Source organism: Nipponia nippon, unplaced genomic scaffold (genome assembly GCF_047370975.1).
Source record: "Nipponia nippon isolate SJK-2023a ecotype South Korea unplaced genomic scaffold, ASM4737097v1 scaffold_1, whole genome shotgun sequence".
Taxonomy (NCBI): Eukaryota; Metazoa; Chordata; class Aves; order Pelecaniformes; family Threskiornithidae; genus Nipponia; species Nipponia nippon.
In genome coordinates, this window is record NW_028262290.1 from 128,739,194 (window position 1) to 128,796,689 (window position 57,496).

Consider the following 57,496-nt stretch of genomic DNA (forward strand, 5'->3'; position numbering starts at 1 on the left):
GATCATCAGCAGATTCTTCCACCCACTTCTAAGACTTCAGTTCTGGGTTGAAAAGGTCAAGCAACAGCTACTTAAGCAGGTAAACTGTGCAGACTTTTTTTTTTTTTTTTTCATTGTGTGTTGCTTGGCTTTTGACATTTTTAGTTGCTACGGCATCTACTCAAAATAGGGTTTTTAAAACTGCAGTCGATTCCCTGTGATAAAACTGTGGGGATCTTTATCTTTGAACAATGAACTGCAGGTGGTGTTTGGGGTTCTGGGGTTCTCACTGTGGAACAATTTTTTCAAAGTCAAGTCCTCAAAACCCTTTATTCTTAGTAAGGCCATTGGGGTATCTTATAAGACTCAGATACTGCAGAGTGGAAATATTTTGCTGTGTTTCTTTCTTAAGCTGATGTCATCTGAAATAGAACTACTGCTGAAGCCATTGGATTTCCATTTGATGGACACTACTCCTGGTATCATAGTAGCAATTCTAGGTAAGACACAAGTATGAATTACACAGGAAGAAACACTTCCTCCGTTTCTAGCAAATCGGTAATTTCATAGCAAAATGTTAAGATTTTTAAAAAATATTTTTATTCCCAAATTTTTATGGGGTCTTCTCCAATGGTTGCACCATGAAGTCATGTTAACGTGGGTTTTCACTACACCAGCAACAGCAGCTGCAGTGAATACAGAAGGAAGAAAAACATTCCTTTGTTATTAATTGCTATTTGGATGATAGAGAGAAGGACTTATCTTTAATCTCAGAGCATTGGCCTTAACTACCTGATGCAGAGCACTCTGAAGGGAGCAGAAGCTTTCCGTCGGCTTCATGGGCCCACGGGAATAGCTGGAGGAATGAACTGCTTGACTGAGCAAGTTCACAGATGATAGATAGCTCGGGGGCCTGGAAAGCACACGTCTGTCAAGTTACTTGCACCGTGCGAGAAACACTCTGCTATGTAACACTTCCCATCCTCAGGATCATCTCTATCACGCGCACCGATGCCACGGAGGTCAGAAACAAGCCACGTAACCAGGTGTACATCCTTGCCATCTAGCGTGGAGCGCTGGTTAGCGTGGAGTGTCAGTCTGGTACACTACCACCTGACTAAGTCAAAAGCAAAAAACCCACAGCTATTGTCCATTTTAGTTCAAATGGACTTCATTCTTCTCCTACTGAAACCTTTAGCAACCTTGCCAGCAGGTTTAGCTTGCCAATGCCTTAAAATTAGAGGAAACAAAAATGAGTGCTTGCACCTTGATGTGGCCTGGCTTGCTGCCTTGCAATGAGAGCTCTCCTTTGTGTTGACCTAATGGTGATCCCACTAAAAACTAAGGAGTTGATGAACTACCGCTGCATCATGATGAAGAGGTCTTTTCAAATATAAGTCCAAACACCTCCTTTTGAGCCCTTTGTGGAAGATGGCGTGCTTTCCATAGCAGAGTATTTACCTACAGAGCTTTCCTCTCGCAGTGGCTGAGAGCCAGTTCAGGTCAAACAGGCTCAGATTTCAGGGTGATGGAGATCAGAGTCAAAAGAAAGGAGAATGTTGACAAAGCATCCATTTTTAATCAGGGTTCTCCACTGAAAAAAGTGGATTAAAAATCTCTACTTAAGAATTGACTACAAATCTAACTATATATATATATATATATATATATATATATTTTTTTTTTTTTTTTTTTTTTTTTTAACTCGGAAGCAGCCCTGGCTTTCTGTATCACTTCTGGCCACCTCCAATATAGCACTCACCCTTGTGAGGGAAAAGTATATTCTTTGTTCCTATCTTCTTTAGAGCAGGTCAGAAGGGTGGATATGGTTTGTGGGAGAATTCCTTGCAATATTCTTCAAGCAATATGTTGTTGCTTTTTTACCTGAACACGCATTTCTGTTCTAGGCTGAAGAAGCAAGAACTGAAATTGGTAAGGGGGTGAGGGAGGAGGGGAAAGTTACGGGTCCTACTGCGTGACCCTGGTTCTTTGCAGTATTATTGGATTAATTAATTTCCTTATCAAACAGAACATATTTTGTACTACAAATTTCTACCAAATTTTCTATTGCTAAAAGAGCACAGAAGGATTTCAGGAGGATTTGAAATTACTTCAGTTGTTGCTTTAACTAACTATTGAGTTGATCAAACATTTCCAGAGATGAATCTTTTGATAAAATCTTGACATTTTAACTTCTGAGCAATTTTTTCCAGCATCCATGCAGGCTTCTAGTGTGGGGGTTGTCCACTGCTTACCTTACAAATACTAAAAAGTAACGGACAGCGGAATAAGGTAGATTAAATTAAAAAATAAATTCAGTTATCCAATGCGTTGCAGTACTGGAAGGAGCACTCTGGTTATACAAAGCATGTCCTCTAAGGATAGAGATATATAAGGCAAATGTGATTGTTCCTATCAAACCATTACATTTAGAAAGATTTTGTAAATATGTTTGCAGTGTCTTGAAAGTAACAGCCAAGGCTGTTTAACTAGAATTGTGGAAATACATCACTTTGCCCTCTAGAGGTGTACTCAGCAGGAGTTAACACCCCAGGGGGACTTTGTCATCATCTCTGTCAATGAGTCCTTTTCTCAAATGAAAAAAAAATCAATTCTGTAATTAATCCAAAAGATTTCCATGTTTGTCTTGGGAGTAACAATAAACAGTGGGCAAAGAAAATCATCTCTATCTGGAAGAGAGGAAGTGATGATGGTTTTCATGCTGAAGGACTACCTCTGCTTTTCATGGAAACCCCTGTCGGATCCCAGGCAGAAAGGAGGATCCATGTGCTAGTTATTTTAAGGACAGAAATTTATTTGCAAAGCCCTGCCAGTTGGAATAAGGCATAGAAACACCAAGCTTTTGTACAGGTAGCAAGGGCACACGCTGCTTTTCAGAGAACCAGAGGTTTGTTTTCTTCCCACAGTGCTGTGTAGTGTGTTGACCGTCACCACCCCCGGAGCTGATAGTGTTTCACTCACCCCATCGTGGCACACGTATTGTTTCTTCCACCTGTTGGACCCTGTCAGTAAACTCGTTGGGGTCCTACAATGTCTGGCACTATCAGTGATACTGTCATTTTCACTTAAATCCTAAATAACAACCTGTTCTGTGGTTTGTGAAGCCTTTGTGGCATCCCTCAGCCAGAGCGGCACTCTGTAAATGAATGCAACGCTTGTTAACTACCAGTGATAAGCAGATGTTAGGTCACTGCTCATCTCTCTCATTAAGGCAATTAGTGACCTGTAGAAGATGATCAATCAGGGATTTTATCCATCTCGACGTCGGTGTCTGGTTGCCTGCACCCAGGAATGCTGCTTATAGTCCAGTTTATAATTTCTCCCTTTCCTGCTCGTCATTATTATTATGCAAAGTGCCTTTTTGCCTCTGTTAGCAAAACCAGAATCCCCCATGCCCCAGTTTTAGCAGCTAATGTCCACAATAGGGGCAACTGATCCAGTGCAGGAGTTAAATATAACCATGTCTAGTGTAAGGAGAAGATTTAATGGGAAATGGTTGGCATTCTTTCTTCCTAAAGGCGCGGGGGGGGGGGGGGGGGGGGGAGAGAGAGACGTACACACACAGACACACACGCATCCCACGGCGAGGGAAGAGGCAGAGAGCAGGCAAGGCAGAGAGGGAGCGAGGGGGGAGAGCGAGTGAGCCCCAAAGCAGCCCTGCGCCTCCGAGCCGGACTCTGCCAGGGCGCAGCCAGCATGTTGGTTCTCAGCTCGCTTCTCTGGGGATCTTACCTGCAGCTTTTCTTCTGCTTTGCTTTATCTCAGTCTGCGTACGTTGACAATGTCTTCTCACTTTCAGCAGGTAAGTTGCTTTAAGTCTTGCTACTTTTCCTTGCTTGGAGCTCTCCTCTGTGCTCTGATTCTTGTACTTTCTGGTGATTGGGAACACAGGATCAAAAAAAAAAACCACCTTCAATTGCACATCTTGGTGGAGGAATTTTGCATTGCAGACCTGTTCTGCCACATGCCGGGACATTTTTGTTGCTTGGTTGTTTTTGCTTTTTGCATTATTATTTCTGGTTTTAAACCCCTCCCTTCCCTTCCCTTCCCTTCCCTTCCCTGGGAGAAATAATAGACAAGATCCTCAGCTGCTCTAAAATGCTTTTTTTCTATTGGCTTCTATGGTGCTGTGATAATTCATGGATCTGGCCCAATTACTATATTACTTTCATGTCTCTGTGTTTTTTTCTATTTTGGATGAGCCTAGGTAGATTACAGCAGGGGAAAGAAAATGAATCTCAATGTATATCTGCTTCTATAAATAAAGCCCTGACCTCAATGAGCGCTGCCGGAGTCCGACTGGATGTTAGCAGAATAAACATCATCTGGCTCTGGCTATGACACTAACAAATACTCGGATGACTTACATAGCAAACAAGAGTCCATTGCACGGAAAATCCCTGCTAGGCAAAGGCAAAACAAATTAGTTGTCAGCTGAGCCAGGGCACTGGAAATCCCACTTAATAAATTTTACAGTTTCCTCAGCAAGACTTTCCTTTAGCCACGTTCTGTGCAAAGGAAGGGGAAAGTTGGCGAGAGCTCTGACTCCATCTCTCCTTTGAGGAACTTCCACCAACTTATGGCAAATTGCTCTCCCACCTTCTGTCTGTTACTCTGTATCTGGCAAGAGAGATGCTTCTAACTAAACATCCTAGATTCCTTCAATGTCAAATCTGAGATGGCTCAACTGAGATTTATAGGTCAAGGTCAGCTATACGTACATATCCTCCCCATGTCTTTCAGATGAAGACAGTGACCAAAAGGGTGCATATTTTAAGACTGTACATAAAATCAACCTTAGACATGCATCTAAAGACACACAGCCTTTCTCTTTCTCTCTCTCTCTCTAATGTCTCTGCTGTGACCACAGAGCCAGATGGTTTACATTCAAGACATTTAAGATAGAAGGGTGATCAGGAGGGTGGCTTGTATGAGATGATAGATTTCTGCACTAAATAACAGTAACCGTATGCATGACTTCTTTTAAAGGTTTTTAAAAAATCTTTTAAAATGTGCAGAGCTAGTACACTGTATTTCACTCCCAATGGTTTGAACAGTCCATTCATTTAAAGGTATTCTTATTCAAATAATAAGATTCTGAGGACCACAAGAGTAATGCAGATATCCTTTGGGGAAAAGCCCTATAGCATTTAATAACACAGTCATTAGAGTTCTGTAGTCATTTCAGATAGCTTTTAAGATAACATCTAGAGAAGCCTAATGTTTGAAGAAGTACATCCTTCGAAAAATTTAATCCATTCTTTTGAACATTTAGGAACTAATAATTTTTTCTGCTAAACTCTATGGGATGCTAAAAAGCATTTACATTTGTTATCATTTCTGTTCAATTGGGTATGCTTTTTCCATGATGTTGAATTAGTTAATGCTGAGATACAGGAATCATCAAGATTTGTTTTCTCTGGTATATTCCAAATTGCTTTGCAATAACATGTAAGTTATTAGACCTCAAAAATTGTTTTGAAGAGCTTTATCTTTATTTGCCACTTGTAGATGCCGCCCAGACAAACAAGAATTTCATGTTTCCATTGCCTGTGTGGCCTGGCCTTTCTCCTATGGCACACATTTGTGTGTCTAGAGAAGTCATTTAAACTGTTCTCTTAAAAAATAACAGTTCAACAAACAAGTCCTTTCTCTTCTGAGGTAGAAGTTCCCATTTCTGCTGAAAAAGTAGTAGAAGAGGCAAATATGAAGGAAAACACATAGCCTGTTATTGTCCACATGGGTGCTTTGGGGCAGAAGGGTACTTTAGTATTTTGTCAGCAATTCAGCTATGTTAACAAGGAGCTATGAACACCATTTGAATCCCTAATTCCACACCAGTGAGAAAGCTGAGATAGAATAACAATAATTGCACAGCAATAAAAATATTTTACAGCAGTAGTGCTAGACGTACAGGTTTAATGTTAAGGATGGTATTGTGTCAAAGTAGAAAGAGCACTTGGGGATGGCAGGCTAATCTTCTACCCAAATATCATGTCATGAAACAGTAACCGATGCCTGCAGGCCTTGAAACTAGCTGTTGATAGCAGCAGATGCCTCCTGGTTGCTCTTAGGGCCAGACTCCGCTTGTTGCAGTAGAACATTTTCCATGGCGCATCCCCCAGGGCTTGCCCACGAGGGACCCTGGGGCTCGCCGGGCAGCAACAGCAGCCGACCGCGATCCCTTCATCCCCCATCTCCGCAGGCCGACAGCTTCTAGTTTCAGGCTCAGAGAAGGTGTGAACCCGATCAGAAAATGTGGTTTCCAGCGTAGCAGCTCAGGCAAATTGCCACCCAATGCACCACTCCGCAATAAAGCCCTGCACCGTGCTCTTCTGACTAAGCTACTGAAAATTACCTTTACACCCAGCAAGCTCTTAGCAAGGCTTTTATCACAAACTTATTGTAAATGTTTACTTGATAATATATGGAAAAAATAACATCTGGTGGATGATTCAGTCATAATCCCACAACCTCAGGGCTGGATTAAAAGCCATACTTTGGGGAGCTCTTACATACCTGTGTGCCATTATTACTTGCTAATCGGGGCTATTTGGTATGGAAAACTACATAATAAAAAACTCCTTTAGTGCTTTGATTGCATCTGCATTTTAAGAAAAATCTCCTAAGGAAAAAACCAAACACGTCTCTATTTTCTGGTAGAAATCTCACAGGGGGTACAGGTGAATTAATTCCATTTAAATTCTCAATTATTTTAATGGTTTCTCAAATGTTCTGTGACTGTCAGCTAAGTCAATTATTTGTATCTGGCACCAAGATGTAATTTCACGTTTAAAGAATGGATTTCAGCACTGTACTTGCAAAGTCTAAAACTAATCACATTTAACAGTGAGGATGTTCTTAAGCAACAACCTGTCTTTCCTACAGTTGGGAAAATACATTTGGGTATTTTCCAGGTATGTCTGAAAACTTCTGGACTAAAAGTACTTTTATGTCTGTCCTCACACATCTTTGTGTAGCAACAGGTCACAAATAAAAAGGCTTAGAGGTCACAAAGCAGTAACTAGAAAGCAGAGATAAACAACTGTTAGGGGGGAAAAGTGTAGAACAACTTGGGAAAGAAGAATTATCTGGATCTTTGTCTGTTTTGCTGCCAGTGCCACCTTATAGTCCCATCACCCTCAAGCAACAGTGCAACCTTGTTTCTGGAAGTATTTTGAATGTCACGTCAGCTCCAAAGAGTTGAGTTTCCTGGTGCTGAAGCATCATTTCTGGAGGAAATGCTTCAAGGAATAATATTACAACATGCCTAAGCATGTGGTTGTGGTTCCACGTGGCAGTGAAAACCCCCAGGGGTGGGTACATCAACCCTCCTGGAAACAGCAGGTTTCTTTTCAGGATAACCTGTCCTATCCCACCCTTATGCCACTGTGTTTGTGGTGTCCTTTATAACCATTTTTCAGGGCTCTGCTTTACTGAGGTTCCTGCACTGTGCACTTGAGGAGGTTGCGCTCACGTGATGAAAACTAGGCGTGAATTTTATACTCATTTTTAGTAGGGTTACACAAACCAATCTGCACTTTGTAAGAACGAGCCTGAAGGAAGCCACCTTCCAAATTCAGGTAGCAGAAAGACTCTCTTCCTCTCCCCCTCATTCCTTCTTCTCCCCTATTCTACTCACCCTGGCCAAAGGTTTCTGAGGTTTTGCAGAGAGATAGGAAAGTATTTCAGTTACCAGCAACGGCTGAAGAAGAAGAACAGTATCTCTGTGCTTATTCAGACCCAAACTGCCTTTTAAGCATGCCACAAATGTATCTCTTGATTGAATTTTCTCCTACAACCAATATTGGTACACAGCCCTATGAAAAGAATATGGTTGATCAGTTTAAAGGAACAAAATGGGACAGTAACATCTGAGCACTATTGGCAGTGTTCTTCATGCTTTCTTTGCCTTTTCCCCATTATTTTCCCAAAGAAAAGGAACACCACATCTCACTGGGCTGGTGGCACAGCCTCTTTGAATCGGGAAGGTGTAATATTAACCTGCAACCAGACCTTGTGTGGGAGGATAGCTGCAGAAAACAGTTCAACTTTCTTGTGGACCAACACTGTTGGAGCAGTAAGAAGGAAGGGCAAGGCAGGTTGGGAACAGGAGCTGTGCAGGGTGACACCCTTGGCTGGGCAGCGCAAGGAAGGGACCTTGGTACCCCCTGCGTCACCGCACTGGGGGGAGAGGGCGTTGTTGCATTTGTGAGAGAAAACACAAAACCAAGTGGTGATTCCTGCCATTGAGGGAGTCGGGATCCCAGCTGCCTTTCTGTGAAAGGAATATCTGACCCCATCAACACGCTGGGTTTTTTTTCCTCTAATGAAACAACCTGCAGGAACCCTAAATATTGTCAAAATGGACAGCAGAGATGTCAGGTGGATGGGTTTTGTTTCTAAGGAGAGTAATTGTAAATATTTATTTATGTAAAATCACAAGGGAAAAAATGATCAGAGTGCTTGCAGGAGTAAGAAAGATGCAGAAGGAATTTAAAATAAGACCAACAGCTGGAAGACTCTCAAAGGCAGCAGCCAGAGCCTACTGGGAAAACAGCCCAAAGAGTGACTAGCAAGCAGAGGTGAATCTTTGAGGGGCAAAAATATCTGTCCAGGGAAGAAGCCTGGCTCTGCTCTGGAAAGTCAGCACGAGCTCAGGAGGTGCGCAGCATCCTGACGCCGTTGATGAAGGGGTTTCTGATGGAACACCCGTGAGCAGGAAGGCTTTGGCTAGGTTAAAATTCCTGATGGAAATGAGCCACTGGCAAAGGCTACAGCTTCATTAGCAGAAGGAAAGCAAGGTGGCCATAAGAGAAGGCAGTCACCTGGTTGTGGATCTGGCTGGTCAAAGTTCTTGGGGCTCAACTCGGCTGGGCATTTAAAAACTTTCTGGTCTGTGGCTCACAGAAGCCTGAAAGAGAGGCAACAGATTCTTTCAGTAGAATGTCCCTTCAGCTTGAGAGAAAAAAATAACCTTGGGATTGGCCATTTGCACTTGGTAGCCCAAATGAGTGGCTAGAAAGATAAACCAAAAGAAGGGTTGTGTAGTGGTTACCCTTCTAAGCTGATAAATAAGGCAGTTCCTGAACAGCCTCAGGGGAAAGGCTTGGACTGGTAGCAAAATAACAGTCTGGTGTGGTGTAGTTACTGTTGCTTTAAGTAAATGGGTCTTTAAAATAAACATAGTTACATTAAAGAAGTACCTGATTCGACTTTATCTGTAGTTTCTCCCCTGGTAGGTATGAACTGTGGGTTTCCTGCTCAGGTCAATGCGGATAATACTCAGGGATTACATTACCTTGGGATTCGTAGACCCCCTCTCTGGTGTACGGTGCCACTGCCTGTGCTGAGTCAGGGGAGAGCAGAGCAGCCACGCTGGTGCATGGCCTGGCCACAACTTCGTGCCTGCCCCCAGCTTCGTGTCGGGAAAGGCAAGGGGAAGACCGATGCAAGCTGCAATAGCAAAGGACCCCCCAGGAGGCCCTGTGAAACTAGCAGTACACCAATGAGTAGAAGCCCACTTGATCCTGTGGTTGAGGACAAGGAAAGGACATCAGAGGCAGTTCAGGAGGTTGTGGCATTTGCCTTGCAGCAGTAAATAAAAACCAGAAGAAGACACAGCCACTAGTGAGGAAGATGGAAGCTGGTTGCGACAAAGCTCCTTAAGTACAGCTCTGGGTCTTGCATGCAGGAGGGACAGGGGCTTCCGACCTGCTTGCGGCATTACTGGATGATAAGGCACTCAGCTTGTCAAAAAAGGTTCAGGCTATAATGCAAATGAAGGGAAAGCAGTCAGTGAATTGCTGCTTAAAGTGAGTATCATGAACGTTCACTTGCTCAAGAAAAACGCATATCAAAGGACCATGTGGTCCCCCTGTGTTCCCCTGTTCCCCCTGGTTTAATATAAGGGTTGACTTGGTTGGCTCCATGTGGTGAGCTGATGGGGGCAGAGACATCCTGAAATACAGAAGCCAGGTTTGATACCTGGACTCCTGAAGTGCAGGAAGCTGGGACTACACCAGTGGCCAGTTCAGATTTTTTTTTCTGGGGCAACATTTGTGTTACAAGTAAGGCGGCTGTCCAACTTGAGATGTGGAAGCTCCTCTCGAGACACAACCCAAGCAAAGCCAATATTTTCCAGGTAGTTGTTTTGTGGTGAATAAGTTCTCCAGCTGCCAGGGACAGAGGTCAGTACAGGAGCTGCAGCTTGGCTTTCCAGTGAAGGAAGCAGTAACCAATCTGAAGGCTTTTCTATAACCTGTGAATGTTTCTGACAGGCAGCAACCAGTCCAAAAGGGCACCGCAGCTGAAAGTGATGCTGCAGCTGGCATGGAGATCCCAACTGGTTGAAGGAAGCTTGTCCATGCTGTATCATTGCTGTGAACGAGCATAGCACTATCTGTAGTCCATAGGTACTGGACGTGCTGGTGAATACTAGATTTTTGTTGTGACCAGGCTGGAAGGTGGAGGCTTAAATTCCAGCACAGCAAAGCAAGCTGTTTCAAAATCAGATGTTTACAGTGAAAGGATGGGAGCTCCACCGACAAGCAGTCCAAAGTGCTGTAAAATCAGCTTATTCCCTGTGTACTTATAGACAGATAGTGCTTGTAGGCCTCTGCTCCTAGTACAGACATTTCATTTGTGGGTTTGTCAATATTACCAAACCCCTGCACAGGAAGGGCGCAGTCTGTGACTTCGCATTTTAGCCTCCTTGGTTTTTACACTCTGTTTCGTATCAGACACAGAGGCTTCCCATGGGTGGGCTGTATTGGCACAGGAGCACCAGCAGCATGATTGCAGCAAAAGTTAAAACTATAAAAAAGTACCATTTGTGTTTATACAGGAGGAAGTTTGTTGTCAGGATAGGCCACGTATCCCTGCAGTCTTTAACTCTTGGTGCTAGGATAGCGTGTGATTGCAAAATCAGGGGGCATGTTCAGCTGTAATGCAATACAGGATTCACCCAGGACATGTCCGGAAGACCTGTTTCATGCTGCAGCTTAGTAGGTAGAAGAGAACTGGGAAAGCCCTTCAGTTCTAGGGGGAATTGTTTGAGGAAGATCAGAAACAGGCAAGAGAGAAAAATCCCACAGGAATTAACAGACCCCAGCCTAGATGTTCTGTTTCTTCCCTTCTCCTCTCCAAGGAATCATCACTGTAATGAAAAGGAAATTGGGGGGATGCTTTCTGTAGTCACACAACTGTCATGGTAAAAGGGCATTTGGGATGAGAAGATGGCTATAGGGAGAATGCAGAAGAGGACTGAGACAGTGAGGGGGGAAGAGAAAAGAAGCTGTTAACCATTTTTCTCAGGAACTAGCAAGCGTGTATGCATAAATGCATGTGCCCGGGGCATGCACACAAGTAAAGGGAGATGCTTTGTCTAAAGAAGGCAGTGCTACAATTTCAGTTTTCTTCTACCCAGGGCAAAGTGTTGATAGATTTTTTTTTTTTTTGGCTTCTTGAAACTACAAAGTTAATGACTTTTTACTATACCAAGTCAAGATAGAGTTATTTTTTGTGAAAGGCAGGAGAATAAAGTCAGCTGGGCTGTGAATCTGTTGCAGCAAGGGTGTCATGAGGAATTAATTTAGTCCATGGTAGCAAAGTTTCAAAAAGGGATTTGAAGGCATTTCTCTGAAGTCATTCTGAGCACACAGCAACACCCACAGTCTCATAGGGATTGTCTGGGACTGTCTGAGCATACGGTGGGGCAACATCAAAGTCAAGTGCACGTTTGATCTATGTCGGCACTGACAGATTATGACCTTGCCGTTGCAGAAGGGTGGCACTGGAGTCTCTCGGCTTTGTGGCTACTGATCTCACAGATAAAGTGGGAGAGGACTGCGTGGCACTGAATGACACATAGAAGTCTTTCAGGGCTGACGCTGCAGCCATCTTACATTAATCTTTAGGGTTGCAGGCTCTTCTACAGATTGTAGTAGGTTCTTAGGCTTTAATACTCAGAGTGTTTATAATATTGTTCTGGTGTGACAAGCAATTGAGTTTTACAATCCATTCATAAAATGACTGAGACGAGATATTGTGATTTACCAGACTGGAATTTTCTGGTATTGTAACTGGGTCATGCGTGGCTTTGGGGGAGTTGCTTAACTTCTCTGTGCCTCACTTTCTTATGCACTGAAGGGGAATAGAGTTGTCAACATCATTTAGCAGTGTCTAGAGCTCTGGACCTCTGCAAATGGAAGGCAATAGAAGGAAAATTGCACAAAATAGCCCTGTTGTGGTTATTGGGATTTATAAGCCATGGGTTTATTTTATAAACCCATATTATAATGCATGGAAGTGTTCCATCCATTAGATTTTATTGGGATTTTTCATGTTGTTGTGAAACTGGAGCGCAGAGCCAACCAAATGCTCCTCTCTCTTTCTGTACTGATCTCAGAATTTTCCTTGTGCAAGCAATCTGACAGAACAGTGTATGATCTTTTGGCATATGCGTTGCCCTCATACATACACATAACACACAGATTAAATGTCTGAAGTATTTGCGTATAAGCAGCAAAAGGCCTTTCCCTCACTTAGAAATCTTCCATGACCCTTTGCTTTCCTGCGTCTTGCCATTTCTGCAGTGTTTTCTAAGGCTGACCTGCAAAGATGCAGCCACCTAGCACTCGCCAGCTGGGCTGCGAAGGGCTAACCTGGGGCTGCGAAGGGCTAACCTGGGGCCTCGCTGCCTGTGAGCGCACAGGAGGTACCAGGAGGCGCTGGGAGCCGCGGGCTGAATATCAGGAGGGGGCGGAGGACAGAGCGTCCTTGCTCCTCCAGCCAGGTGAATATCAAGGTCCGCCGTCCAGGCAGCATGCCAGGGTTCGTGCTATTGTCAAGCTTTTTGCACGTCGACTGATTTTAAATACTTTTATTTATTTATTTATTTATTTATTTATTTATTTATTTATTTATTTATTATGACAGCTTCTGAGTGTGCACCAGCTGGTAAAGTACACATTACTGCTGCCACAGCCCATAGCTGCTTTGGGGATTAAAAACAAAGTCTTTTCAAATTTTTATGAGTTATCCTTGGCTGAAAAGAAACTTGCAAGGTTTCAGCTGGATTTTTTCATTTTCTGCCAGAAGGATGGGGAAATAATTTCTGATCAGCTTTGCTCTGTTCCTTAAAGACTCTGAAGCCCCATTTCATGCAAGAGAAAACCCAAAGCCCCGTGTCTCATCCTGTAGCTCCCACAGGAGCTTCATGGGTTACCGCCTCCTCCACACAGACACCATTACCTAAGTAATGGTGTAGGGCTTGATATATTTCTTTGGCATATTTATATTAGCTGGTTTATAGGAAAAGATATATTAAGGCCATCAACTATAAACTCTAAGTTCAAAAGCGTACCAAGAGATGCAGACCATTCACCAACCTGACTGTCTGATCCAGCTCCAGACACGAGCTGTATTCCCAGCTCTGTTTATATCTCCTTAAAGCACATTTTGGGTACCAAAGCTCTGTAAAACACATTTTAAAGAAGTATGTGTTGTTGATGCTGACACATGTCTTTGGGGTTTTAAAGGAGAGCTTAATACCTGCATCACCTCTGTAAATAAAGGATTTTGACCTGTATGGCTCTCAAAAGGCACCTTTGACAAGCTCTTAAACTTTCCTAACATAAAAGGAAGAAGTGCCTTAGCCACCTTGCAATAGATGCACAGAATGGTATGGCGTGGCTGTGGCCCGTGGCACATTGCTCTCCTTGCAAGGACGGTGAGAGGAGCCCAAATGAACAACAAAGCAGCAGATGAAAAGTCTCAGTTTCAGCCGGACAAGCCCACATTCATTAACTGACTAGTCTGCCCAGCTTGTTTATTATTAATTCTGAGCGCCATCCAAGTGGGAGAAGCACCTGTGATGGGGCGTCAGCCATCAGAGGTCTCCGGCTAGCGGAGTCTTGCCCGTCACAAGCTGGGCAGGCCACCAGCAGTGCTGTTGGGGTGACAAGCCTTTGGACAGCAGCTCGGCTTCCCGTCAAGGCTTGCTGGATGAATGTGGTCACAAATAGGAAGGGAAACACGTTAAGTATCTTTTTCCGTTCTTGTCCTTTCCTCCTCGCACTTGGCCTACAGCTTTGTGATTTTAGGATAAAAGTCACTTTCATGGTTTACTTATGATTTTTTTCAATGAAATCCTGTAAATCTAACCTGAAACGAGGACAGAACTTCTCTGATACCTCTTTTGCAGCTGGGAGGTTCGTAGGGTTGAAGGTCAGCTCTAGGAGCAGCTCTAGGAGAGCTAAGAGACATATGAGCCCCACTCTGGGGGACTCAGCCTGGGTGAAGGCTTCTCTCTGCCTCTGCGTTGCATTATCTCAGATCAGAATTCCCAACTTCCAGCTACGGTCAGAAGCAAGCAGTCTGCAGGAACAAAATGAAACATTGCAACAGCTTATTTAAAATACGTTATTTTCTGAAGCAACCATTGCCAGTATACCCATAGATTTATACAGTCACTTTCTTTAATTAGATTAACGTATAGTCTGGATCATAAAACTAATTTGAGTTTGAAACTGGTAAAGATTTTCTATTTTAAAGGTGACTATTATAATTTTTATGTTCTCTGAAAATGTTTGCCACTTAGATAAGTCCTATAAGGAGTTTTTCATTTTGTCTTCCTTCTCTTATTGAATAAGTTCTTTGATATTGCATCTGTTGAAAGAGCAGTTTCCATATAAGATATGTAAACGTGCGCTCTGTGTAGGCAGGGTCTTCACATTTCACAGAAAACTATGGCAGTCCTATTCTTGGGCTGAGATTTTTTCCACTGATGGGGACTGGAGTATTCTGAAGCTGTGTTTGGCAAACAAAGGTAACCTGGAGCATAAAAATATACATTGCATTTGCAGAGAGCCTGTAAGCCTGTCAAGGTAACCTTTTTGTGATACACAAAACAAGCCAATACTGTAATGGCTGTACATCTTGGATCTGTCGCAGTTACAAAATCCATACCAATGAAATGCAGTGTTATTGGAAGATCAAATTATAGCAGTCATACCTGTAGTCACTCCGTGACTCACTCATTTTTTTGCTCTCTCTTCTGTCATATCCACCTGCCATACCTGAGTGTGGGAGGTCTTTGGGTCCAGGACCAGCCTGTTCTTAAATATGTGCTTTACAAGTACACCTTCCAGAACATAGCCATGATTGCTGATGGAGCCTCTGAAACATTAACTACCTACATCATTATATAATTGATATCTATTCTATACAATAGTAATAGTAATTAGATACCTTCTTTTTCTTGTTTTCTCATTGAGATCAGTACATGCTATCACTGTTTATATCAGCAAACCTAAATCGTGTTTCAACCTAACTTGTGGTACAGTAGTATTAGAATAAGACTATAAAGACTGAAATCAATGGCTATTTTGCTATCAACTCAGTTAGCCATAGTGTATTTCATAATAAGAGCTGTTTCACAGAATTTCAGACTTCATTGCCAACAAGAGAAAATCCCAATATTTTACAAACCAGGACTTGACTTTACTCACGAGAACATGATAAGTATCCTATTGAAGCTATAGATGCACATCTATATTTAATTTTATATTTGCAAAATATTTCAAGAACAACACTCTAATCTCTTCTTTTATTTGTTTTTTTTTTAAGTAGCAGTACAATTGCAGTGATGCAAATCTTTTTTTACAGTGCCTGGTAGTGATCGCTTAGCAACTAAGCCACATCAGGCCAGCTTTGATATTCTTATTCTTGTTGAATAATAATAATCCTACTGAAATTTAGTTAGATCATGGAATAAGGTAATACTAAGAAAGAGTGATGATACTGGAATGTGGCCTAAAATAAAATAATAATCACATTTTATATCCTGTTAAATTACAAGCTGTCCATTGCTTTAGTAGTATGCAATTTAGTCCCAATGCAATATGTTCAAATACAATCCTGAAATTAAGATAACCACAGAAGTATGTATGTGTGGTAAAAATTGAAGACCTTAGTTACAGCCGCATAAGAGTGACTGAATTCAGGATAAGCCAATACAGAACTTAAGTCTACATATCTTTGTATTTTATTGCTTGTGCAAACTGGAGACAGGCAAACTCAAACCTTTGCTACTTTTTAAAGAGCATTGGCATTTTCAGTATGTATTTAAAGCTTTAAATGAAACAATATATTTCTGTTTTTTATTATAAATCTTCTGCCTTAAATTGAAGTTTTTGGTTGAGTTTCAAACTTGTGAGGAAAAGTTGAGAAAGAGTCTTCGTTACGGATCCTTTCAGATTTTAATTGACTCATCTCTCAAAGGTATCATAACAAATAGTGCTTTAATAGAGAAGAAAATCTGGGTAACATAAACTACCCCTGAATGCTGCTGAATCACACTCCTCTGGGCAGCTGGTTTTTGTGCATCAGGACTGAGGGAAATGCTGTCCCCATTAACATGGGATAGTGGAGCTGATATAATACATTTTCCAAGACATTTGAAAAACTAGAAGTATCTCTGTCCCTTAGAAAATCTGCCTTACCTTGAGATGTGACTAATATCCAGCCTGCGATTGCTTTGCACACAAATCTAGCAATTTTGTCGCGTTTGTCTGCCTAGAAACCTAATTTGGAGATTTTCTGTTAATACCAGATACTTCACCATGGGCTCTTCTTCCTACTGTATTTGGCTCCCTGCCGCCCTTCAATTCACAGATACCCATTCCAGCTGCCACTAGCCAGAGGAATAAACCAACAAACATAGATAAATATTTGCTGTCCTTGGCCAAACCTTTGCAGGAGGCCCCCACCCTGATTTAGAGATGTATTATCCAAGGAGTAAACAGATCCAGGAAAAAACGCAGTATAAATGCATCATCTTCATGTCCTTTCTTCATGACTCTTTGGTCACAGCTGCTTGTTTTGTTGATGGAAGTTTTCGTCTTAGAAAAGGGTAAATACATTGCCAGACACAACTGAGATCCTGCCTTACCAGTCAGTCAGTGGCAAAGCTATCAGCTAAATCTGGGTTGCAGTGTAGTTATTCCCAGTGATGATGCACAAATCAGAAATAAGGCAACCTGATTTCAGTCCCAGGGGAAATATAAGCAAATGTGGTGTGGAACAACTTCCCACTCTGTTATCACAGAAGCGCCTGAAGTGGTTCGGTCCACGGGGAAGGCTGGTGGGCAACAGCATGGAGAGGTTCCTTGTGGCACATGGGCTGTAATGGGAACTGGAAGATGCTATTTCTAATAGGCTTTTGAAACAGGGAGGGGAGAGACAGAAATATTTCAATCTATTTTCTAATGTTGCCTCTCTGAAATTTTCCAAACTCAGCCTGTGTCATAACCATGTTGAGAGGTTAAAACTCTGCATAGCCTTCAGCGCAGGAAGGATCTTACAGACTTTAGGGACCACTTGGTTTCTTAAATCCCTACTTGGATTACAGTGTTACGATCAATGCACACAGGATGTAGAAAAATCCTGTGGAATGGAAACTCCTCTTATTCTATAAGAAATGTTTGTGGTGTTCAAGACAACGGATGAGTGTTTGTATTGAACAGATCTCCCTTGTTTGGAACAGAAGAAACATCTCAGTCGCAGAGCGTGCTGCCTCCTCGGCCCTCCTCCACCGCCCCTGTTTCCACCACCATACTTCAGGCATGGCTGGAGCACTGTAAGTGTGGCCTGGGAGCCTTTCTCTTCATTTTACATGACTTTTTGTGTTTGACAAAGACTGAAGTATCCTCTCGAGCACTGCTTCATGGTGTCACTCAGCAAACCTGTCTGGCTATGTTGATGTGGCTCTGTTAGGACAATCATTCAACATCCCAGACTGGGGCTTGAAGTAAACCTCAAATAGATCAAGGAATAAAATGAGGCTGGGTTTGTTCAAGCAGTTAGTTCAAGTAACTTAAAATATTCTCCTTACTCTGTTTTGGGACCTTCCTTAGGGTAAGGCAATCCCAGACTAATGGAAACCGAAATGCAATAAACCAAGTAAGGACAGAAAGGCAATTTTCCACCCTACACAATGATTTCAGAGTGTACATTATATAGGTGTCCTGGTTGCGTCAAATTTGCCTTACCCAGTAGGTGAAACGAAGGTCTCAAAATCCTCCTATGGAATCTATTCCCATCATTTCACTTTGCAGCAAGAAAGATGTGTTTGGGTTGCTGGTATGGAGTTTTCACTCACCCGTCTAGGCACGTACCTGCTCTATATGTTATGTATCCACACACATATGTTAACATATGAAACACATAGGATACAATGATATAGCACTTATTGCCAGGGTCTGTTAACTCCAATATATTTTCCATCCCAACATAAAGAATTTTTCTACCTACTGAGTAATTCATACTTCTTAATTCTACTATTCATTTACCGTATGCAAATACTGTGATTATTGCTAGTGTTATGTAAATAATGACTAGAAAGATCTCTGACAAGAAATAACTTAAGAAAAAAAACAGTGTAAAATCCTCCATTGTCTTCAGAGAGATCAGGATTGAGCTTAGGGTGCTATTCCCCCCAAACCAAAATCTAGTTGCCTCCCCTTTCCTCATCTTCTCCCCTCCCTGTGCCGGGGTTTCCACAGAAAGGAGACCCAGAGACAAGATCTCCTTAGGAAATGTGATGTACACCTTCAGTGAGGAGGAGGTTGGGACCAGGGCCCCTGAGATTCCCCCAAGCAGCCCAGAGAGTAATCTGAGCATAAAATCACCCTTCACACCATCGCCCCCATAAAAACACAAAATAAAACTAAGTAGTTACTAGGATGATGGGAGTCATGTGAATTCACTACGAGCAGTTTGTGCTTTGGAGTCTCTAGTCGGAGCTTTTCTGGAAAATGGCTTTTCACTTGGAAGCTGAAGATCAGTGGTGTTAACCCAGTGTTTCTGATTCACTGGTCGTCTGCATTTCCAGAGGAGATTGCTTTTGTCACACGTTGTAAATAAGGCAGTTTACTCATGCAAACCTAGTTTTAAAGTCAAAAGATTAGACATTCATTGATCTTTAAAGGCACCAGCTCTGGTCTGCAGTGAAAAAATGCCTACAGGTTAGTATCTTCTGGGGCGAAGTTCACGCTGCCTATAGCCCCACTGAGCGTAGTCTCTATTATTAGAGCAAAGACACTATTTTCGGAGAGGAGCTGCTACTTGTAAAGTGGGGTGGGGAGAGAAGGGTCAGGTCTAAGAATAGGCCAGGGTCCCACGCTGGCTCAGAGGGGCGTATTGCAGCCTGGCTGCGACGTGCCTCTGGCTGAGGAGGAGGAGGAAGCGTGGGGTAGGACACTATGCTGAAGTGCTAATGTTCAAGCATCCGTGAAGATAACCTTGTGACAAACCCTAGGCTTCTCCCTAACGGAGTGAATAAACTCTCTTGAGGCTGTAGCATTCAGTGTCTGTTTATTTATGCATTTTTCCCACTGGCTACATATGGCTGCAGGTTCACCCATATGTTTTATGTTACGTAGAAGCTGCTTGCCCTGGATATGAAAGAGTTGTGTGAAGAGCTCCAGATAACACAGGCTTCCTCTCTGCCCGGATTGCATTGCCCCACAGGGCCTCCTGGCCCCCAGGTGGGTGATGCGTTTGTGATTAAACCACATCGTTCTCTCACTTCCTCCAAGGTCCTTACAAAGCTGTAAAACATCTTCTGCAAATGCTTTTTACCACATGAGCATACCAAGCTCTGGCTTAATTTCATTTTGATATGACTGTGCATAAATCATGTAGGCTTTTTACCCAATGTTCTCATCGCTGCCTTGCATACTCCAGTAGGTTTCAAGTTCACCCTTCATTTTCGTGGAGTTTTACAGTGGGTAGCACCCATCAAAAATCCCAGAGGTGCCATCACTTCCTTCAGAGGCTCTTTGCTAGTTTTTTCTTTGCTTTAGACTCTGTTGTCCTTTATGTGAGGGAAAGAGTCCATGGAGTGGATGCATAAGAAGTGCAATGAACTTGAATGTTACTGGAGTACATCCCTGAGAGGGCGAACACCTACAGTACAGATCAGAGACAAGGAGGGGCTTCAGAAGGGCAATGGGATGGGATTCAAGAGATGTGGGAACTCCTAGCTTGACCTGCAACATCTCTGCCTCTGACTTGCTGGGTAGCCTTGGGTCAGTCCCTTTGAGCTCCTGTTTCTTTTTCTACAATTTTTACATTCAGAAATCTTCTGAGGGAGGGCAGAAATCTTCTGAGGAAATGGTCCACCTCTAGGGGGAAGGTTTTTGCGAACATCTCTGTAGCATGGAGAAGATCACCCATCTGCCTTTCTGTTCCAGTTTATTTCCTCCAAAGAAAAATACAACTTTTCAGGGAGAGGTACTACCAGCTGTGCCTGGTGCTTTGGGACAGTGATCTTCCTCGAGGCCCCTGGGTGCTGGTTTTATTACAGTACAGCTAATAGCAGGCATGGCACGGGACCTTCGCTGCAGCAAAACTGTGACTGAGGCTTTGGCAGCCCGAGAAGTTAACAAGCACCCAAACACTGTTTAAAAAGTAAGGACGGTGCATCACAGTAAAGGTTCAGTTATGTGGCAAAGAGCTTAGCTCTAATTATTTAGAAGTCAATACTTCAGAAGGTATTTGTAAATAGCCTGGAAGATGCAATGTGAAAGCCACGAAGTCTTGTTTTATGAACCTTGACTTTTCTGTTCTGCCATTTTGTCTTTGCTGAGATGAAGGATGAGGCAGACTCATTTAGCATGTGAGTTATGAAGTGTGGAGAGAAGCGATGGGAAATGTTTGTCCTGTCCTGTATTGAGAAAAGACTTCTCTGCATTATGAAACAGCCCTGCAGTGTGGTTGGCCATGATCCAGAGTTGCAGTACATGTGAAGGAAGCAGTTGTTATTTCAGTCTTCGCTAGACTGTCTTTTTTAAAAAAATCCTCTTATTACTCTTTCTGACTTAAATTGGAAGAACAGTAATATTAATTCTATTGTTCTGCAAGCTCCATTGCTATAAATAATATTAATCTTGCAACCAAATGATCTATGATCCCTCCAAGAATATTTTTAAATAGAGTAGGCTGGCAGATTTTATCACAATGGCAGACAGCGGGGTGGGTGTAACATGGCCTTGGAATTTTTAATTATAAATTGCAGGACTGTGTCTTATAATGGGCCAATGTTAGAGCCAGCAGTCCTCGGGGCAATACTTTTGTGACAATGGTCACCTGGAAATAAATGCTATCATTACAAAAAAATACCTAAGAAGTATTTCTGAATTCTTTTCTGCTGTAGCTTGCATGACTTTCAAAGGAATTGTAAAAGCTCATACTGTTGACTCAGAGATTAATTTTAACACTTTTTCATAAGAAGGAGAATTAGATTTGTAATGATATAACTGAGAGTATAATTCCTCCCATGTGTAACCTAAAGTAAAATGAAAGAAAAAAGATAAAATTTGACTCTGACTCTAATAGGATGCATTCTGATTTTCACTATTGAGAACCTAAAATTACTCTACTGACTAAAATAATTGTAGTAACTTGCATTTGAGGGTACACTTTGCTTCTACCCATGTACAATTTGCATCATGGTTTGGACAGTATAAGACAGGATAAGCCAGGATCCAAACCTGGAGTGATTTGTACATTGAATCTGATGCTCCTTTGATGGAGGTTCATGGGATGTTTTTCCTTAGTCATTCAAAAATAAAAGGTGGTCTGTGAACTGAAGCATTCTAGAAACAAAACTGTTTTTCTGATTTGTTTTCTGAGATGGGGTTCAAGGTCTATCTGGATTAAGAAGTCTCCTGAAAGGAGAATCAGCCTTATCTGAGAGAGAGAAATATCTTCAGGATTCAGAAGCGCATCGATCTTCCATGTCCATACCACACTGCAAAGCCCATCCCACATGTTTTATGCCACTCCCCTTACCGCCCCTTTGGCTGACCTCCTTTGCCAGCTGACACGGTGTCTCTGTGCCCTCGTTGTCGCTAATTCTTCAAGGCTCCAATAACTTCTCATCTTTCCTTTGCCCTAGGCCTTTTTTCTTGCTAGCTAGTTTTCTTCATCTAGAAGATGACCCTGCACTTCTCATTTCAGTCCAGCGTGCTGTTCAGCAGTGGCACAGACCTGGCATTTAGACACCACATTCAAACACCACATCCAACTCCCTAAGCTTGTGGGCTCACACTGTTCCCAGGAGACACCTACAGGGCCACGGGTTGAGGTAAGACAACTGCCTGTGCCTTCTGACTAATGCATTCACTTTCCTCCCTAGGGTCCACAAGGAATTCCTGGTATAATGGGACCAAAAGGGGAGAAAGTAAGTGTCTGTGTTATGGAGTTTAGTGTATTTTTGAGGGGGCAAGGAAAGAGATGGGGGGCACTTGTGTTAACTTTTTTCCTTGTCTGTTTAGTCAATGGTGGGCCTTTTGGATGTGGGGATTTGCTTTAATTTGAAATGTAAAGCTGTGAATTGGTTTGAAGCTACTATTTAAATCTTCATCTTTCAGTGTTCATTTTCAATCCTGAAATTTTTTTTATGGATTGTCATGATAGCTACCTATGTCTACAGTATGTGTTAAGAAAGTAGCTGAGGTGCACAAGTCAGTGATCTTACTGATCCAACAGCCTTTGACCACCATGTGAGGACGTGAGAAGCAGAGCTCTCCCATGCAGTGTTAACTGTGTGGGTCAACTCAGATGTTAAAAGTGGTCTATATGTTAAGTTAAGGCTTCAGCTCTGCAAAGCATTTGCTCCACAATGATGCTTAAGGAGCCTTATACCTGAAGCTGAGCACGTAATTACATGCTTTGTTATACAAGGGGGTGACTATAGATTTAGGACTGAAAACACAGGAAGAACCAAGGAGCTCTGCTAAAGCAATTCTTCTCATTTTACCTCTGGAAGCAAAGTCTTGAACACAAAGATATTCACAATTTATTTTTTTTTTTATAAATGCATTAACTAATGAGCCACTGTGCTTCATGTGGTGCCTATGAGACTAATATATTCCTTTCTCTGGCAGGGGGAGATTGGCAGGCCAGGAAGAAAGGTATGAATGAAGGTGCTGTCTCAGACACCCGTCTAATACTTGGCACATAGCAGCTGTCAGAGCAGGGTACAGACAATAGTTAAATAAAAATTAGCTAACGTTGAAGTTTAACAGGTTTGTGCTGCTTCCCCTGGTACCCAGGATGGGTGGTAGGGAGCTCTGGGTGCAGGGCTGGAGAGCTGGGCCCTTTGGTTTGAAGAGCTGTCCCAGCTGGTTTGAATTCGACAAATTCCCTCAGTAAGAGCATGCAGCACTGGCCAGACTATTAAAACAGAGTGGGAAATTAGCTGAATTACGTCTCTGTGGACAGGGGAAGCAGAGTATGGGAGCTGTCATAAAAGGTGTACTAAAAAAAGCCCAAAGCAAAACCAAACTTTTTACTCCTCCAAAGTCTAAACAAGTCTTGGCCAAATACCCCCAAAGGAGGAATACCCATTAATGATTATACTTACAAAGTTTTGGCACCAATGCAATGTGCTGACTACAGTCCTATGCTTGGTGACATATGAGCCATGATATATTGTCAAAAATATGTGGCCCTACATGTGATGAAACAGAATGCGTTATCTTAGTCGCTAAGTACCTCCATTTAATATAATTAACTTTAAAAGAAGACAGAAATGCAGGATGAAATCGGAGATACGCAGGGGGTAGTCACTAACCAGGAAAAGAAGTACCCTTCTAATAATATACCAAGGATTTTAACACCCTTCTAATAATATACAAAGGATTTTAACACCAGCTACCACTTAGTAATTCAAATAAATACAAAACATAAACAAAAGAGGTCTTTTTCTTTAATATAAATTGCAAATGCCCTACAGTAAAAAAAATATTACTTATATAAATTCAAGTGTTCAAAACAGTAATGGCTCAGAGTCACCCACTGAGCTACAAGAGAGTGCAAGCCTTAAACATGGTACATCAGTACTTACTTACTCTTCTGACAAAAACTAGTAGGTCCCAAAAGGGAAGTTATCCAGGTTGGAAATAAAACAGAATAACTCCTGCTAAAAGTTGTCTCGTTTGTAGGAGGTCACTCTTAGCCCCAAAATGTCATGATGACATTTCTAAGGTCATATTGTCAAGTGGCGTAAAGCAGTGGAATAGCACTAATCTGCAGCATTTTAGGAGATGAAACTCAAAGAGTGATTTAGAGACAGTAATTAAAACAGACAAATAACTATGTATGTAGTTATTGCTAGTCATATAGTAGCTAATAAAGAGCAAGTATAGCTAGTAATATGAGAATGTTCAGAATAAGAATAATAGTAAATAAAAATAGGAATATCTTAGTTAAAGATTTGGTTCTGTTCTTAATGTAAATTGGATTCGTACTGATATAATTACATGCAGGTCTTTTTCATTTGCATTGTATTATTAACTGAAAAGAGGATTTAAGTTATTGATACTGGGGTTTTAGGATGATTATTTTGACTGCACGTAGATTTACTCTGTAGCTAATGTATTTATTTGAATCAGTATAACCTGGTATTTCTGCTGCCTCCAGTAGCATCAACACAAACTGTATTATGAATATAATATAGTATTTTTTGTATTAAAAACAAGGTAAAGAAGCATTTGCAGTTCTTTTCCTGAAAATACTTTATTCTTCCATATCTCCTATCTGCAGTGGAGGCCTGTGGGTAGGAATGTTACATGAATCTTTGTAACTGATGTTTTCCGTTCAAGGGTAGACCAGGTCCCCCGGGCGTCCCTGGGATGCCAGGACCAGTAGGATGGCCTGGACCTGTGGGACCGAAGGTAAGACTAAAGTTCACATGGGATCACCTGTTCAACCTCACGATCTGAACACAACAGTTGTCTCGGGAAGTCTCTAAACCACTGCCTGCTGGAGGCTGGGAAGCTGCAGCAGCGCAAGGACTCTCTGTGCTTGCCCCGTTTCTTACACTGCTCTGCAAAGCCCTGCGCAGTCTAGGGTTAGGTTACTGCACCTTCAGCCTAGCCCCTGTAGCACTTCTTATGTTGATTAAAATACATGAAAGGGAAATTGAAAGTCAATCCAATGAAGACTCATTGATAACCACTGGTGTCTCGCAATCACACAAATCAGTGTTTCAAAACTGATCGTCATCTTTGTGACTGCCATTTATGATGCTCTCTTTGCCTGAATGTGTACTTCTTGGCAGCATAACTGTGTGCCCATGTGATGACAGGGAAAATACCAGGTTGATGTCAGGGGAAAGAGATTACAAACCATGTGGGTTGCTAATCAGATCTTTGAAGTTCGTTCCCATACAAACAAATATTCATTTCTGTGATTTTCCATAGCCAACAGCAGAAGAAATGGCGGGACACGCTTTGCTACTGCAGAGTGGTTGCTTCATCTGCATTTATTATAAAAAAGCTGAAGGACAGTCCTTTACTGAGTATTAGCTTATGCAAAAAGTATACAGCTCTTCACAGGAGCCACAGTATACGGAGTTTCTACTGGGACTTTTGAGATAACTTACTTTTCTTCAATCCAGTATGCATCAGGCAAAAGAACTGCACACAATGTTTAGTTTGAAACTGCATTTTGCAGTAAATCTTTGCCTCTTCATTTGCTCCATGAAGGTTGGTACCCCCACCTCAGAGGATGTGATGCAGTAGCTCTTGCTACTGCAAGAATAATAGTAGATGACTTCTGAAGTCAAGCCACACCTGGGAAGCAGATCCTCAAGCTCTTCACAGCTGTGTTAGATGAGGAACATCATATTATAGTATGTGGGAATGTAGGCAATCAGCAAGAGACTATGTACAAAAAAGGAGCCAAGGTTCACTTTGAACTGTGAGATGAGAAATGGTGCCCCCAAAATGCAGTGTGCTGTGATTTCTCACAGTGGGTGCAGTGAGGGCAGAAGGAAAGTTCAACTACCTCAGTCCCTCATAGTCTGATTACTGAGAGCACGGCAATCAGAAAACTCATTCACTGGGCCTTTTCCTTATATAAGCTCTAGTTTTATTTATGAAGTCTTCCTAATTTTGATTTTTTTCTCCTCTTTGTCTGTTGTTATGCTTTTTCATCACACTCCTAGAAGCATCCCTCACATTCAGTAGTAATACTTTTTCCTATACTTTGACTGCAAGTCCGACTTGCTCTTTGATTCCAATTCTTCTGCTTTTATTGTTTCCTCTGATACCTCTGTTCTTTAGATGGGTTCACACTTTCATTTCTTCTGATCTTTATAAATTTTGGTGTCCTGCCTGTCAATGAAGGCTCCAGTTGAATAGATGCCAGCAAATCTCTATGTTCACTTCCATCTGTTGTGTCTCTCTTTCCTTTCTCTTCTTCTGATTGCTGATCGTCCCAAACTCCTGATACTGATCTTCACTATAGTCATTTTGCTTCATCTTCTTCTTGATGTAAATCTCCAGTAAGCTGCTGTTTGGTCTTTTTTTTCTCATTCCCATCTCTGTGCCTTCTATTTCTTCAGCTGGGCCTCCTTACTTGCCTTCTCTTTCTTTGACACAACCTTGGTCCAATCCTCATTTCTCCTTTGTTTCTTCAAGTCTTTTCTGAACTTCTGCCGGGGCAGCAGCCAACAAGAAAATCCTCTCCACTACTAGGACAGTGAAAGCCAAAGGAGAATGAGAGCCAGCTGTATTCTGCTGGTAGGGCTGCTGCATGTCTGCAGGGACTACTCTGTATTTCACCCTAGATATAATTAGCTGACAGCAGCCAGAGAAGCTGTTGTAAAGCCTTTTCATAATTTACTGGCTCCAAACCACTGTAAAGCACATGATGTCTCAGAACTACAACAAAAGTAATTTCTGTGCCTCCCCAAGCCGTAAAGGGCTTGCAGCAAAATACCTTTCTTTTCTGCAACTCAGTGGAAGCGATGCTGGGTAGAGACAATGCGCCGTTGCTGCTAATTTGCCTGCACGTCCTTTAATAGCATCTGGCAAAACTGATGCACAAGTTACGCACCCAGAAAAATGCAAATAGAAGAATAAGTTAACATATGAAGACTCAGGCAGAATACAATTGCAATATAGACTTCTGACTACAAAGCTACACCAAGGTCAGGCTTGTCTCAACTATTTGACATAAAACCTGAACCGCTAAACTATCAGACATTCAAATATGACCTCGTCAGAGAGCCACAATAAATAACTCTCTTTATTGACCCCTTTAGGGTGAAAAGGGAGAGTTGGGTGTGATGGGATTGCCAGGTACAAGAGGACCAATGGGCTCCAAGGTTTGTTAACCAAACACTGCATTTTCAGACATTGGTTTCTAATGCTCTGCTGACAGCTGCTTCCCTCATGAATTTGCTGGAAAACGTTTATCAAGATACAGCTTTTCTAATACAGCTAAAAAGATATGTTCTCCTTCAAGCAAGGTTATGTTGTCTAGTTGGGCTTGGCTGTGTTTTTGGCTTTTCATAAAAATGCTTTGGTGCAAATTACTGTAATACAAAAATTTATTTTAAAAGCAAAACTTACATATAATTGTATCCCACTAGAAAACTGGAGTTCTCAAGTGTATCTGCAGCATTAACTTGCGTCTGCAATGTTTTCCACCCACCTCATAAGACTGTGGAGACCATTTTGGTCCTCTACTAAAACTATGCATGCATATCAATAGTTGGATAGTAAGCACAATTAGGTCTGGATGTTCTAGCATCTCTACATCACTGCCTATAGCATAGCCTCTGCCTTTACAAATTCAGGCCACAATATTTTAAGGTACCTGAAAAAAATTAGGTAATTAATTTATTCAAATAAGGGACTGGAAAGAAGAACTGAGCACTATTGTTTATTGTATGTTTCTTGAAGAGAAACTCAGTTTTACAGTAATCTTCACATTAGAAGATTACTTAAGTGTAATTTAAGGATGTTCCACAAGGAAAAAGATAGAAAACAGAAGAGGAAATTATTGCTAAAATTATTTTAGATCATTAATTGTGGCATCTAAGGCTTTATTCACTTTCAGTTACATTTTATTTCCCTTGTTTCAATTTTAAAAGCAATATCAAACCTGCTGGCTTTACCTGGCTTTTTCACAATGGCTTTTGGGCTGAGTTGTCTTGCCTTTAATTCATATGTCATAGTTCTGTTTCAGTGCAATTTTAGAAGCTATAAATATTGATTTGCATTTACAAGTCAATGCAATTAATTATTTGTGCTTCATTCTTTTTCTTCATTTTAAAGTTTGAAAGTCCTGCTTCTTGGGTAATTTTGAAAGTGAGAAACATTAAAATATCTATCTTTCCCTTTAGGGTTTTCCTGGAACTAGAGGAGAAAAGGTCAGTGTGACAATAGAATAATGTATAATTTAACAATTGGAAACAGTTATGTAAAAAAAAGTAACTGTAGAAACAAGATTGAATTTTGATGAAGTCTAAAGGTCCCACTGAGAAATGAAAACAAGCATCAAGAAGGAGCACAGTCTTGTGACTTGGGCTGGGATGCTAAAGAAGTGAGTTTTACACCCCGTCTTCTTATGAACAAGTTACTACAGTGCACCACACTACACTTTCCCCATCTGTAGAATGGGCATAATAATCCCTATTTGTTGGTCTGGTTTATTTAGGCTCTATATACTTTAGCACAGAGACAGTTTTTACTGTAAGACCATACAGTGGGACCTGAATGTGGATGAAGCCAACTGGGGGAAAAAATAAAGTTTGGAAGTATTACATCCAGGAAAGCATGTATTTAAAGTAATTATCTGGGGAGAATCAGTCCCTTTTCCTACAAACCTTACTCTTAATTCTGTTATAATATCAATGAAAGTAATAAAGACACATTTTAGGGTATCTACCATATACCTTACTCTGAAGATATTACTGTATTCTGTGTGACTCCAAATAATGCCTCGTGTGGGAGAAATGTTTTTTGCTTCCTTGTGAAATGGTAGTAATTAAGCTGTTGTCACCCTGTTATCTCTCTCCAGGGATCCAGAGGTGACAGGGGTGACAAAGGAGTCAAAGGAGACCAGGTAATTTTCTTTTCCAAATGGTTGTGAGCTTTAGCTGAACATGCACAAGAGGACTAATGTACTTCTGATAGCAAAAACCAGGAGCGGTATGGAGGAAGGGAGCCTGGAGGTATCTTTCTGGGAGGACAAGAGTGGTGAGGGCAAGCAGTGGTCCTACCTGACCCGAGGGCAGTGGGGCAGCCTCCATGTCCATGTGCCCCCCAGCCCCAGCGCATAGTGGGGTGAAGAGTCAGAGGGGGATTTCCCTGGAGGTAACCTTAGTCTTTCCTGGCCTGTGCAGTCCAGAACCACAACAGCTTGCCAAAATGCTTTTGGCTGGCGATATGATAATGCCGTGAGGAAAAAAAAAAGAAAAAAAAAAACCAAAAAGGAGATTCTTGACTTGGGGGTTCTTTTAACCAAGAAAGGAAAAGTAAACTGCTTTTGATTTAAATGGAGAAAGGCTGTTCCCAAAGGCAGGCTTTAGGAGTTGTCCAGATAGCGGGGCTGTCTGTGGACAAAGCACAACTGGGATGTTTTTGTCGGAGGAGAGGAAGCAGGCAGCAGGGGATCAGACAGAGGAGTAGTGTTATCGTACAAGGGGCTTTACAGTAAAATTTTGTTTATAATTCTCCACTTACAACATCACCCGCAGTGCTGAGTCACAGCATGGGTTTTTAAACCAATATCAGTACATGGCACTTGATTTTCTTCCTTCCAAGGAAGGTGCTGCTTTGTCAAAGATCACTCCGCATTTTTTTGATGCTTTTTCTCCTTTTACTTTGTAGGGAGAAATAGGCTTCCCTGGAATGCTGGGACAAAAAGTAAGTGGGCACGATGTATTGAGGAGTTGTGTTAAGTACTGGCATAGGGTCAATGAACAGCTTCAGGGACATCCCAGAAAGTATAAGGCATTGAAGGTCTTGCTTGACTCAATGACCGACACTTCTTGGAGTTGATCAAATTCTTTAGGCTTTTTATCTTAGGAGAAAACTCTGAGAAGTAGCTGTTTGTTCTTGTTTCTCTTTTTCCCCAGAACATTGTTTTAGCCATAATCTTCCTCCTGTTTAACAGGTTCACACTCTTGATTATAGGTTCATAAATGGCCTAATTGTTTGGCTGTTATTCACTTGGAGATAATAAATATTTCCTTCTTGATACTCTGAATCAAAACGGCACTACTATAAATAGCAGTGGTAATCCTGAGCAGTTTTGATATTGTTGTTATTCTGTGCTTAAAAACCAGTCTCAATTCAGAGGTTGTTTTATGGATAGAAATCCTAAATGAGGATAATTTAATGACATAATCACATCTTATCTCTGAAATTAGGATAAGGAAATAATGGTTTCTTCTAAGGAAGCTAGAAGATGAGTGAATTCACCTTCCTTTCCCTGAGTGATTTTATTATACGTGCATCTTAACCACAAAGCAAGATACTGCCAAAAGGGTCAGAGAGTTTTGCTAGCCTTGACCTTCCCAAGTCTCTGAGCATGTTTCTGCTCTTTCCATTTGGCTTCCTCTTTAGGAAAGGATTTTTCAGGGAAATTTGGGCAAATTGTGAGAGATATTTTTCTCTTTATGCTTGCTTTAAAATATTTTATTATAATTTTGATGTTCTGAGAAACAAATGGTGCCAACATTATCTAGAGGAATCATGTGAATTAGAGCATGATCCACCTGCTGTCGTGTATAAGGCAGGTATAACCAAGGTAATGTGCATTTCTGTACTTACGTCCTGTTTCCTTCCCTCCACACCCACCAAGGGAGAGATGGGCCCAAAGGGACAATCTGGAGTACCAGGACACAGAGGACCTATAGGAAGACCCGGAAAACGAGGCAAACAAGTAGGACCATGGTGTTTCCCATTCCTGTGACTCCTGGCATCTGTGTGGTTGTGCCATATGACCGTGTGATCTGTGCTCTTGGTACCATGCACTTTGTCACGCCAGGAGAAGACAGAAGCCCTGAAACACCTCACACGCATGCACAGGCTGTGCATTAAAGCCTCAGCTTTAGGGCTGGAGCCTTATCTGCAATATTCAGCTCCCTGGCCATGCAGCAGGGGAAAGTTGCATTTTTCCTGGCTTGGTAATGAACCCATTGAATATAACTTGAGCAGACCTCAAACTGCCCCCCTTTGAATCCTAAGCAACACAGAGCTATGGTCCCAGCCCCACCTGATGTTTAGAGAGTTGGCACAAGGTCCAGGTCTCAGACAGTATTGGATATGACTCTGTGGGGCCTTACACTTTGTAGATCGCTAGCCCTGGGGCTGACTAAGGGAGCTGGGCTGCCCGACTTACAGACAGCTTGGTAGGCTGCAATGGCAAATGGGATATATCCAAAATTCAACACATTTCAGCCTGCCCAAGTGCTATCCTCTGCCCCTCACAAAAACAGATCACTGGGATGAGCGAAGGAAGGTTTGTAGGAAAACATTGGATTTCTGGAGCTCTGAATGAGGGAAGGATTGCTGTGGATGCTACAAAACCCAGCCCCCCTCACCTCAGCTCCAGGCAGAGAGGCAGCGACAGCATCTTGCAAGGGACATCCCATTGCCTGTCCATGAATTTTCTCCCTGGCTCACCAGTGCAAAGAGCTACACTACTTCTGCTAGCAAAAACACTGCTTGTCTGCACTGGCAGTAGCTGCCTATACACTAAGAATGGTACGCTGTAATGGATTAAACTGATATATGGTCTGTGGCAATGAAAACCACTGGTCTATACATCCAAACCTCAGTCCTGTATTGCACTGTAATACACTCCTGGTTTCTAGCACATGCACTACGTGTGCATCCAGTGTCCGTTCAGGCTCTGCTGTTGCTGCCAGGCCCACCTGGAGGATGCTTTCAGTCCACACCATCCAATTTGGTTGAGCCAGGCTTTGCCCAGGTCCAAGCGTTGGTTAACACAGATCAGCTTGCAGAGCTACAAGGCCTTGGAGATGTCTGACGCAGTGCACAGAACCAAAGCACTAAAACACCCTCTCTGTTTTTCCCATTTCCTCTATTAACACTAAAGCAAGATTGATTTGTTAGACTGGATATTTATATGACGGTTCTCACCATAGTACTGCATGCCAGGGACATATTCTGCTCTGAGAAAGGTCAGGAAGACACATAGCGACCTTAAGGGATGGTAATCTTGTATGGAAGCCATTCAGGAATGGGATGGTTGACAAATGGTCCTTATTTAGGGCTCAAAATAATTATGCTGGTGGAACTATTTTTCTCAGACTTTCAGATGAATTGTAAAGACCAGGAATTATGTGTAAATTTGATACTGACTCCCCCACTATAGCATTTTAGAAGGAGGAGGTAGCAATATTGTTATAGTTACCTGATAAAGTCACCAAATGGGCTTCTTTGAGTGCACCTTTCCTTGTGTATTTATTTTAAGCAATGATATTGGGGGTACAAAGGATACCAGTTCCTGGTGCTCTGAATTGCCACCTGCAGAGCCTGTTTCTCTCCGCTGACTGACAGGGAAGGGAACCCGTTCTTGCTAGGCTGACTTTCATGTTAATGTGGATCTGCTCAGATACAGGAGCTTGTAGATGCCATGGTTAACGGGCTTAGCTAAAAGCATTTTATTTGCAGTCTGATTACGTCCAGCATTGCAAACAGAGGCACATCCCTGCTTCACTGTTGCTCTGATGCCATCAGCTAATATCTGAAGTGAAAGAATAGCCAGTGTGGGGAAAAATTAACATTGGGTCTTGGGGAGGGAATAGTAAGTCACCAAGTAAGGAAGTTATGTGCAATGTAAGTCTGCTAGATGACCCAGAAGAAATATTTTTTTGTCCTTGATTTGTCAGTTTTTAAAAACTGATGCATGCTCTTTGCTGGTGGTTTGTTTTGTTTTTTGTAAACTGTGCTCGTCTGTCTTGCCAAAGTAATTTGTACACAATATGTCTCCATAGCATAAGGCAAAGAGAAGATGTAGCGCCTGCAGATCAATTTGAACACAGTACACTCCTTACTCGACCTTAGGTGTTTTGTCACATTACGCAGTGTCTTAATCAAAAAGTGGTGACATAAGGCGTGTCATAATTTGAGGCAACAATCAGTGTGACTAAAAGAATTATAGTCCGGCCCTAAATTAGGATTTCCAGGCCCAAGGGTCAGTACACAAACCCCTTTCTGGTGCCCTGAAAGCAATTTCAGCATTTATCTTCTGCAGGAAAACTGGGCTTCCCTCTGTAATTGGTGAACTAGCTATTTCCTTTCTTCTTTTCTAATCCTTTGAAAAAACTTGACAGTGACATTTTAAGGCTCTGTGGCTTTGGCTGCTGCCTTTAAGTGCTGTAGTTACTGTCTGGCTGTTTGTTCAGCTGAGGATAGTTTCCATCAGCACGGGGACGTTTCCTGTCTCCTGATCCAGCTGACATCCCTAGATAAAAGCAGCTAAATTAGGAAGGTGTCACTTCCACTTCCATTTTGAGATATGTCTTGATTATCTCACCGACTTCTTCAGCTCTCCTCTGCCTCTGGAACAGGCTCTTCCTAAAAGGTGGCCAGGAGGTGGGAGTCACAAGTCACAGCCTGACTGCCCTCTGACTGAGATATAACACTCAAAGCTTTGTAACTTGGGAATTGACCCTAAGGAGCAAGTTTAGGGTTTCAGCCTTGATAAGGAGGAATTGTTTAGAGCTTTAGAAAACATTACTTTGAAAGAAGGGAGAGAAATATAAATACTGTCCATGGGAAAAGCTTTTCTGAATGCCATGGGTGCATGTAAAAAGAAACAAGGCAAAGATATTTAATAGAAATCTCTGCCATTATTATTTAATCTATCTGTGCTAAACAAGAAAGCATTAAGCAATCATTTCTCCAAAGCAGGAGACACAGCAGACAGCTCATTTTCAGGCAGTACATGTTCGACTGGCCCTGGCTTGCCTCTGCCAGATTGCTATTGTGTGAGGGAAAGAGATTTCCCACAGACTTCTTGGGGGCTACAAAATCCTGGTCTGCCAGTTCTGTGTTGCGTAATGTAAGAAGTAATTAGGGATCAGCATCGCTGACATTCACATAAATCCTGGAATATTTTGATGGCACAGAGCTTACCTAATAGGATTAAACAAAGCAAATATTCAATTACTTCTTTATGGGCCATGGCAAAATCAACCTTCCTCTGTTGAAATGGTGCAAGTGACATTCAACTGTATCCATGGAATACAACATATTATGTAACAGCAAATTATTTTAGCATATATTACTATATATGCTTCATTACTCTGAAATTAGACATGCAACCACTCATCATGCAGCCGTGAATGCACATTAACCTGGAATTACACCATCTTCAAGGAGCTCATCTCCTTTGTCATTAAAGGAAAACTTACATAGCACACATCATTTTTGTTATGCTAAATAATGTATGCTGTTACATAAAAATCAAATCAGATATTTAAACTTTAAGCTATGTAAGACACTTCTGAAATATAAAGCTGAGAAATCCAAGCCTTGGAGAGTATATGAGCAGGAAGATAAATATAGTTATTTTTAATTAGTGTCACCACATTAAATTCAGGAGCAAAAATAGGAAGGTGCTGAACAGTTCTAGGGTGAAACTTCCAAATGCCTAAGGGTATGGCTGCACAAACAAGCTCCCATGAGGCAAATTAGGGCTGATTTTACAGAATATTAGCTCTTGTATGGTAACCGTGTGTAAGCTCATCTCCCATAGGTAATTTTACAGCATTTTGGAGGGACATCATTTGTCAGCATGGTGTTGCCACACACTAGCTTACACTTTGTAAAGCCAAGCCCTTGCTTGCCTTCCAATCATTTTTTAACACAGCTATGCCCACGGCAAAAATCAAGGAGATACAGGAGTCCAGGCACCTAAAGTACTTCTGAAAACAGGGTGGGCCTCTAAGTCATTAGTATGCTTCTGAAAAACTGCATCCTAAAACTGGGAAATGTCACAGTGGAAGCCCTTGCTGACGTCTTATTGAATTTTCTCTTTTTTTCCCTGTTGTGTATTAGTGCAGTAACTAGGGATTTCCAGGGTCACCTATTTCAGCTCCACCAGCCCTTTCTTTCTGAGCTGCACTGACTCCTAGAGAGCTACCAGGGGTAAAAAAGGCATCCTTAAAAAAAGGCCACCAAATGATTGGAGTCAGAGCAGAGTGATTCCTGACTCCACACAGAGCAGATCTGTTGGGACCGCTCACTTTTAGGAGCAGAAGTCCTGCCTGGACATACTTTTCTGTCTCCGCATAGAAGAGGACAGCACCTCTTCCCTGGGGTGATGGCCATGAAGTTCATGCTGCATGCTCCTATTGGCAAATGTCTTGGCTTTCTTGAAAGGGAAGCCAGTGCTAGCTGGAAGAGGTTGTGTGTTATTAATAGTTTAGCAAATAAATGGATGCCTCTTTTTTCCTAGGGACTAAAGGGAGACATTGGACCTGCGGGTATCATGGGTCCACCTGGAAGGCCTGGTCCTTCTGGCCAGCCGGGCCCCCCTGGACCTTCAGGATCAGGTAAGCAGGAAATCGGCTGATTTCCTAAACAGTGTCCCTGCTTCCCAGCCCTTCCTGACTCATCACGTACACCTACATCAGCCCATTTGCAGAAAGTGCTGCAGGGCTTCATTTGCTTCTCTACTGACAGCAAGGAGAGGATTTCTCCTGAAAGCAGGTCATGACATCCTTGTCCATTATAAGGACTCTATACCTGACTTTAAAGCCTACATTATGGTTCCTGATGTTTCAAATAAAACCAGAACTATGGCCTATGTGGTACCTGTGGGACTTTGGCAGATGGGGATGATGAAAAGCCATCTGGCAGCCTTGGAGGGACTAGTTCATCTCCATCATCAAAGTTCTGCTGCTTCTCCAGATATCCTGGCTTACAGTGAAAGATTGCGATTTCTAATCAGCCAGGACATACTCACCCTGTGCAGCTCTGTAAAAGAAAAACAGATGAGCCTCAAGTCACAATGGCAGTAAGGAAAGAAAGGAAGGGAAGAGAAGGAAAGGGATAGGAATCAGAGAGAAAAAAAGGGTGGTGAAAAAAACCTCCCCCTTTTTAGTTAAGTGCTGTAGAGCTATGCTCACTGCAATTGTGCATGTTGTAGAAATCACAAGAAAAATCTTCTAACTGATAATTGTACAGCTTCAAAACTATGCATGAACATGAACTCTAGGCAACTTGTGAGACCAAGCGTAGACATGAAGGACAACACACGACCCACAATGTTCAGTGACAGTGAACCCTCAGATAGGGCTTTCTCAACCTGGATATATGCTAAAGTGCCTGAAAAGAAAAGCAAAACCAGTTGGAAAATACTGTTGCCCCAAATGGACAACAGCTGCTTGCACTGCAGCCAATCTGTTCAATGTCCTCTTCCATTTTGCTTTCCCTTTTTCTTTCCTTGCTTAAATCGGTGGGCAGGAGGTCTCTTCCTTCTGGTGGTGTGGAAATGGTACATCTGTGAAGCTGGGGGCTGCTTCAAAATCTTCACATATCTCATGTCTCCCATTATGAAACATCTTTTCCTAAGTAAAATATCTGGAAGTTTTCAGAGGGCAGATTTTTCACCATGCTGATGGGAAGACAACCAAGATCCTGAGATTACTTTTTAAAGGCTTTATTCCATCCACAGAAAGTTTACATGTCAGGCTTGTTAATCTTTTTCCTCTAGAATATAAATTCTGATCCTAAATTACCTTTCTGTAATGATGTCACTGCTTGCCGTATGAACATATTGGCTCGTAGTCTAATTCTGCAGAGTAGCGCATCCTTGCCAAAGTTTGAAAGTCAAAAAGCAGTGTTTCTTTTTATTTTTATTTGTAGCACTGTGGTATTTCTGGTTGGGTTTTCTTGTACAGAAACCTCTGAAACAGCATTGCTCAAGTGGATGCACAAATGCACAAGTCCAATGCGCTGTGGATGTCTACAGAGTCTGACTCTACTAAAATGGTGCATAGGTGCTGTAGAGTGATCTGTGTGTTCACCATGACCTGAATTTCTGTAGCTTCAAACAGGCTGACATTTATCTGGAAATCCTAAGCAAATAGCCTCTCTTTTTCTCTGTAAAGTTGGTAGAAAAATTTAAAAAGTGATCTGAAAAAAAATGACTGTGGTACAAACCCTGGTCTGTCTTTCTCCTGAAGTGCTGGAATTGGTGGTTCTGGTAACTACTTCCTTCAGTTCCTAGGGGATTTAGTGGGAGATAAGCATCTCTGAAAAATTACGTAAACGCATATATCCACCTGACCTGTACTTTTTCCACTAAGGCTGCATTTGTGTTTTGTATGTTAACTTCATAACAAGGCAACCTGGCATTTTGCTTCCTAGGGCAATTTGCAATAGGACCAAAAGGGGAAAGAGGACTTCCAGGGCCTCCGGGGAGATGTCTCTGCAGATCCCCACAACATGTGAATAACCCATCATATGAGGAACCTGTGTTTGGACACAGTTATCCAAAAGTCCCTGCGGTAAGCTGATTTTCTGGGAGAGGATGTGAGCAGTTCTTAAGTACTTTTATTGTAAGGGGTCGTGTACTCACTGATATTTTGGATTTAACAGGGAAGATGTCTGTATGTAGGCAATGTGATATTTCTAGTATTCACCACCTCTGAGATCCAGTTGGTGCAAAAGAGTTTGGTCTCATAACTAGTCTGAGGGTTGTGTGATGGAGGTGCTGGAATGCAGATATTTCAAACCATCAGTGACATAGCACATGTTTAGCAACCTTTTTTCAAGTCTGAGGATGCTCTCTTCCATCTCCTACTGTACATATATAATCTGTTCTTTTTATTTCAGTAAATTGAAATATATTTCAGATTAGTCAGTGAAATAAGCATCTCTTTCTTGCTTATTTTTTATATCTTCTTCTGCAAAGACAGTAATTTCAGAATTGAATATTGAGGTCAAGCATTTCACATATACAATAGAACTTTTTCCCCTAAAGTATGGACCCTCTACCTTGGACCAAAAAGGAGTCTCTATGAACCATGGGAGTCACAATTCTGAGCTGCTGTCTGTCGACATACACTTTATATAGCTAATTTCAATCTCTAGCCTTCTGGAAAGCATTTTTATGAGCAAATTGGACAAAGTACTTTAAAGGGCGAGTCACTGGTGGAAAGCGATCTAGCACCCTTTCATCTCTGATTTCTTTGGGCTTTGTAAATACTATTTCTGTACTTTTCCTTCTGCTGATCCCTGTCTTATTACTATGTGCACTGTAGCACTTAATCAGCAATGAAAATGCTACCTTGCTGCTGTGTACCAGCTTAGCCCAGCCACTGCACTCATGCAAGTGGATATTGCGTGGTGTCAGGTCATCTCTGAATGACAATAAGCAGTGATTAGCTTTGTTAAGTTTCCCATCTGTCACCTTGTCAGAAAGCTGTTACAGTGTGTGAAAGGGACGTACTCACAACACTGTCCATTAAACTGGGTCATTGAACTCAATCTTTTGCAGGAGTGCGCTGCAAGTCTTGTCAGCTGCTCGCTCATCCCTGTCTGTGTCGCATTACAAAAAAGCCCCATTATTTTTAAAACTCAATGGTGAGAGAAGAAAGCGCATGAAATAAAGTGCATATCACATCATGCTGCACACTACTGCAAAAAACAATCATGTATTTCATGGCATGGAGAACTCATATGATAAGGTATAAGGTTTGCAATATTCTGTGTAGGTCTTATGACCCTCCTTTTCCACCTAGCACAGTTTCATATTAGATCTTAAAAGGCAGTAATGAGAGTGTAACAACTACCTAAAATATATATACCTTACAGTATCTCTATGAACCCTCATTTGATGGTGATCAAGTGCCATTTCCTGCTCAGAAATGAGGGACGGCAAAGAGGCAAGCCTCAGCTCTGAAAGTGGAGCACTTGCAGAGCAGCACTCCCCCTTTGCCTACCCCATTGGTTTTACTCCCTCAAATGCCAAGAGCAGGAGCTTAAACATTGCTATTATTTATTCTGTTCAGATCCTCACGTAGCAGCTTTGAAGCCTGCCTTGTACCACTTGACGACTACTGTCAGGGTTGCTATAGTTGCACACAGCAAAGACCCAGAGACGGTGCTCTGTGCCCCCAGTCCCCATGTTGCGTGGTTTGCCAAAGCAGCATCTGACCGCAGCACATCCCCAGCGCCATCACCCACTTGCCCGTCCACTCCACTGGTACCAGCTCTGCCAGAGGAGTGGAGAGGCTGGGAAACAAAGCACTGGTTTTCTGTCACTGGCTAAGGTTCATTCCGGTTTTTAAATCTTTTGCAATTTCGAAGGCCAGTATCTGTAACAGAGAGTTTCAGAGAGCACAGATCTGCTATTGATTTCAAGAGAAATTGGAGCTCTGGGGCTGGTACTTGAGCTCCTGAACACAATTACTGAATCAGTTCTTTGCTGGCTTTCTATTTCTTTGCTTTCTTTCATTCAAGCTGAAGGCATTTTTATTCAATGCTTCTTTAATGAAATTGGCCTTTGTCAAGGGCTATGGGAATATTCTGTGATGTAAAAATTTCAGGGTAATTTGTTTTAAAAAGAGCCAATTCTGTTTATGCTGGTGGGAATCAGGCTCAGCCTTAAATCCATTTTGCTCAGAAGCACTCCATTTGCTTTTCCTTAACTTAAAAGTGGTTTGAATCTTGCTAAAATTAATTTGATTAAGCTGCTGAAGGAAGAGATTATTTCTTAATGCCCCTTACAGCCAATTTCAGTGACTGACATTAAAAAAATTGGTAAGAAAGCAGCTTGTCCTCATTTTTCCATTTTGAACTAATTTTTTCTGTTTAATCAAAGACTTGGCTTTAGACTAAAGTATATGCATATAAAGAAACATGCATTTCAATGCCAATTAAATCTCAATGAAGTACAAAGTAGTAAAAGATAAGTGAAGGTTGCATTGAGCAATACATTATTTATTTTGTAGCCATGAGCATGCCTAAAAATTTATAGACAGACCCCGCAAAAAGCACTTATGCGCATATGGATTTTGCAGTCGTTCCAGCATCTAAACATTTGAGTATCTGCCAGTTTTTCTCAGCAATGATTGTGCGTGAATATTTGCATCATCGTTACCTGTGGATGTGCATTTTGAAATAGGGGCCATTGGAGCCATAGCTAGGTGCTCAGGAAAGACCATTCTCCTTTGGAAACTCATGTTTCTTCTTACCAGTCGCAAAGGAGCCTCTTATGGTCTGGCAGTCCATGGCTGTAAGTTCTCACATCTCTCTGTTTCTGAAAAAAAACCAAACGATTTTTCTGTGTAATGATTTACCTATTTGCAGATACATACGTCAGTTGGCAATACTAGATTCCATGACAATCCAAAATACTTCTTGAGAGGGTTACCAATCACCTCTTTTTCTGTGCCCCAGATTTTTGTGGTGAATAATCAAGAAGAATTGGACCGGTTAAACACTGAAAATGCCTTAGCTTTTAGACGAGATCAGAGATCTTTGTATTTCAAGGATACCTTTGGATGGCTCCCAATCCAGGTGAAAATATGACTGTGGTCTCAGAAAACTCGTGAGTGTATGTTTCATTTTTACATACAGAACATACTGCTGTACTTAAGGTGTCATACAGAATCAATGAAGCAAATGGAGAAAAAGCTCATTTTTTGAGCACTGCCACAACTGTACATAATTCTGTCATTTTTGTTCACAGGAGTCTTAATTACTGAGGCATTAACTCATCAGTGTTGCACGTTTTGCTAACCTCCCTGTGAATCAGGCTCCACTGGTGAACATACTGGGGCTGAGTTTGGGGAATTACAGTAGTAAAGAACATTTTTTTATTTCATGAAAAATAAGGCAAAACTCACCAGGGTACAAAGTTGAAGAAAAAGACAAATCCTGCAAACCAAAACCGTGTGTTTCCTTATTGCTTCAAGCTAAGTCCCGCCGATATCAGCAGTAGGATCCTTCTTGTATCCACTGGACTTTGAATCAGATTCTGTATAAACCCCGTGAACCACCAAATAGCGGGATATGAGCACCCAGTTGTGGGATCTGCCTCCCACAGCCCTTCACCTCTGCTTGCTAGCCAGGCTGCTCGTGGTCCGGTTCGGTAACCACTGTGTGTTTGTTTGGCCAGCTCACCCCTTTCTATCCTGTGGATTACCGCTTCGAGGATGGCGGTACCTGTGGAGATGGGATCGTACAGGACGGGGAAGAGTGCGATGATGGCAATGCGGTTGTGACTGATGACTGTATAAGTAAGTTACAGCGCACCAAGAGCAGCCTATTTCTACCAAGGAAGGTGCATTAGTTGTTTCCACAGGGTACACTGCTGTGTAAATCACACAAGTGTTTCACTCAGGGGAGCTTGCGTGGTTTGTGGATTGAGTGCCGACACAGGGAGAGGAAGGCACAATGGCCAGAGTGAGAAAACAGGTCCTTCACGCACGTGGATGCCACACACCAGCACAAGACAGAGGTGATGCCAAGTACCTCTCATGCATCCTCATTGAGGACTGTGTACCTCACTGGGCAGAGGCATCTCTGCAGTCAGAGCAAAACCACTGCATTTCAGGGGCCAAATCCAGCAGCTGGTTTCCATACACACCTTCCCCAGGGGCTGCCAGCTTTCTGGCCAAAAGATGTAGCATACTTTGCAGTGCACCACAAAACCCCTTAGAGTAGACACTGAAGCTGGCTATATCAAATAGTAACCTAGATCCTGGGTCCAGTAAAACCGCTTTGGATTTTGTTATTCACTTGCATAGGGAAGGTGTCAGCCTACTACCTTCACTGATCGGTTTATACAACATTTGATTCCTGTCTAGTCAAGCTTCCTTTAATTTTGCTGGTTGTGGACAGCAAAGAGCATATAAGCATAAAAGCATCTGTGGCCACCTTCACTTCTACCTTTCAGTTACTTTTACCACTTGATTCCTTCCCCAGAGCTCAGCACTCTACACCATCTACAGCTGACACACAGCAGGTTTGGTACTCTGTTGGTTCTAGCAAAAGGCTGCTTCTTCACATTTCAGAACAGGTATCAGCCAACACCAAAAGATGTAATTTTTCTTTTTCATTTCTATAGCCCTTTATTTTTTAGCCTGACTTTGAAAATGAGGTGTATGCAGCCACAGTCTATCTGAGTTTATCCATTGGCCTGTTCATCACCACCCTTCCCCTTATAACTTACAAATCCCAGCCAACTTCTCAGTGACAACAGAAAAGAGATTTCAGAGGCAATTCAGTTGCAACAGGTATAGGGAGACGTATAAATAAATGCCCCCCCAAGCTTGCCTGACTGCAGAGTAATCCAGTGAGAGAGCATGAGCTCTCCAGGCTCCAAGCATGAGAAACTGACTCAATTAAAATTTGCAATCAACTGTGGGGAACAAGCATGCAGGAAAATAGTGTTCATTAGTTCTAGTGCCTGCAAAATTGTACATTGTGTGTCTGGAGGCACATCATATTATTTTGCGCTGTACACTGGGCAAAGCTTCAGGTCAATCAAGGCCTTGTAATACATAAACTTCTGACACTGATGTGACCCAAAGAGTTATCATTGAGTTACTTGGAAATGAGCACATTGTCATCATTCTGCTCTTGTGACTGAAGCAAAACAAAAAGGTTAACTAAATGTTAAGTGGATTTAACTGTAAAATAGGCTCGTTGTTCTTAGAAGCATCAATTTCTAACAAACAGATCCTTGGTGCAATTAATTAATCATTTCTAGTTGTAAATAACCCACTTTAACTCTTCTAAACTCCCCATTCTTGAGTGTCCTTTTAATCTGTTGCTTAATAGTGTCTCCGAGAAGATGTGAAAGGGATTTTAGCTAAATGAATTTGTTCAAGTTATAAAGCCATACTCAAAAAGTTGAAGACATCAAAAGCAAAGTCCAGTTGCTAAAATAGCAAACAAACCCACAAATTGCTGCAGCCTACTTGCCGGTCACCATGAAAAAATGTCACAAGGCCCACTCACGCTCAAGTTAGTAGGATTCAGTAGTGGGTAAAACATCTTTTCGGTGATCATTACATACTTTTTTTTTTTTGATAGACAGGCAATAGGTCTACATAATTCTGTTCATATGTGGGAACTCACTTGCAGTAGACACACATAGATAATATGCAATATTGGGTAAAGGTCTAGGTTGGGATTTTCAAACCACTTAAAGACCTCAGAGTGTTTTTTTTTTAAATTGTGACTTCTGCAAATCATTTATTAACTGTATTTTATGCTTCCTTTAATTTGTTTTGATAGCAGTTATCTATGGTAATAATAATTATTAGTATAAATGCTGTTGTGATTAGCATTTATTATTTTTAGTAATTATTTTTAGTAATAATTATTTTTAGTAGTTATCCATTCTTTCCATTGGTCATTGAAATTAGGCTAAAAAAACCATATTCTTTGTAGTGAAGAATATTGCTCCTCCTAAGACGTTCCTTACAGGATGCCCTCCCCAAAATGCCTTGTTTTATACTTTACCCTTAAAAATCTAGTTCCACTTACCTCACCTGCTTCTTTTACACATGAAGTGCCTTGAAGGTATTTCTTTCTGTATTTTTCACTAGGATGCCGCCGTGCTTACTGCGGAGATGGCTACAGACACGAGGGGGTTGAAGACTGCGATGGGAAGGATTTTGGATATTTCACCTGTAAAACATATCTCCCTGGGTATGTATGAGCTGTCTTCACTTTGGTTCAGGGTTTTTTTCGTTGTGTTTTTCTTTTTTTCTTTTTTTTTTTTCTCTTTGCCAGCTTTAAAAAAGAAAAGTATTACCCACTTAAACCTTGTTCCACTGGGACCGCTGCAGGTAGTGAGGGAGAAAAAGTCAGCTTGTTTCTGCATATCATTGAGTTTAAGGGCTAAATCTTATCTCTGAGTAAAAAGCACATGCCTCTTACTGCACAAAATGAATGAAGGTCACATAGACGTATGTTTGCCCGCTGCTTGCAAAGATTTCCTTGTTTGGTGACATTAACATTGCATTAATGTTCACCCATAACATACCAAGAGTAGGAAAGACCACGAGAAGGAAATGATCACATTGAAAGAAAAAAAACCCCAAACCACAACCTCCAACAGACCTCCTGTTGCCCTTACCATTAATGGGTATTCTAGGGGTATCTTTGTTTCTGAATCTATCAGCTTTTCCAAAGACCAGGAAATTCACTCAACAGCAGATGCAAAGCCATGCATCTGCTTAGCAATGTCCTTCATTTAAAACATCTGCTTATTGTTGACTTGCCTTCTCTGCCTTTGTTTAAGCAGCTTCCTCTGGTCAGCATTTTGCCTCCGAGAGCAGTACCTCTATTTAAATGTCAGGTATTGTTACTGGCTAACAGGAAACATTTAATTTGCAAATGAAATTATGTGCAGAGCCCTCATCATTCATGGAAGAATAATGTGCTAATTGACAGGCATAAGAAACCACAGGATGTCTTTGTAAATCAAGTGCTGTGCTAATCCTTCCACTGCAATTGTTGGAGCACTCCTGGTGTAAGAGATTACCAGCAAATCTGACAACCTGAAACATTTTACAGAGATCTCACCTTCAGGCAGCGTGGAGCTGTTTTCTACTGTGAAAACTATTCCCTTCTAAAAGCCTGAAGTTTGGTGCCAAAAACAGCACCACAGAAGCTTGAGAAATTTTTATAAATTTCACTTTCCACATATAATCAAGTTGTGAAGAGCAACTGAGATCCTTTATTTTTGCAGTCTTCAAATTATCTGCTAAACTAAAGAAAAAGCTGTGAATCATGAGTAAAATGGGATAAGTATGTAAGCATGGCACTCCCATGGGAGTTTCATCCCAAAACACCCTATCCTCTGAGAGCTCTGCTGGAACTGATTTTCCCATTTTCTACTCTTTCCAGTGCCCAAATCCCTCCTCGTATTTCACACACCTTCAGTTCAGATTTTATGTTGGTTTTCTGAGAATGTGGGTTATCCAAGGACATAGTTTTAAGGACCTGCTTAATGGCTGCTTAATCCACAGCTTATGGATTATCTGATGGATGAGTTATTCACTTAGACATATGCTAGCAATAAAACCTCATCAAAATTCTCATTTTATTAACACCTCTGGTCACGTCTTCAGTAGGTAGAGTCACTGCAGCTCAGTTTAAGTCAGTAGAAAGACAAAATCACTGCGTTTCCTTATTTTGGAAGGACCTTTCTATTTACTTTTTTTTATTTCAAAGGTGGGCATGTGTCACCATCATTATTTCAAGTACCTGAAAAATAAATTAAAGCAGGCACGGTCACGCCTGCTGGAGCTATTAGAAGTAACTGGAAAAACACTTAACTCAGAGCCTCAGATATTTCATTACACAGTTCCCATGGGTGAGCGCCAAGGCCTCCTGCACCCACCCCCGCATAACGCTCAAATCCCACTGCCAATGGGGATTTTTTTTTTTTTAATTGACATTACTGGGAATTAAATCTTCACTCATAGTTTGTCCTGGACTCTTATTTTGCTGACAAGGGGGAGCACAGTGGAGCACTGATGGAAATTACCCTCTTAGTTTGGTTCCCATATGTTGCTGCACATGGCATTTTCTGATGTTCTTCACTCCTACAGAGGGTTACATCCAGAAACCATATAATGTGAACTACAGCATACTTTGAAACTGAGATATTCTCTTTTATTTTAGGTCTTACGGAAAATTGCGATGCACTTCTTACTGCTACATTGACTCTACGCAGTGTCGATACTTCACATGAGGGGAGCGGAGGTGGGTAGCACCCCACATGTAGCGGGGTGCTAGGTGCTACACTATCATCTACCCAAGAACGACTGGGACAAAAAAAAAAAACCCACCCACCTCTGTGTGAAAACAAACAAAGAGATGTCATGCTGCTGATGGCCATTTCGAGATGTTTTTCTTTTTTTTTAAATTAAGTCAGATGATTGGGAAAAAGTAGTACCACTGCATCCTGTCTTAATAGAGAAGTGTCAAACAGCATTTGCCAGTAAGACTTTCACGTGGCTGTGGATGGCAACTTGCTCTCCATCACAAATGCAATGTTAAAGCTACTGCAAACTGAATTTCACTAGCCAGGAAGATAATATAACAATTACCTCGACTTAGCACTGTTAAACCTACATGTAAGCTCTTCAGGGTTTTTGTCTTTAAACCTTCTTAGCATAAACACGAAGCATATCTTGGATGCGGTGTTTATAGAGACTTTCTCTTTTATTACAATGTGAACTTTGCAAGCGTATCCACACGAGTGATGGCTTCAGCGACATTAAGGTTAACTATACACCTTCGTGGGTCAAAGGAGCAGAGGCCTTTCAGTAAGTGCTTTCAAGATCAGTAAATCAGGCAAAAAGAGCTGGTTAACTTCACCTTCAGGCTAAGACATTTGGCTGTGTGTGTCTGTGTGCACACGCAGAAATGCAAGCAGTCACAGGAGGCTTGAAACTGCAGACCACAAAGGCCAAACTGGACAGATAAACTGTGAAATATCCAAGGAGCTCTCTCCCAGGAGAAAATCACACAGGAGGGGACGATAAAGAAGGAACGTATTTCCGTATTTTCCACCTCTGTCGAGCTGGCTGGGCTCTGTGTGACCCCAAAGGGGCTGGAACAGTGTGACCACATACACATTGCCTTCACTCTGGTTTCTACACTGGAAGGTCTTTTCATTTTCATCCCCTTGTCCACCCGACCATCACCATTCAATTACCAGTTATACCCTGTCCTCTCTCCCCCTCTCGCTCTTTCCGCCATCGCGTCTGGGGTACCCCCCAGTGTATGTTCTCACTTTTGTATTGCTGTAAATCAGATCTTGGAGTAGGGTGTTTATGGATTCTCATTCATGCTGTGTAATGTACATGTATTTTTGTTTTTCAGAAAGTTTGTTCAACTATATTAGTTCTGATAGGAGTCAGGGTAATTATATACTTATTTATTAGCAAGCATTAAAGAGCAAATTTTATGTGGGAAGCATATTAAATGTTATGTGAAAAAGAGTCTATAACAGAAGAAAATTAAACAAAGGATGTGCAGAATTCAGGACTAAAAGCCTCAAATCCAGGTGTTATTTTGATACAAGCCACTCTTTTCTGCTTCACGATAAATGCTGTGCATGCCTGAAATGCGTGAGTTATCTGTACCAGTGACAGCACTGCAACAGCTGCACTTACACTGGTACGTCTGTAAAGGTTAAATAAAGGTGGATGTTGCGTTATAATGATAATGCATTAAAGCAATCAAGAAATGCATACAACCTTTACCACCTGTATAGAAGACTTCAACTCTGCATGTCCAAACCGATACTGGAAATCACCAATTAAAAAAAACCAAAAACAAACCAAAATTAGCGTACTTTTTGTGGCTCTCACTTACCTGGACTATTTATGTTGCTATGAAGCCGAGCCACCAGCATTTGTAGCCCAGTTCAATAGTTTGTTGGTTTTTTTTAAACAGAGGTCTTAATAAAAGGTCAAGGAACCATTGGGGCAAGGAACTTGCCATAAGCTCTGGAAATCTAGGCACTAGCACAGCTGCCTTTTAATTTCCCGTGCTTGTGCGAGCGGCAGGTTCCAGCAGCATCACACCATGTGGGAGCGCGTATCCCGGTGGGAGGCTTCCGAGGACAGCCACGTTCCCAGCAGCACATCCAGCTGGCCAACCCTCCGGCTGAACCTCTGGCAGCGTCTGCCGGGTGTTACCATCCTGGGCTTGGAGACACTTCATCTGAACTCCTCGCCTTCTCCCAGGAGTTTCTCTCTACTCCCCAAAAGGCTGGAGTCTTTGAGAAATTTGGTAAATCCCAGTGTCCTTTCACCTTCAGTTTTAAGTTGCATCATTTTTAAAAGCTCCTACCTCCAAAGGACGTTGAAGTTGCAAAGCTAAGTGCACAGAGGGCAGGAAATGTAAACAGGAGATGTAATCGTGTAGGTAAAGTCGTACTGTGTTGCACATGTTCAAGAAGGGGTGTATCAGTCTGGTCAGAAAACATTCGCAAAGCATGGATTTTAGGTGGACTTTATTAATACAGCAGAAACAATTCAGCATCTTCACAGAAAGAAAGCAATATAAGAAAAAAAAGTTATGAAACAAGTTTCTTACTACCATTACTCTCTTGTTCCTGTTCAGATGATAAAGCATGAGAAAGATATCTGGGAAAGTGTTAAGTATATACAATTTTAAAGTCTGCAAAAGAAATCCTTCCTCGTTATTTCTGAAATACTTGCTTTATCATTAATTGGGAATCCTTCAGCTGGATGGTGCCTGGTCTGCTGTGAATTATCTTCCCTCCTTCTCTGAGTCTCTTAACACATTGTGCCAAGACTGGCCCAAAAGTTAATTGGGGTGTTTCAGTTCCTTGGCCTTTTGTAGCAGCAAATGCTTGTGGGAGAGTTTTCTAATGATTAGTACACAACTCTAGACAAATACAAAACCAGTATGATCTTATGCCATGCACTGTATTAAATGTGTACTAAAAATCCAGCTTGCGCTTAATATTTAATTAAATATATGTAGTACCTACTGCGTGTATTAGCAGCTCATGTCAATAAATCATGATACCTTAGTTCTGCTATGTCCTTACTTTCACTTACTTCATTTTGGGTTTAACAACAACATTTTAAATTATATTTAAAAATATAATTACCTAGTTTAAGATGCTGGGGAGGGAAAAAAACCAGTGCCTCCTCTCCCATGCCTGCTACCTCTCCCCGCCTGCCACTGGACCCGGCTCTGTGTGGCCGCACCGGCGTGCACAGCCCGGGAGTGCGACTGTGCATCCCCGCACCCGGTCTTGCCGCTGCCTCAGCCCCAAACTGACCCCTGCAACACCCCATCTGCAGAACTGCTCCGCTTTCATTGATTTCTGGTTGTGATCGGTGTCCCATGGACTACTTTTAATAAGGCTTTGGGCTGCGGTTTGGGGGATTATCTCCTCCTGCTACCTCCTAACGTACTAGCTGGGTTGTAACTCCTACCAGAGGCTGAGCTGACGGCTGCAAACCAGAAAGCAATGGCGTTGGGTGCTGATGGATGATGGGAATGGTGATGTTGGCACCTAGGGTTTGGTCCCTCCCAGCAGCCAGCACCCAGGCTTCGGGAAAAGGCTCCTGCCTTGCAGTAGCAGCCAGCAAGTCTGTCCTCCCGAGGCCTTTGTGTAACCCAGAGGAGGGCAGCGCTGTCTGTCCCCAGGGGAAATAGAAGTGTATTGACAGCCAAAGAATGAATGAGTGTTTGGGGCAGTATATTTTCTGCCTGTCCTTTCTAAAAGCTCGGCTTCTCTGACACTCACCTCTCTGGCTTCCCAAATGCCTATGCCATGTCTCTCTTCACTTCAAATAATTCAAAACTGTAGCTGCCAACCCCGTCCTTGCCCATAAATCAGGTCATGCAGCTCATCTCCTCCTTTCTTCTTATGGTTTCCTTTAATGGCACCAAAGTTCATAACCTTTGTAGGCCCTCCAAAACCCTGCAAGGCCCTCGCTGCTCTGCAGGCACTGCGTTTTGTCGGCTCCTTTTTCAGCCTCTCACGCCATCCCTTTTCTATTATTGTCTGCGTGTTGCAGCCCTGCAAACACCAGAGCAAAGGCCCTTGGCCACGATTCTTACCTTCTTAAAGGATGGCTTCTTAGAGAAGTCAACCTCACTGTTTCTAAAAATTGCATGGTACAATTGCTATTTCAGTCCTACTGATTTGGACAAGGGGAGAGGGGATTGGTGGTTACCATTAAGTTGGGAGTCCCCCACAACAGGCACTGTCTTTGAGCACCAGCTGTTTATGAGTAATACCAGTAACAAGTCCCCAGTTAGCTGCTTCTGGGGGCAATTCAATAGCTCTGGCACTCCGCTGCCACATACAATCAGGGCATGCATTAACAAAAGAAGACCAAAATAAACCCAAGAGAAGTAAACCGGTACTGTGCTGTAATTCTTTGATGATACTCAAGTGTATCATGCAGGCAAAGCAATGCCGCAAGATCTTTAAAGAGTTGTTGGAAAAATCATGTTTTATTTCACAAATGGTGAGGCAACAGAGAGCACTTTGTGACAGACTTTCAAGTTCTTCCTCCGATAGCTTTTGCCTAAGTAGATGGATACGGCAAAGCAAGTGTCCCTTCCCTGGAAACCGTTCTCTTGCACAGAAAGCACCAAGTAATGGGCTATTGAACTCTGCTATAGGCAATGTAGGGTGCTGGCAGAAAGAGAGACCGAAGCAGACAAATAGTGAATGTAAAATCAGGATCAGGAATCCAGTTCAGAGTAACTGATGCTTATTGATCTGGTAAGGGACCATGCAACTTGCAGGCTGTCTGAGCACTGCCAAGCCTCAATCAAAGGGAAAAAAGGAACAAAACCTAAGCAAATAAGCCCTTCTGAGTCTTTACTGAACATGGTCAGTGAAAAAAACCCACTGTAGTAATGTATTCAGTTACATGCTCGACAATGTGCTCTTTGCTGCAAACTGGGGTCCTCTGTGCTGAAGGCTGGTGTCACACCAGGTCTGAAGAGATCAGAGCAAAGCCTGGGCACATGCTTTCATTGCATTGGTAATTATGGGGACATGTAGGAGGATGGCCCTGAACAAGCCCAGCAAGGAAAGGCTGCATTTGAAAGGGTAGCCAGGCCAAATTATATTAGAGGAGTGTACTCCTGCTGGAAATTACATTAGTGGCTACTTCCCTCCCTCCGCTCCCAACAAAATCTTGGAGTTAAAAAGCACTGAGTTATAGCCCCAGCCTTTCAGGGCTTTTAATTTGTTTGGACAGTTTCCTGTGCATCTGATGGAGGGTCTGGTTTGGATGCACAATCTTCTCGAGTGAGAGAGACCAGGGTTTAAAGAGTCGTGTTTTGCTGCAGCCTTCCCACCCTCTACTGAACAAGTAGCCCTCCCTGCACGGGGTTCTGCTCATCATTTTCTCCGGGAAAGGAAGGGGAAGGAGAACCATGGAGCTGAACCCATCAAAGATTCCCATAGCAAAGCCAAGCGGCACTTTAGGGCACTGTGGGGAGATGGAGCCTCTCTGGCCATCGTGCTGAGGGTGGGAAGGGGCCTTGTGCCACACGTGCATCGGACCATCTCACACTCTTCAGAAAAAGCCGTCTGCTGGGCTGTCCCCAGGGCCAACGCTACTGGTGGCATCTTCTGCAGGACACAGGGAAGGATAAAGCACTCCCTGAGCTGTTCTGCAGGCGCAGCCAGGAGCCTGCCCAGCCAGTGTGCAACAACACGAATGCAGAGCCTCAACAGAGCAGGAATCTGAGGTAACGGCATGACAAATCAGCCAGGAAGAAGGCGTTGTAACATTAACCTCCTCACACAGCAGTGCGTTTAGTATATTTAGAAACTCAGCAACTGATGACTCTCTCTCAGCCAGTCTAAAGTGCTGCCGTTTAATAAGTGAACAAACTGACATCAGCATTAAATTCAAGCCCACAGCAAGACGTGTGTGTTTGACCCTTGTGCTAGGCGTGGGAGGAAGCTTTCAGGAGTCATCTTGGAGAGGAGACAGACACCCGTCAGGGTCCTCAGCATCCCCCGTGCAGGGGGGGGACAGTTATTCACTGTCACCCCCCCAGGAGGAAGAGGCACTCGATGGCATTTCTCACTGAACCACTGAGTTAAGACGTGGAAATGCAGGCATGTAAGACTTATTTTCCTTTGCCCTCATAACCAGAGAATTTCCAATTTGATGGGGCAAGGAGGGAATAGCTTAGGGACCCCATACTGTTTCCCCGCCCCATCGCGGGGGCCCAGAAACTTTTTAGTAATGCATTTTGTTTGGAAAAGAAGAGCCCCCTTCTCATTTTCATTGTCCATGTTCCCCCACAAAACTAACCACGCAGGAGCTGGGGGAGGCTGCGCTGAGCCAGCCAGACATTTGGGGCAGGTTATGTTTGATTCTTCCCATGCCTTCCTCTCAGAGGTTATTTATTTGATGGACAAACCTATAGGGGAACCTGGCAACCCTGACACTTCATAGCAATATAATTTCTTTTACACATTTCCATTGGGTTTGTCCTCTTACCTACCTGGCACTACTGCTCTGAGGACAGGATGTGCCAAGCAAGATAATATTGAGGACTGCTTAGATTTTGAGTTGTTACCAGATTAAAATGGGAGGATGACTGATTAGAGGTAAGAAACAGAGAATAGTTCAGGCAACTGAACTGTCCCGAAGTGTCCTGTGGAAATGTGTACACCATGGGCCAAAAACCGCAGGGAGGCTGGTCGTGAAGTACAATCAAAAGCTAGATTTAAGCTGTGATGCTCCAGTGCATTCAGACAAACCATCATAAACCATCCGGTGGCCGTAGTGGTGAGTTACCGTTTCACTGTCATTTGGCCAGAGATTAGTTGTTAAACCCAGCAGTGACCCCAAAGCAGCAGTGTGGGACCAGCGGGGTGAAGCTGGTAATCTCACTGGTCTTGCTGGGCGCAGGGAAGGGCAGAGAGGTTTGCTCTGTGCCAGGACTTTTTGAGCAAGGCAACATCTGGTGTGAAACACTGCAGGATTACAGCTTCTAAATAAAGCCAGGGAGCTGTACCTGTTGCTGCCTGGGGTCAGCAGGCTCTGCTTTAAGCTGTCTGAGACCGAGCTGTTATGCTAATCTAAAGATGTTAAATATTTGTTCTCCACTCCACACTACCCCATTATTTGATGAGCAATAATGTCCTGTAGGTTTACCAGGGAGTAACCACATGGCAGGGAGGATTGAACTGCTGTGGCTGGCCGCTGGGGCAAATAGGTTGACAGAGAGTTTGTACTGGGTATAGGCAAGGAAGAACTGAGCCCTAAGGACATACAAATAATGTGATTATTCCTCCTGCACTCAGCAATCAAGTATCTGTTACACAGGCCATTTATAAGGGGAAATCCATGCTCTCTTTAGCTGTACTGCCCCTGTATTTTGCAGCCCTGAGCATGGCGGGACTCCAGCTGCAGGGTAAAGAGAGTCAAAGCTTCCCTCAAAATGCAAAACCACCCAAAAGGCCGTTAGCGATGTCTCAGCGGTGGTGTTTCCGCAGTGCCACATAGGATGGCCGCAGGCGATGCTGGGTGGCTCGGGTTTCTCTCCTTGCCTGAACACACATGCCCAGTGTTTTGCTGAGCACGCCCACCTGTGAAGATTGAAGACTTCTCAATTTCTATTGCATCAATGGCAGATGCACTGCATCACCATTTGGAGCAGAAGCAATTCCCCTCCGCACCCTCACCACCTATGGCTCAACTGAAGGTGTCTCTGAGGCTGAGGGACACATGCTTGACAGCTCTGATTTACAGGGATGGTCAGATCTGTCTGATGTTTATTTAGGGATATAAACCAAGGCAGTTTTCCAGACCCTCTCTTGGTTTCACCAAACTTGGAAGCCTACAAGAAAAGTCCTTTAAGGCAGGACTCCCTCAGCAGAGGGCTGATTATTTCGTTGCTTCTTTCTTTTTTAACAAAAAGGGTAATAACAAATAGTTATTTTTAAAAAGCAATATTTGTTCAGGAATATCCTGCTTTTATATGTTTTTAAGTGTCTTTATCAGTAGTTGAAAGCAGAGCTCCACTTGAGATGGTCTGTGGAAAAAAAAGTACAAATGTGGACAAATTAATCCTCTCCTTGTACCGGTAACAGCTACATACTCACAGGCTGTTCACATTGCCCGATGATACAGGCTTAAGAAAACATAAATTAATATTTAATTACTTTATCCAAGGTGGAAGAGCTTTGACAGACGACAGTCCTATTTCAGAAGGAGCGTAGCCTGGATGTATGACCTCTCCAGGTAAGGAAAGGGCCGTAGAACAAGAAAACAAAGAAAGAGCCACATGAAGGAACTTTTGGGCTGGCTGACAAGTTCTTTGTCCATTCTTTGTCCAAGTTCTTTGAAATAGTCTGTGGTTTTTCCCAGCTTCCACCCAGGGGCTGGTTTGAGCCCCTGGGGAGAGCAGCCTGCTCAAGGTGACTGATGAAATGTGAGGTGGGTAAAAGTAGCAGTGACTATTTATTTATACACCAACAGTGTGCTGTAAATTAAAGGTGAGAGAATACAAATCCTTAAAAGACTGGGGAGGAATGGGAATTTAATAAGCCAGAATGAAGAAAATAAATTGTGAAATGTCCTGGCAGGATCCAAGGCGCAACTGGGACATTCAGCGTGTCCCCGACAAGGGGACAACTCCTTACAGGCTAGCGCCTGCAAAGAAGGTCCCTGTGCCTGGCTGGCACATCTGGTGAGGCCGGACTGGCAGTGCCTCAACACAAGGGCCAGCAGCAGCAGAATGAAGCTCTGTGGGGGAGAGCGTGCCTCTTGCTCTTGATGAGGGTCTCCCACTGTTTTTTTGGCAAGAAAGCTCTCCCAGCTGCCACAGTGCTCGGAGCGGTGCAGGTTTCGCAGGGACATCTGTGGCGCCCCGCTGCAGACGCAGGTGCGTGTCCTGCCGGCAGAGCAAAGCTTCTTGCTTTGCTTTTTTGGGGAAAGCTGGTTGCCACTCGATGCACAGGATGTGGAGCATCGGGCTCAATGAATGTCAAATACCTGAGACCACGGCTCAAATATCACGACAGGGAGAAAGCAGAGTAGGCGAGCGGTGGGGACGCGGTACAGGCTCACAGCTCACGGCGCACGGCTTCCTCTCGCCTGCAGGAAGGAGGTTGGGTACCAGCTGCTAAGCAAGAAAGCAAGTGGAAAACTATGACCTATAGGAAACTATGTGAAGCACGTCTGGTCTCTGAAGACTACAGATGAGCTGGCGATACCAACACTGCAAACAGATGCTAAATTGATTGGAAATTATTTTGGCGGAAAGCCATAGCTGGAGCAGGAGCCCTGGTAAGAAATTGAATGCAAAATGCATTTTTAAGTCTCAGATCTGTTTGATTTTGAGAAAACAGTGACCTGCTCTCTCCTAAGCACCGCTGCAGGACTTTGCACAGGCCACACACCAGTACATCTTGCCGAAAGCAGTGAGCTACACACTTAGAAAGCGGCCAAAGGCTGCTGGTCAGCATCAGGACCCACTGGGGACACTGACAGGGAAGCAGCATCTCAGCCACTCCTTGATTGACAGCTCTAGAAGGACATGAGTATCACCAATTTCAGCTCCTCCTGCTGCAGGCGAAACTCCTGCACTAATGGTGACACCTTGCTAAAGTGGTAGGTAAACAGCAAAAGATCCTGGAGAGATTTTACCAGACCTTGCAAGCCAGAACACCAGCAAAGTAGTACAGGCTGGTAAAAGGTGAAGGTTAGGGGAATGCAAGAACATGACAAAACTTGGAAAAGCCTTTTTTCCCTAATCTCCAAAGTCGGGGGTTGAGCCTGCACTGCTGTCACTGCAGCTTCTCTGGGAACCATCCCCTCACGGGGCAGGGAAGGAAAGCTGGAAGCTTTCTAAGGCTGATGTGTTTTTTTAATGATAACGCACAAGAAACAAATCTAAAATCTATGTTAGACACAGAAGGATAGGAATAAATACCTGTTAAGAAATATATTGGGGTCAATGTATTGAAATATTAGGAAAAAATACATAGCAACATCTTGGATGAAATCTTCCAGATGGACAGACACGTAGCTTGGTTGCACCCATGTTTGGAAATGTCTGGTGTACTGCACTATCTCCTGTGCTTCCTTTTCTCAGTCCTAATACTTACGCTTGACACTTACTCTACCAGTCCCCAAATGATAAAGAAAACTTTTCTCCTCATGGCTCCAATTCAGGGAACAGCTTTGTGCAAACACATTCAACTGGTGTTCAAAACCTGTGCTCCGTCTAGGCGGTAGCACTGAATTATGGTCCCATATTCTGCATTTCAATAGCTTTGTCTTTCCCACAGGGCAGTAAAACTGCACGCCAGCCCCACGCTGCCCCCAGCGTAGCAGGGTTTCCAGCTGGGCTGAAAAGCAAGCAACCTAGTAAAGGTTTCGCTCCGCCTGGTGGCATTGGTCAAAGCTTTGGTGCTGTGAGCTTGCATTGCCTTTCCCCCTTAAATTCAGAAAACATCATCTTTTTCCATATAGAAGAACCCTAAAAAAAAATATTTACAGATATTTTGGTCATTGCCAAATCTTTAATGTGCCCTCTTTGAGGTTCCCATTTTAACAGCAGCACCTGTGCGTTCCTATGAACCCTACACGTTCAGCACACTGTTTTTTATTTTGAACCAAGCATCTAGATTCCTGTAGGGACAGGGGTGGGGACAGGAATTTAGCAGCCTCTATCACAGTCTATGGCCTTTACTAACAAACATCACAAACTCTGTCATAGCTTTAGTTGGGGCTCTTTCTGCAGTTCATCTGGGATCCTGTAAAGGCAACAGATGTGCTTTATTTTAACCAGTGGAAGCTGTGGTGAGGAGACACTTGCCTGGGAGATTCTTTTTGTGCATGGGGTTTCTATTAGCGTACGTCTGTGCAGTGCCGCTGGCCTGTGTTTGGATGTGCAGAAGAGCAGAGCATGTTACGGAGGTGACTCCGACAACTCACGCTGGCAGACAGTCCCTCCTCACAGCCGCAGACCTCCTCGCCACAGCCACCGTGTTCTGCTTTTCCTTTTAACGCCTGTCTCTGTGTACGTCTTCTCTGTTTCAGTGTGAAGAGCTACAGCTGTCTAGTACAGCATAACACAGTATAGATACCAACACCAGGAGCGCCCACCCTGCGTAGGACAGGGCTCTGCCCCAGCAGCAGACCCATCCAACTGCGACACGGAACGGCACGGCTTCGGAGGAGCTGCCAGGTTAATATGGCCAGCCGGGCTCAGCGGCTTGCGGCAGCACAGCTGACGCTTCAGGAGAGCCACCAAAGCAACCTGGGCCATGGCTGCAATGACAGCTCGTGCCAGTGGCACCCAGGCTCACCCACGTGCCAAGTTACTTCTACATGCCCACAGAACAGGGCCAAGATGGTGTCTTAGGGGCATCTCTAAAAAGTGAGTGACACAACTGTTGTTATTTAGCTGCACCACGCAAAGCTGGAACTGCCAGGGTCTAATGACTGATAACCTGCTCGTTTCCTTAGGAAGGAGAGAAGGTGAATAAAACCCTGGGGCGGTGAAAAAGAGATGTGATCTCTGCCGTGGGAGGCCTTCTAAACTATTTGTCCCTCTGAGTTGCCAGCTATCCACCAGCTCAGCTCCAGCAGGTGAGACAGAGGGATGCTGAGTTTGGGGCTCCTGCCGGAGCTCAGCCCCTGCTGAAGCAGATGCAGCTCTAAGCCTTTGCAGAGCTCACGCTCTGGGTCCCGCTGCAATTAAAAAGGTTCAGAGTCCCCTGTACCCCACAGGAGACAGCCAGATCTAGCTGAGCAGTGCTGCTGTTGCTGCAGCAGGATACCTACATCCTCCCCTCTGCCACAGGGCTGGTTGGGCACAGGCAGGGGCTCAGTCTCATCTGCTCTGCCCCAGTTGAGAAAATGCCTCCGCCACTTCACAGATCTCTGCCTGGGTGTTGCCATTTAACAGAGGGACTTGCCCTTGCTAGAGAGAGACAACCGGGTGTCAGAGATCCGCTCTCGCGTCCACGCTGTGTTTATATGGAGAGAGAGAGAGAAAGAAAAGGGGGAGAAAGGGAGATGTTACACCCGCATTAAGTAAGGAGCACTAGTCTTGATCTGCATCTCACAATGACCACACAGGGATTTCAAAGACTTCAGAAACTCCTAGAGGAGAGATTCCAATCCAGG

General features: G+C 42.9%; 1 protein-coding gene across 1 annotated transcript; it reads left to right on the top strand.

Moving 5' to 3' along the window:
- The first annotated feature begins 3,602 nt into the window (after positions 1–3,602).
- COLQ (collagen like tail subunit of asymmetric acetylcholinesterase) lies at positions 3,603–50,547 on the top strand. Its single transcript, XM_087772186.1, has 17 exons — positions 3,603–3,802; positions 17,529–17,641; positions 19,446–19,550; positions 22,205–22,249; positions 22,956–22,982; positions 24,675–24,746; positions 27,122–27,184; positions 28,208–28,234; positions 28,885–28,929; positions 29,697–29,732; positions 30,673–30,753; positions 35,302–35,398; positions 37,218–37,357; positions 40,254–40,373; positions 40,975–41,095; positions 43,415–43,517; positions 45,501–50,547. The coding sequence occupies exons 1-17, from the start codon at positions 3,697–3,699 to the stop codon at positions 45,568–45,570; spliced, it is 1,371 nt and encodes a 456-aa protein (XP_087628312.1). The 5' UTR covers positions 3,603–3,696; the 3' UTR covers positions 45,571–50,547.
- Positions 50,548–57,496: the final 6,949 nt, after the last annotated feature.

Excerpts from the sequence above, each read along its gene's own strand:
- COLQ (XM_087772186.1), top strand. The coding sequence starts at position 3,697 with ATGTTGGTTCTCAGCTCGCTTCTCTGGGGATCTTACCTGCAGCTTTTC. Across the intron at positions 28,235-28,884 it reads CTGGAACTAGAGGAGAAAAG|GGATCCAGAGGTGACAGGGG; the intron begins GTCAGTGTGACA and ends ATCTCTCTCCAG. Across the intron at positions 37,358-40,253 it reads GTTATCCAAAAGTCCCTGCG|ATTTTTGTGGTGAATAATCA; the intron begins GTAAGCTGATTT and ends TCTGTGCCCCAG.